The sequence below is a fragment of the Zingiber officinale genome, chromosome 7B, assembly GCF_018446385.1.
Source record: "Zingiber officinale cultivar Zhangliang chromosome 7B, Zo_v1.1, whole genome shotgun sequence".
Classification (NCBI taxonomy): Eukaryota; Viridiplantae; Streptophyta; class Magnoliopsida; order Zingiberales; family Zingiberaceae; genus Zingiber; species Zingiber officinale.
Genome location: NC_055999.1, coordinates 96,413,813 through 96,485,901, shown reverse-complemented (window position 1 = coordinate 96,485,901; position 72,089 = coordinate 96,413,813). Strand labels below are relative to the sequence as shown.

Genomic DNA, 72,089 nt, shown 5'->3' with positions numbered 1-72,089 from the left:
AAGGAAATTTAATCGCTTATCGAGTCTGGATCGGTCGGGGACCGATCCGAAGTTCTGATCGGTGCGGACCGATCCAGAGTGTGGATCGGTGCAGGGATCCGATGAGTTCGATGTGCAGTGCGATCGGTGAAGGGCGATCGGTCCGGGGACCGTCGAGCGTCTCGATTCGATTTTCACTGTTGGTCTGAAATTTCAGCTGGAAGTTGGGTTTTGTGGATTTCTAAAGGTTTGAAACTCTCCAAGACATTGTTGGTGCAATGGTCAAGGGGGAGTTGACCTTTAGGGGGAGTTTTTTACCTAATTGTCAAGGGGGAGTTGACTTTTAGGGGGAGTTGACTTTTAGGGGGAGTTTTTACTCCTTAAGACTTTTGAGGATTAGTGATATGGGATTATCACTAAGTTGATTGTTGAGTTTAGTATCAAGGGGGAAATTAAGAGTTTCAATGAAAGGTATGAGACTTTCATTAGGAAGAAACTTTTGACCTTGATACCCTCCTTTTTCTTTTTGATGTGTGTCAAAAAGGGGAGAGTGTTCATTGGAGAATTATTGGAGAACCCAAGTTAGGTTATCGGGTTAACCTAAGCTAGGGGAAGAATGTCAAGGAATGTTCAAGGAAGAACATTGGAATTCTTTTTGATGTGTGTCAAAAAGGGGGAGAATTATTGGAGAACCCAAGTTAGGTTATCGGGTTAACCTAAAGGGAGAATGTCCAGAGAATGTTCAAGGAAAGAACATTGGACATTGGGAGATGGTTGGAAAACCTAAGTTAGGTTATCGGGTTAACCTAACTTGATTATGGGTTTTGTCAAAGAACATTGGACATTGGAGATGAGTGGAAAACCTGAGTTAGGTTATCGGGTTGACCTGACTCGATCATGGATTTTGATGTTTTTTTGATGTTTGAGTAAGTTGTACTCTGAGACAAGAATAACTTAGAATGTTACTCTGGCAGGTTGACTGGTTGACTGAAAAAATGAGCTCTAACAAGTCCAAGTATCTTCTTGCACTGGAAAAGTCCAGGGAGCTTGGCACGCGAAAAGTCCAAGTATGGAGACTTGGCAGGAAAAGTCCAAGTATGGAGACTTGGCTGGAAAAGTCCAAGCATGGAGCTTGGTCCTAAAGAGGGATGTTAGGCAGTTGGAAAGTCTGGTGAGTGAAGCCGAGCAATGGGAAAGTCCTAGCGGGATGTTAGGCGGTTGGAAAGTCTGGTGAGTGAAGTCGAGCAATGGGAAAGTCCAACTGGATGTTAGGCGGTTGGAAAGCCCCGTGAGTGAAGCAGGCGGTGGGAAAGTCCTAACGGGATGTTAGGCGGTGTGGAAAGTCGTGAGTGAAGCCGAGCGGTGGGAAAGTCCTAAGCGGGATGTTAGGCGGTTGGAGAGTCCCGTGAGTGAAACCGAGGCAAGGAAAATCCGGATGGATCGGGGATGATTGGACTTACGGTGTTGGAAAGTCCAGTAGGTCAAGGGAGTGATCGGATACTTGGCACGAAGAGGAAAATCCGGATGGATCGGGGATGATCGGACATCCGGTGTAGAAAAGTCTAAGTGGGTCAAAGGTTGACCGGACACTTAGCGGGAGTGCTAGCAGTCAAGGGAGTGACCATATGCTGGGATGATGTACAACAGTCAAGGTTGACCGGATGTTGGTGTGGAAGCCTTAGGTTTAGGGTGAGAAGTTTGGATCGTCCGGTGACCGATCCGGTGATCTTGCGTTTGCCCGATCGGTCGGTGACCGAGAATCGAATCGATGGCTCACGGATTGTAATCTGATCGATGGAGACCGTCGGGAGGCAACGCAACCTCGAAGAAAGCCGTGGATCGGTCTGGCGGCGATCCACCCATCTTTGATCGGTCCGGACGATCGGGCATAGATCGATGGCGGAAGAAGCCGGCTGATCGGTCTATGGACCGATCGAGGCAGCCGTCGAGACGAGGACGGCGATCGGTGCGTGGACCGATCAGAGGTTCCTGATCGGTCCATGGACCGATCAGGAATCTGCTGATGACGCAACGGCTAGTTTCTTTTCTTCTTCGCAGGTATAAAAGAGGGCTATAGGACTTCGGTGAAATCTCTCCTTTGGCTACTTCTTCTTCCTTCGGAAGTTCTTGCCTAAAGCTGCTTCTTCTTCCCGAGCTTTGTTGAGCTCGTTGGGTGCTAAAGCTTCGTGTGAGCTTCCTGTTGCTGGTTTTCTAGCTAGGCTTGGATCCGAGAAGCTGCTGCTTCACCAGGGTTCCTGCTGAATTCAAGAAGGCAAGCAAGTGTTGTTTACATTTCTGTTCTTGTTTTCTTGTTCCTATTTGTACTCCTATTGCTGTTGAAAAGATTGTGGTGAGGTTTCTCCACCCACAAGGAGTATCTATTAGCCGGGTTTCCGGGGACTCATCCACCGACGGATTGGTAGGCTTCGTCCACCTTACGGACACGCCGAGGAGTAGGAGTTCATCTCCGAACCTCGTTATATGGTTTGTCTTTCTTCTCCTGTTTTCTTTCTACGTTGTATTTCCGCTGCACTAACCTAATCGTAGGAAGAAACGCGAAAGATTGGGGTCGGCTATTCACACCCCCCCTCTCTAGCCGTACGAAGGATCCTAACATCATGAACCCTAGAAACATGCGATCTATGGAATTGGGTTCTTGACACTAAAGAAATAAAGCTAGACTCCTTAGGTTGGTATCCTAATCCAGCCTTGTTGTAAACCGCCCTTTGGGCATTTAGAATCATGTCTAGGGTCTTAGAGCTAGTTGAGAATTTCTCAAGCATTTTCTTGAGTTTCTCAACCTCACCCTTCAAGGCCTTGTTCTCATCCTCAAGGAGCTCTAGATGTAGGTCATCAACCTCATCTTCCCTAAGAGCTCTCAAGTTTTCTACTTCTTCTTTTAATGATTTATTTTCTGTTTTTGATTTTTTAAGCAAGGTAGACAAATTTGTAATAGTCTTATAGCATTTTTCTACGTGAGAAGAGGTTACCTCTTCATCATCCGAAGATGATGAAGCCGCGGCTGAAGTGCTTGAGTCATCACTCTCGGACTCGGACTCCTCCCTTGCCATGAGTGCCAATTGCCGAGTACTCTTCTCCTTCTTCTCTTCCTCCTCCGATGAGCTTGAGGAAGATTCATCCCATGTGGCTTTGAGGGCTTTCTTTTTCTTGGCCCTTTCCTCCTTCTTCTTGGCCCGTTCCTCCTTCTTGAGTTTTGGACACTCACTCCGGTAGTGACCTTTCTTGCTACACTCATAACAAGTAACGTTAGACTTATCAATATTTTGATCATTAGGTTTACCTTTTCCTTTGTATCTTCGGCTTCTTCTCATAATTCTCCTCACGAAGTTGGCCATCTCGCTTGATGATGATCCACCTTCATCATCGGACTCGGAGGAGGATGAAGATGAAGGAATCTCTTTCTCCTTCTTCTTTTCTTTCTTTCTTCTCCCATCCTTGCTCTTTTCTCCTGCAACCAAAGCTATACCTTTCTCCTTTTGACCTTTGTTAGCAAGTTCATGAAGTTCCATTTCACAAAAGAATTCATCTAACTTTACAATTGAAAGATCCTTAGAGACCTTGTAGGCATCTACCATAGATGACCACAAGGCACTCCTCGGAAAGGCTTTTAGAGCGTACCTTACAAGATTGCGATTCTCCACGCGTTCATCCATGGAATGGAGACCATTGATGATCTCTTTGAATCTTCCATGTAGCTCACTTACTGTCTCATTTTTCCTCATGGTGAGGTTTTGGAGTTGATTCAAGAATAGGTCCCTCTTGGCTATCCGAGAATCACGAGTTCCTTCTTGGAGCTCGATAAGCTTGTTCCATAAATCTTTTGTACTCGAGAATGGACCTACCTTGACGAGTTGGTCCTTGGCAATCCCACATTGTAAGGTGACTACTGCCTTGGCATCGGCTTGCCCTTTACGAGTTTGTTCAGTAGACCACCTTGATGAATCGAGTTCCTTACCTTCTTCGTCCTTCGGTGGTGTGAATCCTTCCTTGACCGAGAACCACATGGAGATATCAGTCTTGAGGTAATACTCCATGCGGCTCTTCCAATACTGGAAATCTGCTCCATCGAAGAAGGGTGGTCTGTTGGTGCTGAATCCTTCCTTCATGGCCATCTTGTTGCTCCTTGGAATGTTAGTCCAGATGAAGAGCACCAGGCTCTGATACCACTTGTTGGGATCTTAGATGGCTAGAGGGGGGGGTGAATAGCCCCTTAAAAACTTAAACAAAAATTTCTACAAAAAACTTGTTAGCACAGCGGAATTAGAAAACTAAAACAAGAAGGAAACAAGCACACTAACACACTGATTTACGAGGTTCGGGGATAACTTGCCCCTACTCCTCGGCGTGTCCGTAAGGTGGACGAGGCCTTGATCTTCGGTAGATCACACCCCAGATGACTCCGGCTAATGAAGCTCTCCTTCTCGGTGGAGTAACCTCTCCACAAAGTCTCAAGAAATATATATGTTAAAGCACAAGACTTACAGAGCTCGGTGGCAAAGAAGAATGAACTAAAGCTTACAACCACGCGAGGATCAGTGGAAACAGAGAATTTTCAGCAGACAGCAGTTTCTCACCCGAGAGCTCAAGAACTTAGCACACCACAACGATCAACAGAACGTTTTTCACTTTCTTGCTTTTTCTTGTTCTTTTCTCTCGCTTTTTACTGCTTCTTAAGCCTCTATCTTCCGCTGTCATGGATCGTGGTCAAACTGCACAGAATCATCGCTGCAGCCAATCCCTCTTCCTCCTTACCTGGTTCTCTGAACTCACACCAATGAAATCACAGTCTTCACTGGTGTCTTCTGAGCTCGAACCAATCACCAGGAGTCAAGCGGATCGCAGCCAGATCACACCAGTAGCCGTTGTTGCTTCAAATGCACCATGCGCCGCGAATCACAGCAGAAAGGCCCTTTGTCGTATTCCTCTTATGTACTTAATTTGAAATTAAGCTCGGAATGATACCTGTGATCCTGCAAACTCAAAAGCTAACAGCACAGAGGTTATATGATTCAGGCAAATCAAATGCAGTGGAGGAATCGCAGAAACAACAAATTTGATTGTGTGTGGATCGGTCACCAGACCGATCCATGGACCGATCAGGGCATATCCTGATCGGTCCAGCGTCTCCGATCGGTCGTGGAGACCGATCAGTCTGCATCTCCACGACCGATCCTCCTTCTTCTCTTCGCAATATCCTCTCCGATCGGTCCAAAGACCGTCGATTACTCGTGTGCTCGAGTGTTTTCGTCGATCGGCCGCATCGATTACTCGATGTGCTCTTGAGTGTTTCTGATCGGTCTGAGACCGATCATGAAAGCTTCTGGATCGATCCGTCGACCGATCCAGACGTTATGTAACACTGGATCGGTCTACCGACCGATCCAATGTTCCATGGAATGTCCACTTAGGTCCCTCTCGACCTAATTCGGAGAACGAGCTCCCGAGCCCTCTCGACCTAGTCAGGAGAGCAGGCTGCCGAGCTCTCTCACGTTTGGTCGAGCGAGCGAGCTCGGCCCTCTCGACCTAGTTCGGAGACGAGCTACGAGCCCTCTCCGACTTCGGGTCCAGAGAACGAACAGGAGCCCTCTCCTCAGTGGAGAACGAGCTACCGAGCCCTCTCCGACTTCGTCCGGTCCAGAGAACGAGTTACCGAGCCCTCTCTGACCTAGTCCGGAGAACGAGCTACCGAGCCCTCTCCGACTTCGTCCGGTCCAGAGAACGAGCTACCGAGCCCTCTCTGACCTAGTCCGGAGAACGAGCTACCAAGCCCTCTCCGACTTCGCGTGCCAAGTTTCCAACTTGGACTTTTCCCTTCCACTTGATCAACCTTGATCATTAATCAAACCGAGTTCAATTAACATCTGATACAAACTTAAATCAGTGTCAACATCAAAACAACAGCCAAGTCAGACTGTATCAACAACGACGACTCAATTAGCTTCACGACCCGCTCGCCAATCCCTCTAAGGGCGCCCTCGGGGCCAGGTTATGTCATTGTACCTATCTTACATTTATTTCACTATTCTATTATTGTAAGGCTGCTTACATATTCGTGGGACTCGCCTCGAGCATCGAGGTACCAGGGACCGGGGTAACTCGGTTACTGGATACAGGAACGATTAACCAGAGGAGGACTTCTGACGATAGCTCACCGTTCGGGTCATGGGGATGCGGTCAACCTTCCAAACACGTCATTCCGGCAGGTTCGTCTTCTCCACTTCCCGACAGGATCAGACGACATGTGCTATTTATTGCATTCTTTCTCGTTGCTTTCTTATTGATTATTACATATGGTCAAATAAAATATAAAAAAATATTATAATAAATATACTAAGATATTATGATAATAATAAATATAAAGATAATGATAAATATAGTAAACTATCAATAAATTGAAATCAATTCATGATTTATAGGGGAATATGTTAAATCTTATGATTATTATCCTGTACTGTTATCTTTGTTGTCATTAGTCCGTGCATGGAATGATTATGTATAATGATACGACGGTCCCCTCAGAGTGGTGCGATGGTTAAGACATGGGGTGTTACCACATGAGGTCTTGGGGTCGAAACTCGGCGTGACCGAGCATAACCTCCCCCATGTCTTGGCCATTTGCACTAATGGCTAGTAGTCACCCGTGATTTACCTCCTCTGTGTTGGCCTAGGGACGGGTTAGCGGGGGCGCTGGGGGCGAGCGAATCGCCTTTATACCACATGTATAATGATACGATGAGTAAGGTGGGACCCTTGAAGTTAGATATGACATCAAGAAGGTCGGCTAATGTGATGGTCAAAGTCAAGAAGGGGTTAACTCTCGGGTCGTATTGATCATGCTATGCCAAAATAAGTCTAGTGTTATCGCTGAGTACGAGTGCTCTGGCTGATTGAACCAAAGGCCCGATCAGACACGCTAAACACATCGCTCAGTTGGACCAAACTCTATATTCAAGTACAACGAGCGAGTGCAAGATAAAGCCTTGACAAGTCCGACCAGACATATTGTTCGAGTGGATGCCAAATCCCCAACATAAACCCGGTTGGCTCAAAGGGTGATTGGACCTTAAGGGCTCAAGTTCCCACTTCTCCAAATGCAAGGCTCTCAACTTATAACCATGCCCAGCCCAAGCGTAGGTCAGATTTATGGGAGCCAACTCCCCACTTCTCCAAATACAAGACTCTCAACTTACATTTATCCGATCCCTGCACTGGTCAGATTTATCGGGTCTAGCTCCTCACTTCTCATGAGCATAACTCCGAGCATAAAGCCAGTTAGCCCCAGTGTCGGTCAGACATCCAGGGCACAATTCCCCGCATGAGCATGACTCTTAATCTATAGTCGATCGGGGCCAGAGCTGGTTGAACTCTCTCTAGGAGCAATATTGTTAGAAAATTATAATGACCATTTAGGAAATATACTATTATTCTGACATATACATATAATGAAACTTTCTTCTAACCATGAGAAAACTATTATACATCCTTCACTATCTGATAGATTCTGATACTAGACATTCTATGCTGCTTCATTAATTGTGGAGGTTATGATAGACAGTATAAAAAAGGGGTATCTCTATTGACCAAGTATGCTCAGGTATGCGAGGTCTCTCTACTACAGTTTATCAGTTGTTCCTACTGTTCATCTTCTTCTCTATTTCGCTGGACTACTGTTTTGACTTAAGTGTCAGAGTGACTGCGCTAGGGATCTTTTCCTTAGCCTGATGACTAACGCTTCCTTCTCCTAGTTCCTGTCTTTGTTGTGCAAGTTCGCTCGATGTCACCTTACTCCAGCTCAGAGTCTTCACATAGTGAACATCAAAACCATCTCGACGCCACTCCATAATCAACGCGCTATCTCTCCTGCTTTCAGATAAGATCATATAAGTTTAACATCAAATGAAAGTAGATTGCTCAAGAACATTGCGCCACACTCGAATATACATCCTAATTTCTAAGCAATTCATCATATCGATCGCCATGATCGAGCATATTGAATTTTAATAGGTTGGTCTTTTAGGCCCATGATTTAAGGCCCACTGTCATCAACAAGCCAGTGGCAGATAATAAACGCTTAAGTAAACAAACTACAATTCCATCTTACATATTCTTCGACTGATTTCTTCAAGCTTTCTTATATGTAATTGCTGTCTTTATTCTACACGATCTTCTTACAGATTTCATCCGAAGCACTGGGGTATCTCTCCTGGGCAAGAACATGACTTCCCCTACAGGGGCTGTACCTTCTTCTGCTGCATGAAGAAATTTAAGGAGAGGACAGGGAGGTTGGTAGGAAATTAAACTGTGAATTGTATGGCTTTACCAAGGCTCAGTGCTCTACTCAAATAGCTTTGAGTTCTTCCTCCTGCTGTTTGGAGTTTGCTGTGAGTTAGTGTTGTCAGCAATAATTGTCCAGTGACACTTTATGAACTCTTCTCGACACGTTAAGTGTGATTTAACAGTGCTATACATCTTGATAAAGCCAATGAGGTAGGCCTTCAGAGACTCTCTCTTGCCATGCTGTCACCATTAATTCTCTGCTGTGAATGAGAGCTGTCATTGACCCCAACATCCCTTCCTGTGTTGTGATGGAGAGGCACAAATCAATCCCCACAGGAGACACACCATCATTGCAATCTCCTCACGTTGTCAAAATCTGCATCAAACCTTTCAGAGGGGAAAAATACGCATGATAACTTCTAACACATATTATAATATGGAAAGTTGCTTCCGACGATCACCTTATCTCTTCTCAATTTGTGAGCTAGGGATCTCATCATATGATTTGTATAATCTATTTGTTTGCTGAATTGGGTCACCAAAATTCGAAAGCTTCGCTTTACTTTACTGATTCTCTTCTTTGGCACGTAGTCGCTGAACCTCTTCATAATTTTTAATTTTTAACCATGCAGGAGGAGCTGTCGATGGAGCTCATCCATGGGACAATGATCAGAAGAAAAGCCCAGATGACTTCTTTTAAAACTCGCCACTTTGGAGTCTTTAGTGCATATTTTAAAGGCTGTTTCAGTTATAAAGATTCAATCAGGATTCACCAATAAACTAGTCCCTAACCAGAGAAGTTTAGTCCGCTAAGACCGTAATTAACAGAGGATTAATGGTGATGACGAAGAAGATGATGGAGAGGAGAAGTTTTTTTTTTTTTTAGAAAAAAAACTGCCGGCCTTTTGGTCGTATTCTCGGAAAGGGCCTTGTTGTAAATTAGGTTTCCTTTTTTGTTTGGGTGAAGTTGAAAAATGGAGAAAATGTTGGACGGAAGCGAAGTTGTGCTGTGCTGTTGCAGTGGGGCGCTTCGATCTTTTTCATTAATAGCAAAGAATCTTTTGGTTGCGCATTTTCCACATTGCCCCTCCATTTTCCGGGGAGAAGTAGGCTAGACTTAATGGTAATTATTCGAACATTGAAAATGACATCTGCCTCACAGGTTAATTTATAACTTAAATCGGAAGTATATTTTTTTTAGTGTAATTTTTTGGGTAACTCATTAATTAATTACGGAGGAGAAAATAAGTAAAAAGATAAATTATTGAGGAGTAGATGGGAAGTGGGAAACACCTACTTCAAAATATCTACAAAACGAAATATTTGTTTAAAATTTACGTTAAAATACAAGGCAAGTAAAACTCCACGCTACCCGACAAAAAGCGCACTGGGGACAGATGCCAAAGCATCTGCCGTCCATCTTGCCCCAGTTTGGACGTCGATGGATGAGATCCGGGCGCGTCGCACAATGGAACCTCTGGTTCTGTTTTAACCCGAGTTTAGTAGCCTTTCTTCGACATTTCTATCCTTTCTTCTTCTCTCTCCTCGCCCTCTTTTGTTTTCTTCCGAAGTTGAGCTCGCGAAGACCGCCGCCGCTGGCGCCGTGGACGTTCCTCTTTTCCTCTCTCACTTCTTCGTCGCTGCTGTTCCGTGCATGGGCCGATTATTCGTCGGCGGATTTTTGGTATTTGTTTCGGTTTCAAGGTGGGTTGCGTAGGTGACCGGGAAAGGGTTCAAGGTCTGGCCTTTTTTTTTTTTTTTTTTTTTAATTTTTCCTGCCGGTACCTGGCTTCTCCGTCGCCGTTGGAACGGTGGTTGGGAGCGATCGTGTGGGCCTGTGACAGTGCGAGAAAAGACTGGTAGCTGGCAAAAACTTTGCCTTTTTGGGAGTGAAAAGGAAGCGGCTTGAATGATGGAATATGAGAATTCCTCCGTTATGACCGTCTCTAACTCGGGCTCCGGCGAAGCCAGCGTATCTTCCTCCGGGCAGCTTCCGCCCGCTGCGCCTCCTTCTCTGGGTCCGCTGCAGCCGATTCCGGTAGTCAAGAAGAAGAGAAACCTCCCCGGAACGCCAGGTAAGTGATATTGAAGCTGCTCGATAACATTCTAAGTGCTTAGCTGTTGTGGTTTGATCGAGGGAGTTGGATTGAATAGATCCGGAGGCTGAGGTGATCGCGCTCTCTCCGAAGACGCTCATGGCGACCAATCGGTTCGTGTGCGAGATCTGCAACAAGGGATTCCAGCGGGATCAGAACCTGCAGCTTCACAGGAGAGGGCACAATTTGCCGTGGAAGCTGCGGCAGCGGACGGGGAAGGAAGTACGGAAGAGGGTTTATGTGTGCCCGGAGCCGACCTGCGTGCACCACGACCCGTCGCGGGCGCTGGGCGACCTCACTGGCATCAAGAAGCACTTTTGCCGGAAGCACGGCGAGAAGAAGTGGAAGTGCGATAAGTGCTCGAAGAAGTACGCCGTCCAGTCAGACTGGAAGGCGCACTCCAAGGTCTGCGGCACCCGCGAGTACCGCTGCGATTGTGGCACCCTCTTCTCCCGGTAATTCCACAAATTCCTATGTTATTCTCGTGTGGTTTCTTTGAGATTTGGATCTTTGATCGTTCATCGCCGGATTCCTTTGACTTTGTTTGTGCAGGAGAGATAGCTTCATCACCCACAGAGCATTCTGCGACGCGCTAGCTGAGGAGAGCGCGAAAGCCGGAACGACTCCGCCGACTGCAAATCTAAAACCGGCAAGTGAGGACGACGGAAAGGCTGAGGCGGCGTCCGAGAAAGCCACAGAAGCGGAGGAAGCGACGGCAACCGTGGAGACAGCTCCTGCAGTAGCGGTCGACGCTCCATTGCCGCTGCCGAAGGTGGCGCCGCCGCTGGAACGGCAAGGTTGGCTTTTTGTCCTTTGTTCTTATTTTCTTCCAAACAATGCGAAGCGAAGGGGGTTTTGTCGGATTTGAAGCTTCTCCTGCAATAAAAAAAAACGCGAAGTCTGCGGGGATTGAGACATGGAAGCTCTGGTTCTTGTCCTCGGACGCTCTTCGAGGTGCCCCTGTTGCAGATCCAAATGGAATCGAAAGAATGAAGTTTTTCTATGGATGATTTTTCGTCTCTTCCAAAAGCTTGTCTCTCGTTAAGAACTTTCCATCTCAGGTACTGTGATAAAGGAGTTGGATTGAATGGAAAGTGAGAAGAAGAAATCTATTCATCGCCATGGCATCATTGCGCCTCTTTATATCTTGCTTTTGCTTTCCTTTCTCACGCAATAGAAAGCACTCAAGCAGCGCTTTTTAGTCGCTTAACGTGATCGCATTTTCTTGTGACAGAGCCGGAGAAGTCGGCCGGCCTGCTGCCATACGTGCGGCAGTCCCCGGTGGCTCTGGCCAACACCAGCAGCGCCGCGGTTGCCGCCTCCACCACTACTAGCAGCAGCAGCAACAGCAATAACATCAGCATGTTTGCGAGCATCTTCGCTTCGGTATCCGCAACTACTGCAGCTCACAGCAGCACCACCTTCTCGGACCTCATGGGCGCCATGGGCCACCCCGATCGGTCCCTGGCGGAGCCGCTTTCCCTCTGCCTCGCCCCTAACGGTGGGCCTCCGTCATCCTTGTTTTCCCCGCCGCAAAATCAATCTCACGACTGGCGTCCGTTTTCCGCCCCTCCGCCGCCGCCGTCCCCGCACATGTCGGCGACGGCGTTGCTGCAGAAGGCAGCTCAGATGGGCGCTGCGGCGACCGGCTCATCCTTCCTCAAGGGGTTCGGCCTCGATGGGCCCGGAGATAGCAGCCTGCGATGGGGACATCATCGTCAGCAGCAGCAGCATTTGGAGCCGGAGCCATCTCCGATGCTGCCCAGCGGCCTCGGTCTCGGGCTCCCCTACGAGCAAGACTTAATGATGGGCTCGTCGGCCTTGTTTGGGACGAAGCCGGCGACGCTGGACTTCCTGGGGCTCGGAATGGGGCCTGTTGGCGGCACCCCCAACGTAGGTCTATCGGCATTGATGACCTCTATCGGAAGCAGCAGTCTCGACATCGGAACAGGACCAGCTACCACCGGTGGGTGGGAAGGCACCGAGAGGAAGTCCACCAGTTCCGCCAATCTGTAGATTTTTCGTTAGATTGGGAGAATCAAAATGGTCGAATTGGAGGATGAATGCCCTGGAGACCAAAGCTCATTCTCTCGGTCTGTCTCTTCTCTTCTCTTCTCTCTGCTTTGTTATTGTTACCCCCCATCTCAGAGCACGTCTGAAAGCTTACAGGAATTACAACATTATGTACATATTGTTATTTAAACTTCGTCACTGTAGCCGGTTCTTCTACTCGAGCGATCCTTTTTGCAAATCAGATTCGAGATAGAACGAGCAATCAAAACTTCAGCTTTAGGATCATTACCGGAGCAGAAATAAGAGAAGACATAAGAAACTTGGGCAATGAATGCCTCATCTCTGAGGCGTAGAAATTTGGTTCTTTGGGTTCAGTGTCGGTCAAATTTGACAACCGGACCGGCGTTGATTGGTTTTGTCGTGTACTGCTTGGAAACGACCTGCTTGTCGTTTTGCGCTTTGTTTGGAATTTATCAGCTCACTGTTCCTGGACAGCTTTTCGGAAGAAATTAAATATTGGGTTCAGCACGGTTATACACACCTGACACCTGATTACAATGGGCCTTTTACAATATTGGGCTCAGGCCCAATCAGTCCCTCTAGCCTATACGGCCACTTCTGTGACAGTTCAACTAAGCATGAATATATATATATATATATATATATATATATATATATATTGCATTGTATGACACGTGTAGATATCTCTCATGGGGAGGTGTCTCTACACATGAGAGGCGGCTCCACGCGTGTCATCCAACATAGTTTGTATATACATACCTTGCTTATCTTTACATGAGCGTATGTGAGCGACGTCCGACGTGTGCGATTTGACATGATTAAAATTAAAATTTTTTAATCTCTCTCTCATCTGTATGCAACTCTTTTCTCTCTCCTACATACAAGATGGTGATGGTCTGTTCGAGCTAGTCTTTAAAAATTAGCTCTAACGTATTAGTCTTTAAAGACCAGCACCATCACGTTGGTGTTGATCTTTAAAGACCAGCACCAACTCCAATGTGATGCTGGTTTGTACAAATCAACACCAATTGTTGGAGCTCGTCTTTAAAGACAAACTCCAGCGTGTTGGTCACCAACACATTGCAGTTGGTTTCTAAAAGAGAGCATTTAGCTTGCGGTTCTCTAAATGCAGTGCATCCCTCGTGGAAATGCCATGTATTTTTATTCTATAGAAAAATGCTCCTTCCTATCTTTTTTGCCGACCTCGCCACGAGCTCCAGAATCATCGACCGCCGCTTGCCTGCCGGCCTTCCACTCAACATCCGGTCGGATTCTGGCCACAATAACAGCTAGAATCGACAGCGCTGCGTCTGCCAGCGTTGCGACCAATTCAGGCCATGAAATGGTCAGATTTTAGCCGCGATCCGACCAAAATCTGTTGGTCCCTTGGCGTCGGCAAGAGGTGGTGAATTGCTTTAAGAAAATAGTAATACCTTTCTCAGCTTTACAGCTTTGAATAAGACAAACACTTTACTAAAATAATCTAAAATGAATAAAAGAAGCACAAGATAAAAGGATTTACTTGATTTGCAAGCAGGAAAGTTGCTAATCTAAGGCAAATCAAATTCAACTAATCAACTCCTTCGACACAGGTCGGAGGCAGAGAAGCCTAGTACAGAATGTTAAACGCACAAACAAATGAAGAACAGAGTGAAAGAAATCAAATACAGAAGTGTTGCTTTGACTACTAAGATCAGGGTTGTATTTATAGCGTTACTCTGAGCGCCTAGAAGGGTTCCGGGCGCCTGGGTGTGGATAAGACTTTATCCATGCGGTAACGGATTGCAACAACCCGATCTGGATAAATTTCTCTAGTCCAGCCGTCTGGAACAGCTTCGGGCACCCGGAACTCCTTCGCATAGGGGTGTCTTGCCAAGGCGCCCCGGTTGGACCAAAATCGGTCCGAGCGCCCGGAGTAGCTCCAAGCGCCTGGAATAGCTTTGGGCACCCGAACCACAATCAACTCCTCATTAATTTTCTGTCCAGGTCTTCCACTTTGGTTCCACTCCCTTGGGTGATTTTGGCCATCCAGAATAGGGTTCACCCGAATCCATTTTCTGGCCTTCTCAAGTAACCTTCCGCTCTGGCTTCTCATCCCTCAGAAACGTCGCGCGCCTCCTTCTCGTCCGCCAACTTACTCTTCCACAGTGTCTCATGCCTCGGACGCACCAAGCTCGTCGATTCTCTCTCGTGTCGTCCTTCTCTTTAGCTGTGTCTTTTACTCGACTTCCTGTGCTCTTAAGTTCCTGTACACTTAGACACAAGACATTGAAAGACAACATGACGTAACTTTGACTTGTTTGATTACATTAAAACTACCACGGGGTATTTACAATCTCCCCCTTTTGATATGAGCAATATAAGTTAAGTTAAGGCAGACCAAAAACAAATAATAGTAAGGTAATAAATATAAATTTTATAATTATAAAAAATATGTAAAAATAAAGATGTACCCTCCTTCTGGACTTAACCTCCAATTATATTCTCTCCCTTTGATCACATTAAAAATAAAGATATAACTTGAGATAAATTCAACACAGAGTCTAAGGGATAAAAATATAGTGACTATCATCTAGAAAAAGTATGAACTTTAAATTTTAAAAATCAGGATTTTTTAAACTTTATAAACCATTTTTGAAAATAAATAATTTGAAAAATATTTTTAGTCGTGGGAAAATTCTGAAAAGTTTTATAACAGTTAAACAGACAAATCAAAAGCAGAGATAAGATTTTCACGAAAAATTGAAATTAATTTAAGTAGTAATAATTTTTTTTCCATATAAAGACATATTTTCTATAAAAATTGCTTAAAAATAGTTTCTAAGGTCAAAAAAAAATCGTGAAATTATTTTTGAGAATGTAATGGAGCAAGTATTTTTATAAAAAAAAATAAATTTTCAAAAATTCGATCTTTTAAAATTTTTAATATTAAAAATTATCATTTGGATAAATAATTCATAAAAAAAATTCAATAACAATTTTAAAAAATTTAAAAATATTTCCTTAGATAGAGAATATGATAAATATTGACAAAAAAAATAAATTATTTAAAAAAATAGCACTGTGAGATATTTGTAAATTGAAGATTATTAATTTTATTAAAAAATTCATAAAAAATAATACAACGGTAAAAGATTGTTGAAATTTTTTCTACCGTTAAGAAATGATTTATTTTCAAAAAAAATTAATGTCTAATTAATTTTGAATAGAAATTATACAAAAAAAATTTATTTAGATAATTCTAAGCAAACATCATATATTAAATCAATTCAAAAGTACGACATGCATAAAAATTTAATTTAAACACGATTTTGGAACCTAATATTGGTTCCTTCCTACTAGATTAATTAAAAATTTTCTCAGAATATATTTTTATGATATTTTTTTAATTTAGTTCTTATGATATCTAAAATACCAATTTATTATTTTAAAATTTGAAATAGCTATATTGCAGAATTCTTTAAATTTCCTATTTCTAATTTTAATTTTTAATTTTTAGTTTTTTGAAATCTTCTAATTGATAAGATGTTGCTAAAGTTTCTTTTAACTCATTATTTTCTTTTAGTAATTTATTATTATTATTTTCTAATTGACAGAATTTTTTTATAAAATTTTAATAAATTTAAATAACTAGTCAGGAGGTAGAGACCGTACATGATTTACCTTGTCGATCACATTATCTGAAGCCCCCCCTGTAGTGCTGCTTCCTTTTAACATTGCTCCCCCTTCATCGATGTTCTTGATACTTATTTTGGATGAGTTTGTTTCATCTTCTTCTTCTTGGTGACTTGCCATCAGCGCGAGTCCAACGTGAGCTTCAATTTCTGATTCTGACAACATTTTGCCCCACGTTGCCTTTAGGTTTCTGTGCTTTGTTTAGGTCAGTTTCTTGTCCTTTTCCTTGTTCTGTAATTTTGGGCAATTGTCTTTGACATGCCCTTCTTCCTTGCATTGATAGCATCTTACTTTTCTTCTCCTTTTCTTGGCATGCACTTGATTGAAATTATTAGCTTTAATTTTTTTTTGAACTTCCTTACTAGAAATGTCGTTCGTCATCTTCAAGGGATGCCTCGGAATCCGATTCATCCATTTTTTACCTTTAAGGCAATGTTGTACTTGGGCTCCTTCAGATCTGCACATCTAGGTTCATATACTTCAAATGTAGAAAATAACTCCTCTAAAGTACTTACCACTAGGTCCCTAGAGATGTAATATGCATCTACTAGGGTTGGCCATTCAGATGTTCTAGGGAAAGTGTTAAGCGCATACCTTAGTGAATCTCGGTTGGTTACCTTTTCTCTGAGATTCCTGAGTCCGGTGATCAGTTCTTTGATCCTCGGGTGGAGGTGTGCGACGGTTTCACCTTCTTCTAATAGGAGGTTACTGAGCAGGTCCCGTCTCACGAGTTTTTCTTCCACGATCCCTTTGTATAGTTCTAGGAATTTCTCCCAGAGCTCCTTGACTGATTCATAGGCTCCGATTCGGTTGACTTCTTGTGGTAGTAAAATGCTCAGCAGATGAAATTCTGTCTTGTTGTTTGTCACATATTCGGCTTGCTCCTTTTTCCGTCCATTGATGTTTTTCTTTGTCGTCCCCTTGCTGGTCCTTCGGTGCTACAAAACTATACTTCATAATTATTAATAATTAAAAATTTATTTTAAAGAATATCTCCATTTTCTTTCTCCAAGTAGCGAACTTTCCCTCGAACTTAGAGGGGTATATGCTTGGTCCGACCATCGCCTTTTGTGCTTCTGTCGGCGGTTAGTCCTTCTAAAGTGGTTGAGCTTTGACACCACTTGTTGGTCCATTGGTGGTTGACAAGAGGGAGTGAATTGCCTTGAGAAAATAATAATACCTTTCTCAGCTTTACAACTTTGAATAATACAAACACTTCACTAAAATAATCTAAAATTAATAAAAGACGAGACAAAGGGATTTATTTGGTTTGCAACTAGGGAGGTTGCTAATCCAAGGCTAATGAAGCTTAACTAATCAACTCCTTCTTCGACATAGGTCGGAGGCAAAGAAGTCTCATACAGAACGTTATAGACAAATGAAGAACAGAGTGAAAGAAATCGAATATAGAAGTATTGTTTTGACTACTAAGATTAGGGATGTATTTACAGCCTTGCTTCGGGTGCCTAGAAGGGTTCCAGGTGCCTGAGTGTGAATAAAACTTTATCCACGATGCAACGGATCACAACAACTCGATCTGGATAAATTTCTCTAGTCCAGGTGCCTAGAATAACTCCGGGTGCTCGGATCGCCTGGAACAGCTCTTGGCGCTCTGTACATGATTAACACAAAATAATCATTAAACAGTCCTCGTTTGTTATTTTTTGGACATACAAGATATTCTGTAAATTCGTGGTCTACGCGTGAATATATTTCAAAATTAGGATTCAACATCTCAAACCTTTATATTTTCAGGTACATTTTCTAGTATTGAAAGTTAGAAGTGTATAATAGAAAACTAATCAATTTTAATTTTTAGGTGTCTAGTAGCTTTCATTAGAAGAGATGTATCTCTATTGCTTGAGGCTCCTTGGATCATGCGAGGCGCCTCGAACATGTGAGGGGGGCCCAGGCATGGCGTTCACATAGGTGTGCAGGGTAAAATATATATATATACCTCGAACATGTGATGGGTATCCATGTGTGAGGCTCATGCTTGCACAACCCGTGAACACATAAAAAAAAAATTATTTTGTGTTTAATACTATAACTCAACTCGTAAATCTTAAAGTCAAAATTTTATCGACACAACCAGAAGATTTAAAAAAAAACAACGCATTCGAGGGCTGTGAGCGTCACTCACAACATTCAAGAAGGATTATATATATATATATATATATATATATATATATATATATATATATATATATATATATATATATATATATTCCCTGCACATCCTTGTATGGGAGATTATGGGCAATATGCAACGTGACGAGCTGACGCGGACAAAAGTCCAACATTTTATCCTTCTCTTCAAAGCACGTGGGCACATTTTGGCTCTCTCTCTTCCCTTCCCTTCATTTCCCGTTGTTGGTTTTCAAAATGTTGGTGCCCTAAACCCTCTTCCCCTCTCATCTCACTCCTCTCTTCCCTCTCATCAGATCTTAGATCCAGACCATCTTCTTTAACATACCTTCTCACGTGGAGTTAGTTAGGATTTTCGTCCAACCTGTACCACTCATCGCCCTCCTCTCATTTTTCTACTCATATTTCTTAATGGCTTATTCCATGGGGGTTGTAAAGGTATGTTAAGTGTTTTTCTTTTACCCATCATTGTAGCTAGTTTTTACAAACCAACACCAACCTTAGTGTTGGTGTTTGCAAACTAGCAACAACGTGGTGCTATTTTTTCAATACCAGCTACAATATTGTGTTGGTATGTAAAAACTAGCACAACATGTGATGATTTTCCTTAATTATAGAGATATTATTTTTTCATATATACATTTATTTATTTATTCTAATAATTGATATTTTTCCATGGGATTCCAGTCATCAGTTGATCTTGGTTGTAAACTCCAATGGACTAGTATTTTATATCACTTTAATGGTTTTTTTTTGCCATTCAAATGAAAGGACAAGATCATGGTTCTGTTTGTTTACATGATCAAAACAAAACGATCATTAAATAGTTTCCCTTTGCTATTTTTTGTACACATAAGATATTTAACAAATTCGTGGTCTACTCGTGAATATATTTCAAAGTTGGGATTAAGCATCTCAAACCTTTATATTTTCAGGTATATTTTCTACTATTAAAAGTTAGAAGTGCATAAAAGAAAACTAATCAATTCAAATTTTTAGGTGTCCCAGTTGTTGGTGCAACCTTAGGTCAAGGTTGACCTGGTTGACCAGACTCGAGTTGACTTGACTCGAGTTGTATTTTGATGTTTGACGAATACAAGCTTGGGAGATTGTGAGTGCAACCCGTGTTCAAGGTTGACCTGGTTGACCCGAGGTGAGTTGACCTGACTCGGAAAAGTCCAAGCAAGGAGCTTGGCACGGGAAAAGTCCAAGCAGGGAGCTTGGCACGGGAAAAGTCCAAGTATGGAGACTTGGCACGGAGAAGTCCAAGTATGGAAGCTTGGCACATGGGAAGTCGGAGAGGGCTCGGTAGCTCGTTCTCCGGACTGTGGTCAAAGAGGGCTCGGGAGCTCAGTCTCTGGACCGGATGGAAGTCGGAGAGAGCTCGGTAGCTCGTTCTCCGGACTGTGGTCAGAGAGGGCTCGGGAGCTCGTTCTCTGGACTGGATGGAAGTCGGAGAGGGCTCGGTAGCTCGTTCTCCGGACTGGTCCGAGAGGGCTCGGTGGCTCGTTCTCTGGACCGGATGTGGAAAGTCCTGGTGAGTGGAGCCAGGAGACGGATAAACCCTAGTGAGTGAAGCTAGGTGAAAGTCACGGTGAGTGAAGCCAGGCGGTTGGAAAGTCTGGTGAGAGGCAGATTGGAAATCCGGTGAGTGAAGCCGGTGAAAACCCTAGTGAGTGAAGCTAGGTGAAAGTCACAGTGAGTGAAGCCGGGCAAGAAATCCGGATGAATCAAGGGTGATCGGACATCGGTGTTGAGAAGGTCAAATAGGTCAAGGGTGATCGGATACTTGACACGAGAGAAAAGTCCAAGTGGATCAAAGGTTGATCGGACACTTGGTGGGGAGTCTTAGCGGTCAAGGGTGACCGGATGCTAAGCATGATGTACCAACAGGTCAAGGTTGACCGAATGTTGGTTTGGAAGGTTTGGGACTTGGTTTGGGCAAAACCAAGCTCGATCGATCGATGAATCGATCGTTGATACTGGGTATCGGATCGGTGCGGTGACGATCGGTAACAAACAGTAGCCTCTTGAGTATTATCGATCGGTGCGGACCGATCGAAACTAACGATCGAAGGCAAGAAGTTCGGGAGAAAAGCATGCTGATCGGTCCCTGGACCGATCGAAGCTCTGATCGGTCCCGGGACCGATCGAGTCTTCTTCAGACCGATCGGAGATGTTACGATCGGTCCGGCCCGTTAGCTCACAATGGCTAGTCTTACATCTTCTCTTCTTGGTATAAAAGGGGTGAGGGCTTCTACATTGCTTCTTCCCTTACGCTTCTTCTTGATCTTCTTCTTGCTTCTGCAAGTGCTGTGCTAGAGCTTTGTTAAGCTCGCTTCCGAAGCTTCGCGTGAGCTTCCTCGACTTCTTCGACTGGGTTCATGCTGTTGTAGGCGTCGCTTGAAGCTGCTGCTTCATCCAGTCGACAAGAAGGCAAGCTAGGGTTATTACATCTTTGTATTGTACTTAGTTTCTTACTGTATTCTTGTACTCCTGTTTATTTTGCTGTTGCAAGACATTGTGGCGAGGTTTCTCCACCCAGAAGGAGTGATTATTAGCCGGGTTTCCGGGGACTCATCCACTGACGGATTGATAGGCTTCGTCCACCTTACGGACACGCCGAGGAGTAGGAGTTTCATCTCCGAACCTCGTTACATCCATCGAGTTTGAGGAAGAAACGAAAGAATTTGGGGCGGCTATTCACACCCCCCTCTCTAGCCGCGATCATCGATCCTAACAAGTGGTATCAGAGCGAGGTCGCTCTTCACCGGATTAACACCCGAGGGAGCACAAGCTAGAGAATGGATCTACTCGGAGAAGACATCACAATTCCACCCTTCTACGATCGCGACGACTTCCCGTATTGGAAGGTAAGGATGAAGTATTTCCTTATGACTAACATTGAAAATTGGAGTTGTGTACAATTAGGTTTCACTCCCCCGATGGATAAAGAAGGAAAACCTCATGAGAAGAAGAAGTGGATGAAGGAGCAAATCCACCAATCCACAATCAACGACGAGGTAATGAAAATATTTGAATTCTCATTACCTAACGATATATTGTGTAAGATAGGTGGTTACAACAATGCCAAGGAATTGTGGAACAACTTGGCCAAGTTCCATGAGGGGAGCTCCACTTCAAGCCATGAAGAGGAGTCAAGTGAGCTAAGTAGCTCACACCATGGAGATGTGGAATTAGAAGTTGAGGGTTACTCAACATCTAAGGAAGAAGAGGAGGAGAGTTCTTCCTCAAGATCGGAGCAAGAAGAAGAAGCTTCTATCTCCTGAAGGGATAAAGGAGAAAGCATACAACCATCCTCAACCCTAGGTAACTCAAGCATTTTAATTTCGAATAAATTACACATAATGTGCTTTGAGTGTAGGGAATATGGACATTACAAGAGTAAATGTCCAAAGAGGATAAGGAAGACTCCACCGGCACCAAAAGTCAAGGAAGCCGGAGTCCCGATACGCAAGAGCAAGGAGCACGTGGTGTGCTTCCAATGCAAGCGAAGGGGACATTATCGGAGCCAATGTCCGAGGGGGAGGCAACCTCACAAGGACAAGAAGACGAGCACATCGATAGGGGGAGCTAAGGCAAACCCTAAGGTAATCTCTAAGGCTCATTTTTGCAATTCAAATAGAACATATGCTAGTAGCCTTATTGCTATTGTTAATAATGGTAAGCATGATAACATTAGAAATCGATACACATGCTTAGGTGCCAAACATGTGAGCCTAGATAAGGATAACACTAGGAAAGTCAACCCTAGAATTAACCCATCTAAGGCTAAGGAAAACCTAGGTAGAAATCCCAAAACAACTAGACATATGCCTAGGAATACCTCAAAGAAAAATGAAAAATTAAGAATTGAGGTATTAGAGAAAGAGAATCAAGTCTTGAGGTCAAGACTTGATACTTTGGAAAAGGCTCTTAAGAACTTGGAGAAGTCATCTCTAGGGTTTAAGGGTCAAAAACCAATGTCCAAGGACAAGAAAGGTTTGGGTCACAAACCTAAGTCCCAAATGGTCAAGCCCACTTATCACAATGTTCCATTCGATTATGGAACAAAATCTAGGGCTAGGAAGACCATCACCAAGGTCACAAGGGGAGTCACCCCTAGAGTTGATCTTGATGAGTCCCAAATGACCAAGGCTTCAAAGCCTAGGAGGGTCATTAGAAGGGTTGCTAGGGAAGTCATCCCTAGTGAATACTTAGTGAACCCAATGAGCTCCAATAGGTATTGGGTTCCTAAGAGCATGATTCCATCACGCTAGATGGATTAGAGTGTGCCAACCTTACTTGAATAGGTAGTTAACCTAATCATGGCAAAAGGTGGCACTTTGGGAATTTTTAAGGTGTAATCAAGCCTTGAAAATGAAATGGAAAATTATTCCTAAGGTGATTAGAATGTGCCAATCAAATTTGAGGAGTTGTCTAGAGTCAATCTAATTGGCACATAGTGATCTAAATATCTTTGGTATATGATTTTAGGTCTATTACACTTAGGAATATAGAATTTATGGCAAAATGATCAAAATTATCAAAAATGGCAATTAAGGCTAGAATTAGGTATTTTCTATACCTTTATATGCTATTTGCCATGTATTGTTTGCCATATGCCATGTCATGACATCATATTTAATTTATGATCATTTGAAATGTCATGATAATGCTTAGGTTAGTTAAATGTCATGATTTATTTAAGTTTCATACTTTATGCCATGACATCATGACATTGGCACATGTTTTCATTTATGATATCATTTTATGCCATGTCATCATTTCTTGTATTTATAATCAATGAAATTGATTTAAGGACTAAAACACAATTTGATATGGAGATCAAATTGTAATTTAGAAAAATGCATGAGAACTTAGATTAAGCTAACCTAAACCCATATCTCACATCAAAATTGACTTGGATGTTTTTGATACACCTTAGATGTGTGTGAGATATTAGGATTGTGAGTTAGGATCAAGGTGCATGGTTCTTGTACCTAGATGAGCCTAATTCAAAATTGGGGATCATAGGGAAAGCTTATGTACAAGTCATGTACATTTAGCCCAAAGATTATGGTCCTAAATTGAATTGGTTTAAACTCATTTTAAAATTGATTTGAAAAATCTTGATGAAGCTTTTCTAGTGATAGCATTCATCATTGAGCAAGTTGATACAAAGTTGAGTTAAACTTGAACTATTTCAAAGTTTTTCGAACTTTGTATCAAGATTTAAAAATGAAAGTTATTTTCATAGAAAACTATTTTTCCATGATAGTATATGTTATGAGGAATGTATCCTCAAAGTTTTACAATTTTTGGAATTTTATGAAATTTTCTAGGAGTTTCTGAATTTCGGGAGGAAAATCAGAAATTCTGATATCAGACTTGTGGACCGATCAGAGAGGATTCTGATTGGTCCAGGAAAGAGTGGATCGGTCACTAGGACCGATCCATGGGATGCTGGATCGGTCACTGGACCGATTCAGTGAAGGCTGATTGGTCTGGTGACCGATCAGAGCGTGCCAAGTTGCTGAATTTCGACTGCTTGTCTGAAATTGCAGCTATGGAAGTGGTGTTTTGGATTTCTAAAGGGTTGAAACTCTCCAAGACATTGTTGGTGCAATGGTCAAGGGGGAGTTGACCTTTAGGGGGAGTTTTACCTATTAGTCAAGGGGGAGTTGACTTTTAGGGGGAGTTTTTACTCCTAAAGACTTGAGTGATATGGGATTATCACTAAGTTAATTGTTGACCTAAGTATCAAGGGGGAAATTAAGAGTTTCAATGAAAGGTATGAGACTTTCATTAGAAAGAAACTCTTGACCTTGATTCACTCTTTTTGATGTGTGTCAAAAAGGGGGAGAGTGTAGGTTTGAGGAGAATAGAGAATGTTCAGGGAAGAACATTAGAAAACCTAAGTTAGGTTATCGGGTTAACCTAACTTGATTATGAGTTTGATTATGGGTTTTGTCAAACATCAAAAAGGGGGAGATTGTTGGTGTAACCTTAGGTCAAGGTTGACCTGGTTGACCAGACTCGAGTTGACTTGACTCGAGTTGTATTTTGATGTTTGACGAATACAAGCTTGGGAGATTGTGGGTGCAACCCGTGGTCAAGGTTGACCTAGTTGACCCGAGGTGAGTTGACCTGACTCAGAAAAGTCCAAGCAGGGAGCTTGGCACGGGAAAAGTCCAAGTATAGAGACTTGGCACGGAGAAGTCCAAGTATGGAAGCTTGGCACATGGGAAGTCGGAGAGGGCTCGGTAGCTCGTTCTCCGGACTGTGGTCAGAGAGGGCTCTGGAGCTCGGTCTCTGGACCGGATGGAAGTCGGAGAGGGCTCGGTAGCTCGTTCTCCGGACTGTGGTCAAAGAGGGCTCGGGAGCTCGTTCTCTGGACTGGATGGAAGTCGGAGAGGGCTCGGTAGCTCGTTCTCCGAACTGTGGTCAGAGAGGGCTCGGTAGCTCGTTCTCTGGACCGGATGTGGAAAGTCCTGGTGAGTGGAGCCAGGCAGACGGATAAACCCTAGTGAGTGAAGCTAGGTGAAAGTCCTGGTGAGTGAAGCCAGGCAGTTGGAAAGTCCTGGTGAGTGAAGCCGGGCAGATTGAAAATCCTGGTGAGTGAAGCCAGGTGAAAACCCTAGTGAGTGAAGCTAGGTGAAAGTCCTGGTGAGTGAAGCCGGGCAAGGGAAAATCCAGATGAATCAAGGGTGATCGGACATCTGGTGTTGAGAAGGTCAAATAGGTCAAGGGAGTGACCGGATACTTGACACGAAGAGAAAAGTCCAAGTGGGTCAAAGGGATTGACCGGACACTTGGTGAAGAGTCTTAGCAGGTCAAGGGAGTGACCGGATGTTAAGCATGATGTACCAACAGGTCAAGGTTGACCGAATGTTGGTTTGGAAGGTTTGGGACTTGGTTTGGGCAAAAACCAAGCTCTGGATCGATCAGTGAATCGATCCAGTGATACACTGGGTATCTGGATCGGTCTGGTGACCGATCAGTAACCAAACAGTAGCCTACTGAGTGTTATCTGATCGGTTTGCAGACCGATCAGGAAACAACGATCAGAAGGCAAGAAGTTCGGGAGAAAAGCATGCTGATCGGTCCCTAGGACCGATCAGGGTCTTGCTGGACCGATCAGGAGATGTTCTGATCGGTCCAGCCCTAGCCGTTGGCTCACAACGGCTAGTCTTCTGTCTTCTCTTCTTCGCAGGTATAAAAGAGGGCTGAGGGCTTCTACAGTGCTTCTTCACCGAAGCTTCTGCTTCTTCTTGATCTTCTTCTTGCTTTTGCAAGTGCTGTGCTAGAGCTTTGTTAAGCTCGCTTCTGAAGCTTCGCGTGAGCTTCCTCGACTTCTTCGACTGGGTTCATGCTGTTGTAGGTGTCGCTTGAAGCTGCTGCTTCATCCAGTCGACAAGAAGGCAAGCTAGGGTTATTACATCTTTGTATTGTACTTAGTTTCTTGCTGTATTCTTATACTCCTGTTTATCTTGCTGTTGCAAGACATTGTGGCGAGGTTTCTCCACCCAGAAGGAGTGATTATGTAAAATACCGGAAAAAATAGGAAATATGAATAAGGGAATTTTTCAGAATTTTTGGACATTTTTCGGGAATTTTTCGGAGCTCGTACGGACGAGTTGACGGGGACAAAAACGGGGCTCGGAAAAGCCTGTTTAGGATACCCTGTTTTAATGAGGAAAAGTTTTAATTTTCCTTTTCCTTTTCTTTTTCTTTTATTTTTCTTTTCCTCTGGTTTTTTTTCCCCGACGCCGAACTCGTGCCATTTCCCTTTCCTCTCCCACGCGTGCCGAAGCCGACGCCGAGCCCTAACCGCCGGAGCTCTAACCGGCGACCCCGGCGGTTTTCCTCTCTCCCTCGTGCCTAATCCGTGACCAAGGGAAGAAGTCGACGCCACTCCACCCAGCGCCGCCGGTCCAAAAAGCCCTAGCGCCGGTGCCCTAGCGCCCAGCAGTGCTCGGCATCTCCTGGCACAACCTGACCTCTCCCTCTCGGTGTGTTGCTGTCGCGTCGCCGCCGGCCGAGCTATTCTCCTCAGTCCTACTTCTCCGGCCAACTTCTCCTCTCGGACTTGCGATTTCCTCATTTCTTTCCTCACCGGCGCACATCTTCGACCAGGGGCAGAGCCGAGCCCTAGCCTCGCCTTCTTCTGGTTTTCTTGCGTTGTGCCCTAGGTTTTCTCTTGCTGTTGGATCCGAACAAAACAGTAGTGAGGTGAGCAGCCTACCCTTGTTGGATGCTTGGTTTTGAATTTCTGTTTTTGATCAGGATAGTGTATCTGGTTTTGGGTCTCTTGCCGGTGCGTATCTGTTTGGGTTTAGTATCAGACAGGAGCAAGCAGTGACGAGTTCTTCTTGTGTCTCTGCTTGATAGTGCCGAAGACAATACCGAGCTGTGTTTTAGCCGGATCTTGGAGGTAAGTATGGTTGGTATTGGGATTATAGTGATTTAATTCTGTACTGTGGTTGAATCTCGAATCTGTTTTGTGATCTCCCCTATTTACCTCATTTTTTTTTTGGTCCGAACAGGGTACTAGAATTCCAGAAGAGGATAAATTGCTGTGGGGTTTTTTCTTAGATCTGGCAGTCATTGCTTCCAGCAAAATTCTTTGATTTCCAACCAAGAACGGTTGTGGAAATTGAGGTAAGATGTAGTGCAGTGGTTTCTTTTGATGTAGCATGCATTGAATTGAAGGAAAGGTTAAGAAATGGAATTTGATTCGAATTTATTTTGTTAGGCCGGATGTATATATATATATATATATATATATATAGACCTTGATCAAATTGTATAGTGGAACGAATTAGGGTTTAGGAAGCTAACCCTAGTTGGTTAAGGTTTATGGATTAAGGTTTTGCCCTAATTTAGTGTAAAGGATTTTTATTTAGCTATTTATATGGTTGTAGCTAAATAAAATATATTTCTATTCGTGACACAGGATTTTGACGCGAGACGAGTATCTCGGAGTCAGATTGGACCTTTCTATTTTCGGAGGCGGGTACTTTTGATTTTTTTGTCTTTGATATGCTTAGTAATGAAATTAACATATTGCATTAATTATGTCCTTTGTTTGTTTCGGTTAGTCACTACCCAATATCTGATACATGATTGATTGATTGCTTGATTTGCATCCCATGTATACTTTATTTGCTTATACATGCTTATAGTGGGTAGTGATATACCATGCTTCACCATGTTCAGGACCTAGGTTTTTATACCTTCTGTGTACCTTGATTTGATATGATTCTTTGACCTAGGGTGCACATTTCTATATATATGGATTAGGCCAGGATGTTTATATGGTTATTGCCATGCATCATTTGCATGATTGCATGCTGTTCGATAGTTCGCTCCATTATTGCTGAGCACATCGCCAGTTACATGAATCTGCACACACCACCACTCATGGGTTAGTGGTCGATTCAGGCTGAGTGTGTTGCAGCAGGGACTCTGTTAGGCACCGTTGGTCCGCTCATGGGTAGTGTGACACAACGTGTTATCCGACAGGGATTCCTCCCGTCATCGTGTAGGGAGTTGAGAGCATTGTGCTCCCCATCTATGATTTGGGGTAGGAGGATAGGTGTACTCGACAAGCATCCGTCCACTCGGTCACTCATCGGGAGTAGTGACGTCGAGTGCACGGTTGTCATGACCCTACCCACTCGGCCTCACTTTTGTATGAGATGATCGTCGGCGTGGGTGACCGGGACGCATCATTGGCATCATATGCATGATGCATTTATTGCTGTGTTTGTGTTGTTGCATTTATATGCTGCATATTGTTTGGATACCTATGTTTGACATACATGATTCCTATACCACTCGGATTGTTTGACCTTATACTCGGGACCTGTTAGTACAGATTCTCCTGTTTACTTCGGATGCATATTTATATCTTTCTTATATCAGGTATACGCATGATTAGTGTTAGGTGTTATTTCTTTACTTTGCATATCAATTGTACCTGCTGAGTGTTGGACTCACCCCGCCTCCATTGTTGTTATTTCAGGTTGATGCTGTCAGGAGGGAGTTACAGTCGCTAGTCCCCACTGCACGTAGTGCTACTCCTCTGCTGTTTTTTTTTGAGTTGTTGTTTTATTTTAGCTTTTCGCTATCAGACTTTGTTTTAGTTTTGTTTTGGACTTACATATGGATATTGTATGGAATCTTTCCGTTGGATGAATTTTTAGTATGATTTTGATTTACTCTACTACATGCCTGCCTGGACGGCAGAAGAGGTAAGAAAAAAATCGGATTTGGGCTTTACGAGTGTAGTTGAGTAGGGTTGATTTCGAGTCAGAGTATTACTATGTTGTTTATTTTATTAACTGCATGGTTGTGACAGCCAGAGGCTGAATACATATATAAATTGCGTGGTGATTGATTTTATTTACTGTTATTATTCCAGCCGCCTGTGGCTGAGGTATTTGTGAGATGTAGAAAAGTTTCAGATTGTCCACCGTACAGGGGAGATGCTGCCGAAATTTTCTCGGACAGGGACTCCTCTGGGGCGTGACAGATTATTAGCTGGGTTTCCGGGGACTCATCCACCGACGGATTGATAGGCGTTGTCCACCTTACGGACACGCTGAGGAGTAGGAGTTTCATCTCCGAACCTCGTTACATCCATCGAGTTTGAGGAAGAAACGAAAGAATTTGGGGCGGCTATTCACACTCTCCTCTCTAGCCTCGATCATCGATCCTAACCCCAGTAGCTTTCACAAGAACAGATGTATTTCTATTGCTCAAGGCTCCCCATATCATGCAAGGTGCCTCAAACATGTGAGGGGGTCCATGCGTGGTGCTTACACAGGCGTGCAATGTAAAATTATACACACACACACACAAATTGTAATTTTATTTTTTTCCTTAACATTATAACACAACCCCTAAATCCTAAAGTTAAAAGTTTATTAACATAATCGGCAGATTTAAAAAAAACAATGCATTCGAGGGTTGTGAGTGTTACTCACGACATTCGCGCAGGATAAAAAGAGCACGTGTGTGTGTGTGCGCACACACACACACACATTTATTACCCTACACACCCTTATATGGGCAATTGTGGGTGACAGGCAACGTGGTGATTTCTGACTACTTGACATTCCAGTATAAAATATATGCCTAAAATAAATGGGTGCCCACCTCTGTCGCAATTCATACATCAACGACAATTGATCAATTTTCTCCAAATTAGCAGACTTGATAACCTCTTGCCATGACTTCTCAAATTTATCAGGTATTGTAGAATTTACAATGATATTCTTTATATTTTGATAGTGGTTTTGAAAAGTCAAAGGGTCTAATTTATCTAGAAATTTATTCAGTATATGACATAAACAAAATCCATACACTGTCTGAGGGAAAACATGGGCAATGACTTTCGTCATAGTAGGATCCTAATCAATGATGATCACATTTAGTGCACCTTTATGCATGACTTCTATTAACTTGTTAAACAACTAAATAAAGTACTCTATTTTCTCATCACTTAGAAACCTACAACAAAAAATAATTATCTAATGATGATTATTCTCTCCTACAAATGGTGTAAAAATCAACCCATATTTGTTGGTGTTATATGTCATATCAAATACGACTACATCACCAAATACACTATATTCCCTTCTTGATACATGATCCGTCCAAAAATACCTATAAAATTTGTTATCTGAATCAGTATCGTAATTAAAGGAAAAACCTAAATTATTCTTTTTCTTAGAGGCAAATAACTCAATTATTGTTTCAGCATTGATACCCTTTTGTTCATCCCTTAGCTATTTCTCGAAGTTTCTAATATCTCTTTTTATGCAACATACATGTTCAAGGCCTCCATGCTCTATATCCAATAATCATACTTGTTGATAGGTTGGTACATCAGCCTTTGAAAATTATTGAGTGAATGATTTCTTTGTCGCCGAAATACTACGATATGAGCGCAGCAATGTTGTACGAGACGAGACTGGATGATTATGACTTTCAATGAAGTTAGTGATAACCCAATTAGGTCCAGTTTGTTTCTTCACTAATGAAATCTTTGACTTACATCTAGTTCTAATTTCGCCATGTGCTTTTGTCTTTTTGATTTTATCACTTTGTTTGTGCATATTCCGTTGACCATCTGTATGTCCTTCTTTAAAGCATACAAATTTTTTCTAGGATACTTCATTAGTTTTTTTTTTTTCCTACTATTGCTTATTCTTGTGCCAAATCTGGCTTTTTGTGCATCTTGATTATATAATGAAAATGCCTCTTCGAATGATGAAAATTTCATCTCAATTTTTGATTTTCAATCATCATTAATTTAGGGAATGCATAGCTGAGTATCACATTAATTTTCTTCCATTAATGTAGAATGTCTGATTCAAAAAATTGAGTAATAGTATAGGGGGAAGCACAACAGTATATCAGTTGTCGAAGAGATATAAGTTGAGCTTAAATGCTAATTGGAAGTTTATTAAGCAATGGTTTTCTTGCTTTGGATGTATATGCTAAGATAATTTGTATTTGCCTATTTTTTTAAAAAAATTAAAAAACCCAGCACCAATGTGCTACTGGTTTTTGAAAACCAGCAATAACGTTGGTGTTGGTTTTCAAAGAACAACAGCACGTTGGTGCTGGAATTAAAAGAACAACAACACGTTGGTACTGGTATTGAAAGAACAGCAACACGTTGATGCTAGTATTGAAATAACAACAGTAACGTGGTGGTGGTGGTATTGAAACAACAACAATATGTTGGTGGTGGTATTGAAAGAACAATGCCACGTTGGTGCTAGTATTGAAAGAACAATGCTACGTTGGTATTGGTATTTAAAGAACAACGACACGTAGTTGTTTTTCTTTCAAAAACCACCACCAACATGCTACTGATCTTTCAATACCACCACCAACGTACTGTTGCTCGATTTTGAAAGAAACCTAGCACAAAACCATCACATTGGTGCTAGTTTTAAAAGAAAACCAACACACCATTGATTGACGTCGCTTTTAAAATTAGTATTTTGAAGATAATTAGCACACGAGTGGTGCTGATCTTTCAAAATGGCGCATTCCATCTCTTAATAATCTCCCGTGGAATGTGCCATTAAGAAATATGAGTAGAAAAAGGAGAGAAGGGAGATGAGCAGTACAGGTTGGACGAAAACTTTAATTGACTCCACGTGAGAAGATATGCTGAAGAAGATGACCTGGGTCTAAGGTCTAACGTGGGGGAAGAGGGTTTAGGGCACCAACATTTTGAAAACTAGTGACGGAAAATGAAGGGAAGGGAAGAGAGAGAGAGAAAGTGCCAAAATATGCCCGTACATTTTAAAGACAAAGAGAAAATGTTGGATTTTTGTCCACGTCAGCTCGCCACGTTGCTTGTCGCCCACAATCACCCATATAAAAGTGTGCAGGATAACAAAATTGTATATTTATATATAGGAATGTTAGTCTGTACACTCATTTGATACACACTCTTGGGCGACTATCATAACTCCGGATGTCTTGATTTAATTTTGAGAATTAGAGCACTTGGGGATACACCTGGACGCTCGAAACTATAAGGGTCGCCCAAGTGTGTCACTACAAAAAATCAATGGATAAGGGATGAAATTTTGGGACAAATAATTTTTGTCCCAAATTTGCAACATATTTAGTGTTGGTGCGGGAAGCATCCGACGATCGAACATATGTTTTGATTATGTCAAAGGGTTCAAAGTTAAGGTGTTTTGTTTACTAATATGTTGAATGAGCATTGCAGGAAAAGTCCTAAGTGTACTTAGGCAAAAGTCCTAGCTGCGATTAGGCAAGTAGAAAACCATAGGGAGCGGTAACCCTAGGTCATAGGGGTGGTAACCCTATGCGGAAAGCCTTGGCGGGTCGAGGTCTTCGGGCAAAAATCCTAGGGGGTGGTAACCCTAGGTTGAAATCCTGGTGTCACGAACCGGGTAGAAGACTGGACAGGTCGTGGATCGGACGTCCAGCATGAAGACCGGAAGACTCGAGCACCGAGCAAAAGTCCAGTCGGTCTGGAGGACCGAACTGGCAAAAGATAAAACTCTCTTGAGTGGAGTAGGTGAGGACGCATTCCCCGGAAGAGGGAACAGTAGGCGTCGGTTTGACCTAGGGTTTTCGGTATGAAATCCGAAGTCAGAACCGGACAGCCCAAAGGCTGTCAAACATTTCATATATTATATTTACTATGTATTAACTTTGTGCTGCAGGATATTTTGGGACTAACACATCTTGCATGGACTAAAACAAAAAGCTTGCCTCGGATGAACAGTACTCGAGGCACCGTCCATGGAGCTTGGAGGCGCCTCAAGTACAAGGCAGAAGCTAGCTGCGAAGAGAAGCTGGAGGCGCCTCCATAGGCATTAGAGGCGCCTTGGACTGCTTCTTGGAGGCACCTCCATGGGGCATTGGAGGCGCCCTCAGGCGGATAAGAGGCAGCGATGAGAGCTTATCACAGCGGTCAACTCGGGATAATTTTTTGGGTCCGAGGCGCCTCCATGGGGCATTGGAGGCGCCCTCAACGTCCAATAAAAGGCAGTCTCGAGGCAGCATCAAAGACATCACCTTCTAAGCAATCCCTGTGCAACGAGCTGCTAACGAGACGTTCGGACAAAGCCGCAACTTGACGCTGACGACCCGGAGCTCTGAATCTGCAATTTTCTATTGTCGTTGGTATATTTAGTTGTTCTTTTGATTATTGTACTTCATTTTGTAAACACTTAACGAATTTATAGTTGTTGCCCAACGTAAACGCTCAACGAGCGTGGGCCTTGGAGTAGGAGTCGCCACAGGCTCCGAACCAAGTAAATAACCTGTGTCTTTCTGTGTTTGTCTTTTAGTTTATTCCGTTACGTTTCTTTGATAAAGTTTTAAATCATAACGAATTAGCCACGAGCGCTATTCTCTCTCCCCCCTCCTACTCCTCTAGCGCTTCTCGATCCAACATTAAACAACAAAAAAAAAAAATTCATCCCAAATTAGCAATAAATTTTGCAACCAAATGATTTCGTCCCAGAAATAACAACAAATAAAATTTCGTTACACATTTCGTTACAATTTGGCAACGAAATTTAATATTTGTTCCAACTTCTGCGACAAATAAAATGTTCGTTGGTGATTTTGCAATGAAAATGAGATTCATTGCAAATTCTGTGACCCAAATCTGGGATGAAGCCAAAATTCGTCCCTAAATCAGGGATGAATCCAAGATTCGTCCTAGATTTCAAAAAATAAAAAAATAAAAGAAAAATTAATCGGAACCCCTAAATATTGACCTAGAGATATCAGAATTCCATGAAACAAGTTTCTATGGATTTCAAATTTACTCCTAATCATAAATATGTCCTCATTGTTGGTGCAACCTTAGGTCAAGGTTGACCTGGTTGACCTGACTCGAGTTGACCTGACTCGAGTTATATTTTGATGTTTGACTTAGGAAGATTGTTGGTGCAACCTTAGGTCAAGGTTGACCTAGTTGAGTTGTATTTTGATGTTTGACACTCGTGGAAGAGTTGTATTCTTGATATGGGACAAGAATAGATGTTTGGGAGAGTATTGGTGCAACCGTAGGTCAAGGTTGACCTGGTTGACCTGATTCGGGAAAAAGTCCAAGTATGGAGACTTGGCAACGGAAAAGTCCAAGCAGGGAGCTTGGCACTAGAAAAGTCCAAGTATGGAGACTTGGCACTGGAAAAGTCCAAGCAGGGAGCTTGGCACGCGAAAAGTCCAAGTATGGAGACTTGGCACGGGAAAAGTCCTGGTGAGTGAAGCCAGGCAGTGGGAAAGTCCTAACTGGGATGTTAGGCAGTTGGAAAGTCCTGGTGAGTGAAGCCAGGCAGTGAGAAAGTCCTAACTGGGATGTTAGGCAGTGTGGAAAGTCCTGGTGAGTGAAACCAGGCAGTGGGAAAGTCCTAACTGGGATGTTAGGCAGTGGGAAAGTCCTAACTGGGATGTTAGGCAGTTGGAAAGTCCTGGTGAGTGAAACCAGGCAAGGGAAAATCCAGATGGATCAGGGATGATCGGACTTCTGGTGTTGAAAAGTCTAAGTGGGTCAAAGGGATTGACCGGACACTTAGCGAGGAGTGCTAGCAGTCAAGGGTGGCCGGATGCTGGGCATGATGTACCAACAGTCAAGGTTGGCCGGATGTTGGTGTGGAAGCCTTAGGTTTAGGGTTGAAAAGTTTGGATCGGGGACCGATCCAATGATATGGCTCATCGATCGGTGCGGTGACCGATCGTGATCGATCGATGCTATCGATGGTTATCGATCGGTCTTGAGACCGATCGGGAGACGATGGCGGCGGAGAAAGAAGCCTGATCGATCCGTAGACCGATCGGGAGGTTCCTGATCGATCCGTGGACCGATCAGAGAGGTTTCTGATCGGTCCATGGACCGATCGGGACCGGAAACGAAGCATAGGCTTCTTTCCACGGTTGGTCTGCACCGATCGAGATGTTACTGATCGGTCCACAGACCGATCAGGGCTTCGATCGCGACACCTGATCGGTCTGCAGACCGATCAGGGTTCTAGCCGTTGCGACGCAACGGCTAGTTTCTTCGCTGTTTCTTCTTCGCAGGTATAAAGGGGCTGAGAGCTTCTACAGGGATACTTCTTCTTCTACTTCTCCCTGCTTCTAGCTTGCTGCTGCTTGCGATCTGAGCTTTGTTGAGCTCTCCCAGTAAGCTTCGTGTGAGCTTCCAGTCGATGGTCAGCTGCTGCTGTTGTCCGAGAAGTTGTTGCTTCACAGGCAGTCGACGAGAAGGCGAGTTAGTGTTTATACATTGTTCTTGTCTTTCTACTTGTATTCCTTGTATTCTAGTCTGCTGTTGCAAACGTTTGTGGCGAGGTTTCTCCACCCACAAGGAGTATATTGTGTTAGCCGGTTTTCCGGGGGCTCATCCACCGACGGATTGATAGGGCTCGTCCACCTCACGGACACGCCGAGGAGTAGGAGTTCATCTCCGAACCTCGTTACATCCTTGCGTTTGAGGTTTGCTTTCTTCTTCTTAGTTTCTTCCTTGTATTTCCGCTGCAACTAACCTAATCGTAGGAAGAAACGAGAAAGATTGGGGTCGGCTATTCACACCCCCCCTCTCTAGCCGTACGAAGGATCCTAACAAGTGGTATCAGAGCGAAGGTTCGCTCTTCATCGGATCAACACCCGTGGGAGCAAAGCTAGAGAATGGATCTCTATGGAGAAGATGTCACCATTCCACCCTTCTACGAATGCGGCGACTTCGCGTATTGGAAGGTAAGGATGAAGTATTTTCTTATGACTAACATAATGAATTGGTTTTGTGTACAAGAAGGATTTACTCCTCCGGTGGATAAGGAAGGAAAACCACTTGAGAAGAAGGAGTGGACAAGAGAACAAATTCACAAATCCGAAATCAACAAAGAGGTAACGAAAATAATTGAATTTTCATTGCCTACTAACATCTTGTGTAAGATAGGTTACAACAATGCCAAGGAATTATGGGATAACTTGGCCAAGTACCATGAAGAGAGCTCCACTTCAAGCCATGAAGAGGAGCCTAGTGAGCCAAGTAGCTCACATCATGAAGAGAGCAAATTGGAAGTTGAGGGTTACTCAACATCTAAAGAAGAAGAGGAAGTGAGTTCTTCTTCTTCAAGATCGGAGCACGAAGAAGAAGCTTCTACCTCCGGGAGGGATGAAGAAGAGAGCATCCATTCATCCTCAACCCTAGGTAACTCAAACACTTTAAGTTCAAGTAAATTGCATATAATGTGTTTTGAGTGTAGGGAATTTGGGCACTACAAGAGTAAGTGTCCAAAGAGGGTAAGGAAGACTCCACCGGCGCCAAAGGTCAAGGAGAGTCCCGACACACAAGGGCAAGGAGCACGTGGTGTGCTTCCAATGCAAGCGAAGGGGACATTATCGGAGTCATTGTCCGAGGGGGAGGCAACCTCACAAGGGCAAGAGACCGAGCACTTCTATAGGGGGAGCTAAGGCAAACCCTAAGGTATCATTTAAGTCTCATTCGTGCAATACTAGTAAGATGCATGCTAGAAATTTTATTGCACTAGTCAATAATGATAAGCATGATAACATTAGAAATCGATACACATGCTTAGGTGCCAAACATGTGAGCCTAGATAAGGATAACACTAGGAAAGCCAACCCTAGAATTACCTCATCTAAGGTTAAGGAGAACCTAGGTAGGAATCCCAAGTCAACTAGACGCATGCCTAGGAATGCCTCAAAGAAAAATGACAAATCAAAAATTGAGGTACTAGAGAAGGAGAATCAAGTCTTGAGGTCAAGACTTGATACTTTGGAAAATGCTCTTAAGAACTTGGAGAAGTCATCTCTAGGGTTTAAGGGTCAAAAACCAATGTCCAAGGACAAAAAGGGTTTGGGTCACAAACTTAAGTCCCAAGTGGTCAAGCCCACTTATCATAATGTTCCATTCGATTATGGAACAAAACCTAGGGCTAGGAAGACCACTACCAAGGTCACAAGGGGAGTCGCCCCTATAGTTGACCTTGATGAGACCAAAATGACCAAGGCTTCAAAGCCTAAGAGGGTCATTAGGAGGGTTGCTAGGGAAGTTATCCCTAGTGAATATTTAGTGAACCCAATGAGCTCTAATAGGTATTGGGTTCCTAGGAGCATCTTCTCTACCCCATAGATGGGTTAGAGAGTGTCAACTCCAATTAGAATGGTAGTTAACCCAACTTTGAGGAAATTGACACTCAAGGAGCATTTTCAAGGTTTTGATAACCTTTGAAAATGAAAAAGAATTATTATTTACTCCTTAAAGAGTAAATTGTGCCATATTTGAAAAATATCGATTTCAATCTTATTTGGCACAATTTAAGAAAACCTAGAGAAATACCATAATTGGGATTTTGGTTTTCTCTTAGGGATATATGGGCAATCTAGGGTTAGATTTTAAGTTAGCAAAGTGGTAAGGATACTTAGATAGGTAATCTAGGTATATTTATCTATGCTAAATCTTGCCATGATTGTTTGCCCTCACATGTCATGACATCATATTTAGTCTTATTATCATTTGAAATGTCATGATAATACTTAGGCTAGTTTATATGTCATGTGTTAGTTGAGTTTCAAACTTTATGCCATGACATCATGACATTGGCACATGTTCTCATTTATGATACCATTTTATGCCATGTCATCATCTCTTGCATTAATAATCAATTGAATTGATTTAAGGATGAAAAACACATTTTGATATTGAGATCAAATTTGTGTTTAGAAAATGCATGAGACCTTAGCCTAAGATACCTAAACCCATATCTCACATCAAAATTGACATGGATGTGCTTGATACACTCTAGATGTATGTGAGATATTAGGATCATGAATTAGGATCAAGGTGCATAGCTCTTGTACCTAGATGAGCCTAATTCAAGATATGGGGGATCATAGGGAAAGCTTGTGTACAAGTCATGTACATATAGCCCTAAGATTGTGGTCCCAAATTAAAGGGTTTGAAATCATTTCAAAATTGTTTTGAAAAACCTTGATGAAGCTTTCCTAGTGATAGCATTCATCATTGAACATTGTGATACAAAGTTGACTTAACTTTGAACTATTTCAAAGTTTTTGAATTTTGTATCAAGATTTGAAAATGGAAGTTATTCTCATAGAAAACTATTTTTCCATGATAGTATATGTTATGAGGAATGTATCCTCAAAATTTCACATTTTTTCGAATTTTCTGGAATTTTTAGGAGTTTCTGAATTAAGGGAAATCAAATCTCTGATTTCAGTGTGGATCGGTCACCGGACCGATCCAGGAGTTCTGATCGGTCCGGTGACCGATCGGGCGTGCAAATGCGATCGGTGAGCGTGGATCGGTCCGGGACCGATCCAGGGATTCGATCGGTTTGGGACCGATCGATGCGTGCGGTTTCGATTTTTCATTGTTGGTCTGAAATTTCATTTGGAAGTTGGGTTTTATGGATTTCTAAGGTTTGGAACTCTCAAAGACATTGTTGGTGCAATGGTCAAGGGGGAGTTGACCTCTAGGGGGAGTTTTACCTAATTGTCAAGGGGAGTTGACTTTTAGGGGGAGTTTTTTACTCCAAAAGACTCTTAAGGATTAGTGATATGGGATTATCACTAAGTTGATTGTTGGGTTTAGTATCAAGGGGGAAATTAAGAGTTTCAAATGAAAGGTATGAGACTTTCATTAGGAAGAAACTCTTGACCTTGATACCCTCCTTGTTCTTTTTGATGTGTGTCAAAAAGGGGAGAGTGTTCATTGGAGAATTATTGGAGAACCCAAGTTAGGTTATCGGGTTAACCTAAGCTAGGGAAAGAATGTCAAGGAATGTTCAAGGAAGAACATTGGAATTCTTTTTGATGTATGTCAAAAAGGGGGAGAATTATTGGAGAACCCAAGTTAGGTTATCGGGTTAACCTAAGGGGAGAATGTCCAGAGAATGTTCAAGGAAAGAACATTGGACATTGGAAGATGATTGAAAACCTAAGTTAGGTTATCGGGTTAACCTAACTTGATTATGGTTTTGTCAAACATCAAAAAGGGGGAGATTGTTGGTGCAACCTTAGGTCAAGGTTGACCTGGTTGACCTGACTCGAGTTGACCTGACTCGAGTTATATTTTGATGTTTGACTTAGGAAGATTGTTGGTGCAACCTTAGGTCAAGGTTGACCTAGTTGAGTTGTATTTTGATGTTTAACACTCGTGGAAGAGTTGTATTCTTGATATGGGACAAGAATAGATGTTTGGGAGAGTATTGGTGCAACCGTAGGTCAAGGTTGACCTGGTTGACCTGATTCGGGAAAAAGTCCAAGTATGGAGACTTGGCGGGAAAAGCAAGCAGGAGCTTGGCACTAGAAAAGTCAAGTATGGAGACTTGGCACGGAAGAGTCGGCATTCGAAAAGTCCAAGTATGGAGACTTGGTGCGGAAAAGTCCAAGCAGGAGCTTGGCACGAGGAAAGTCCTAACGGGATGTTAGGCGGTTGGAAAGTCACAGTGAGTGAAGCCGGGCAAGGAAGTCCTAACTGGGATGTTAGGCGGTGTGGAAAGTCCGGTGAGTGAAACCAGGCGGTGGGAAAGTCCTAACGGGATGTTAGGCGGTGGGAAAGTCCTGCGGGATGTTAGGCGGTTGGAAAGTCTGGTGAGTGAAACCGGGCAAGGAAAATCAGATGGATCGGGGATGATCGGACTTACGGTGTTGAAAAGTCTAAGTGGGTCAAAGGGATTGGCCGGACACTTAGCGGGGAGTGCTAGCGGCGAGGGTGGCCGGATGCTAGGCATGATGTACCAACAGTCAAGGTTGACCGGATGTTGGTGTGGAAGCCTTAGGTTTAGGGCTGAAAAGTTTCGGTCTGCCGACCGATCCAATGATACATGGCTCATCTGATCGGTCTGTGCAGATCGATCCAATGATACTGTGGTTATCCGATCGGTCTTGAGACCGATCAGGAGAGATCGATGGGCGCGGAGAGATCGGTCCGTAGGCCGATCAGAGTCTGATACTGATCGCTTCCGATCCGTTTCTGATCGGTCCATGGACCGATCGAGGACGAAACAACATAGGCTTCTTTCCGGTTGGTCTGCGACCGATCAGGATGTTACTGATCGGTCCACGCACCGATCGGGCTTCGATCGCGACACCGATCGGTCCGCAGGCCGATCGAGGTTCTAGCTGCCATAGCGGCTAGTTTCTTCACTGTTTCTTCTTCGCGGTATAAAGGTGAGAGCTTCTCAGGATACTTCTTCTTCTACTTCTCCCGCTTCTAGCTTGCTGCTGCTTGCGATCCGAGCTTTGTTGAGCTCTCCCAGTAAGCTTCGAGTCGACGGTCAGCTGCTGCTGTTGTCCGAGAAGTTGTTGCTTCACAGGCAGTCGACGAGAAGGCGAGTTAGTGTTTATACATTGTTCTTGTCTTTCTACTTGTATTCCTTGTATTCTAGTCTGCTGTTGCAAACGTTTGTGGCGAGGTTTCTCCACCCACAAGGAGTATATTGTGTTAGCCGGTTTTCCGGGGGCTCATCCACCGACGGATTGATAGGGCTCGTCCACCTCACGGACACGCCGAGGAGTAGGAGTTCATCTCCGAACCTCGTTACATCCTTGCGTTTGAGGTTTGCTTTCTTCTTCTTAGTTTCTTCCTTGTATTTCCGCTGCAACTAACCTAATCGTAGGAAGAAACGAGAAAGATTGGGGTCGGCTATTCACACCCCCCCTCTCTAGCCGTACGAAGGATCCTAACACTCATCCATAATTTTTAGCTAATATGTTGAGTGTGGTGATTTTTTTAACATGAATTAGGTCATATTCATGTTAAAAAATTATCACACTCAATATGTTAGGTTAAAATTATGGATGAGGATATATTTATGATCAGGAGAAAATTAGAAACCCATAGAAACTTGTTTCATGAAATTCTGACATGTCTAGGTCAATATTTAGAACTTATGACTGATTTTTCTTTTATTTTCTTATTTTTTGGGATCTGGGACGAATCTTAGATTCGTCGCAGAATCTGGGACGAATTCAAGATTCGTCCCAGAAGTAAAAAAATAAATAAATAAAGAAAAATGAATCGAAGGCCCAAAATATGGACCTAGAGATGTTAGAATTTCATGAAATATGTTTCTATGGATTCCTAATTTTCTCCTGATCATAAATATATCCTCATCCATAATTTTAACCTAACATATTGAGTGTGGTATTTTTTAACATGAATTTGACCTAATTCATGTTAAAAAATAACCACACTCAATATGTTAGGTTAAAATTATGGATGAAGATATATTTATGATTAGGAGAAAATTAGAAACTTATAGAAACTTGTTTCATGAAATTCTGACATCTTTAGGTTCATATTTAGGACTACCGATTGTTTTTCTTTTATTTTCTTATTTTTTGAAATCTAGGATGAATCAACAGATTCATCGCTAAATCTGGGACGAATCTAAGGATTTGTCACAAAATCTGGGATGAATCAAGGAATCATCCCAGAAGTAAAAAAATAAACAAAGAAAGAAAAATAAATTGAATGCCCTAAATATAGACCTAGAGATGTCAGAATTTCAGGTTCTTTGGGTTCCTAATTTTCTCCAGATCATAAATATATACTCATCCATAATTTTAACCTAATATATTGAGTGTGGTGATTTTTTTAACACGAATATGACCTAATTCATGTTAAAAAAATCACCACACTCAATATGTTAGGTTAAAATTATAAATGAGGACATATTTATGATCATGAGAAAATTAGAAATTTGTAAAAACTTGTTTCATGAAATTTCGACATCTCTAGGTATATATTTAGGGCTTCCGATTGATTTTTCTTTTATTTTCTTATTTTTTGAAATCTGGGATGAATCTTGGATTCGTCCTAGATTTGGCGACAAATCAAAGATTCATCCTAGATTTCAAAAAATAAGAAAATAAAATAAAAATCAATAGGAAGCCCTAAATATAAACTTAGAGATGTCGGAATTTCGTCAAAAAAGTTTTTATAGATTTTTAATTTTCTCCTAATCATAAATATGTCCTCATCTATAATTTTAACCTAACATATTGAGTGTAGTGATTTTTTAATATAAATTATGTCATATTCATGTTAAAAAATTACCACACTCAATATGTTAGGTTAAAATAATGGATGAGTATATATTTATGATCAGGAGAAATTAGGAACCCATAGAAACTTGTTTCATGAAATTTCGACATCTCTAGGTCCAGATTTAGGGCTACCGATTGATTTTTCTTTTCTTTTTTTCTTTTTTAAAATCTGGGACGAATCTTGGATTCGTCCTACATTTGGGGATGAATCCACAGATTCATCCCTAAATCTGGAATGAATCCAGGGATTCATCCCAAAATCTGGGGTGAATCCAAGATTCGTCCCAGAAGTAAAAAAATAAATAAAAAAAAGAAAAATGAATCGGAGGCCCTAAATATGGACCTAGAGATGTTAGAATTTCATGAAACAAGTTTCTATGAGTTCTTAATTTTATTCTGATCATAAATATGTGTTCATCCATAATTTTAACCTAACATATTGAGTATGGTGATTTTTTAACATGAATATGACCTAATTAATGTTACAAAATCACCACAGTCAATATGTTAGGTTAAAATTCTGGATGAGGAGATATTTATAATTAGGAGAAAAATATGAACCCATAAAAACTTGTTTCATGAAATTTCGGCATCTCTAGGTCGATATTTACTGAAACATATATAGTTTACTATTAATTAAGTATGTCAATGTTTAGCGCATGTTTGGATATCTATCTAAAACTTAAAATATGGAGCTAGAGATGTCAGAATTTCATGAAACAAGTTTTTATGGATTTCTAGTTTTCTCCTGATCATAAATATGTCCTCATCCATAATTTTAACCTAACATATTGAGTGTGGTGATTTTTTTAACATGAATTAGGTTATATTCATGTTAAAAAATCACCACACTCAATATGTTAGGTTAAAATTATGGATGAGAACATATTTATGATCAGGAGAAAATTAAAAATCCATAAAAACTTATTTCATGATATTTCGACATCTCTAGGTCTATATTTATGGCTTCCGATTGATTTTTATTTTATTTTCTTATTTTTTGAAATCTGGGACGAATCTTGGATTCGTCCTAGATTTGGCGACGAATCCATAGATTTGTCCTAGATTTGACGAAGAATCCCAGATTTGGTGACGAATCCCTAGATTCATCCCAGATTTCAAAAAATAATAAAATAAAATAAAAATCAATCGGAAGCCCTAAATATAGACTTAGAGATTTTGGAGTTTCATAAAACACGTTTTTACAGATTTTTAATTTTCTCCTGATCGTAAATATGTCCTCATCAATAATTTTAACCAAACATATTGAGTGTGGTGATTTTTTTAACATGAATATGACCTAATTCATGTTAAAAAAATCACCACACTCAATATGTTAGGTTAAAATAATGGATTATTATATATTTATGATTAGGAGAAAATTATGAACTTAAAGAAACTTGTTTTATGAAATTCCGACATTTCTAGGTCCATATTTAGGGCTACCGATTGATTTTTTTTTCTTTTATTTTCTTATTTTTTGAAATCTGGAACGAATCCAGGATTCATCCCAAAATCTAGGAACGAATATGATTCGTCCCAGAAGTAAAAAAATAAAAAATAAATAAATCAAAGGTCTTAAATATAGACGTAGAGATGTCAGAATTTCATGAAACAAGTTTATGTGAGCTCATATTTTTCTTCTGATCATAAATATGTCCTCATCTAGAATTTTAACCTAATATATTGATTGTGGTGATTTTTTTAACATGAATTAGGTCATATTCATGTTAAAAAATCACCACACTCAATATGTTAAGTTAAAATTATGGATGAGCACATATTTATGATTAAGATAAAAATTAAAAATACATAGAAACTTGTTTCGTGAAATTCTGACATATCTATGTTGATTTTAAGAGCTTCCGATTGATTTTTTTTTTGTTTTCTTATTTTATGAAATCTAGGACAAATCTTGAATTTGTCCCACATTTAGGGACGAATTCACATATTTGTCGCCAAAAATAGGGACAAAAATGGCACGAAATATTTTTGTTGCTAAAAAACCCTAAGACTCACCCAAAATCTCTCGTTCCTACCCCATCCAGATCCCCTTTTCAAAAGTCTCTCATTCCTTTGCCACATCCGGAACTTGTTCTTCTCTCGGTAGTGGCAGCGATCTCCGGCGATTTCACCCGCGACGCAGTGTCTTGGTAAGTCCCTCTCTTCTCTTTTCTCTCCCCTCTCCCCTCTCCCCTCTTCCCTCTTCATCTGTGGCCACGGTTGGCCTGCGACAGGTCGTGCGTGGCCTCGCGTGGCCTCTCGTGGTCGTGCCTGGCCTCGCGTGGCCTTGCGTGGCCACGCGTGTCCTCGCCTGGCCGTGCATGGCAACGCCTGGCCGTGCGTGCCAACGCGTGGCCGGGCTTGGTCGTGCGTGGTCGCGCCTAGCCTTAGTCGAGTGGCCGGGAGTGGCTGCGGCCAACCCTGGTGCCCGTGTGCTGCATGCCCCCGATGCCCGTGTGCTGCGCTCGGTGGCCCCGACTATCCCCAGTGGCAGACCGGTGGTCGTGGCTGCCCCAGGGGCAATACCGATGGTTGCAACTATCTCCGGGGGCTGTGGTTGCCGCCGATGGCTGCAACTTCCCCCGATGGCCCGACTGCCGCTGTGGCCGCGACTGTAGATGTCTATTTTAATTATTATATTAACTAATTTTATTTTTGTTTTATTATCGTAAGGTATTGACTACATTTGTAATGTTGTTTTTTGCAGTCTCAATTTGCCGTAAGCTCGGTGTAGTTGGAGACACTCATATTTGTGATTTATTATCGTAAGGTGCATTCTGATTAGTTGTAATAGATCTAATATTTTTATTTTCTTGTAGATCTTCCCCAAATGAACTTGTTGAAAATTATAACTACTATATTATTAGCTAGAATTCTAAATTATGATTAGAGTTTTATTCGCAGCAAAGTAACCATGAGCACTAAATGCAAGTCTAGTATCACCTAATTGATCTTGACTATTTTGTATTTTCATCATTTAAGATATTTTTATATGATAAGAATTTTAAGAAGGCATCCATTCTTTCCATGTCAGATTAAACCTAATAGGATTTTTGTAGCTATAGTTTGATGTAGTGAAATATGTTGTATCATATTTAGGATATTTGTAGTTATAATTTGATGTAGTGAAATATGTTGTATCATATTTAGAATACTTGTAGTTATAATTTTATGTGGTGAAATACGTAGATATCATATTGAGGTAATTTGTTGTTACAATTGAACGTGGTGAAATAAGTTGTAACATATTTAGGATATTTGTAGCTAGTGGAGAGGAAGGTGGAGAGGAAGGTGTTGAATTGCAGGACTTGCAAGCATGACTTGTAGCCCGGTCTGTGTCCAGACCTATTTACTGTTCACTGCTATCCATGACTTGTACGTCTTGACCTGTACGCCAGGTCTATTTCCCGACCTGCTTCTGTTTGCTATTATCCAGGGCCTGTACGTCCCGACCTACACGCCCGGTCTGTGTCCAGATCTATTTACTGTTTACTGCTATCCATGGCTTGTACGTCCCGACCTGCACGCCCTGCCTGTGTACATGCCTGTTTACTATTTACTGCTTTCCATGGGTTGTACGTCCCGACCTGCATGCCCTGCCTGTTTATTCTACGCCCAGAGCCTTCTTTCCTTTACCTTTACTTGGCTTATGGGCTCAGTCCTCAACCATACCTGACCTGTGGGCCCTGTCCCTGACCGCTATCAGGGTTGTCCCTTGTCCAACTTGTACTCCCCTCCTTTGACCGTCCCACCAGCTGAGACTTGGACCCTGACCCTGTAAACTTGACTTCTGACCAGCCACGAAGGCTAGACTTCTGACCGCCACGTACACTTGACTTCTGACCTCCACATAAGCCTGACTTCTAACCTCCACGTACACTTGACTTATGACCTCCATGTACGCTTGACTTTTGACCAGTCAGGGAGGCTTGACTTTTGACCATTCTGTGATCTTGACTCCTAACCATATCCTCTTACTGACCCCACGAACATGCACCGTATCAGCGACGAAGATACTATTTGTCGCTAATTTCATCCCTAAATTCGTTGCCAAGTTGACAACAAAAAATTTGAGATAAAAATTTTTTCGTCGCAAATTTTATTCTCTATATATATATATATATTTGGGACGAAATCTGCGATGAATATTATTTTTGTTGCAAAATTTACAACAAATGATAACAAAAATTTTGAAACAAAAATTTTTTTATCACAAATTTCATCCCAAATATATATATATATATTTATTTATTTATTTATTTTTCTTTTGTTGGCATCTCAAAGTTGTAACTATATATATATATTTATTTCTCTTTTGTTGGCATCTCAAAGTTGTAACTATATATATATATTTATTTCTCTTTTGTTGGCATCTCAAAGTTGTAACTTGCAAGCAAACTGAGCAACTTTTCACTTCTTCCTCACAACAAATGCACTAGCACTAATTTATCAGCCGAACTCTGTCTCTATCATCTCGCTCACAGAGTCAAGAGCTAGAAAATGACTCTCGAGTAAATTATTCCCGAAATATCATCAAGCCATATTGCACTGTCCATCTCACGCCATGCAGTTCAGCAGCAGCTTTCCTTGAATCTCTTCTTGCTTCCTCACCGTGCCAAAGCAGGGCAGGGGTCGACGAGAAATTAACTGAACTAAAAATTATATTGTTCATCCAAAGAATTTGCAGAACTTGCTGAATTAACGAGGACTTGGGCAACATAATTAATCCACTTTTCTACAACTTTAAAGGAGATGAAGAGTACAGGCACAGAACATGGCAGCCGTACTAGCTAATGCACTAGGAATTCCTATCAGTGTGTGGAGTGAAATGATTTAGCAGAGTTTAGAGAGATTGATTAATCTAAAGGGTAGATTATGGCCTTAATAATAGCAATAATTGACAGATTAGACATGTACTTAATTAATTAAACACCGTAAAAGTTTGCCCACTCCACCATGTACTTGTTGAAATCATGCTCCTGCTGGTGCGCGTACATGAAGTCGCCTTCTCCTCCTTCCAAGCCGAGCTCTCCGACGACCGAGAAGGATGAGCTCGGGCTGCTGCTGCCGCCGCCTGCGGCGGTGACGTTGCTGAGGCCGGAAGCTCCTCCGTTGATCCCCAACGACAGCTTCCTTTTCTCCTCCTTCGCCTCAAAAAGCTGCTCCCTCAAATTTAACACCTGCCCCAATTGATGCCTATGTTAACTTTGTCGAAGTCAAAAACTTTAAAAACTTCTCTAATAATTCAGTACTTGGGATTCAAGGAGGCATTTTTGGAGGACGACGGCGTCGTGGGCGGACTTGAGCTCGGCGTAGGCCTCCTCCACCTGCTTGTTCTTGTGGCGCGCGCGGCGGTTCTGGAACCAGACGGCGACCTGCTTGGGGTCGAGGCCGAGCTCGGCGGCGAGGTGCACCTTCCGCCCCGACTCCAGCTTCCTCTCCTTCTGGAAGCTCATCTCTAAAAACTTCACCTGCGCATCGCTCAGCCGCCTCTTCTTCGCCTCATCATTCTCCGATGATCTCTTCCTCCGCGGCCGCCGCCTCCTCCTGCTCCCCTCCCCCACCGTCGACGCTGAACGAGAACAATACACAAACTCATACTCAACCATCTCTCTTAATTCTCTTTCCAATGCAAGTAGAGAACATCCTAAGTAATTAATAATTAACTACCTGCAGGAGTTTGAGAGCAGAGTTCGGACAACGAAGAGAACCGCCTCTGTTCTTCCATTGACTATCAAAACGCTTCGCCAAGTAAATAAAAAGCAAGAAAGATACTATAATCTGGCTTATATTCGACACATCACCCTACCTCTGTCTCTGCCTCTACCTCTACCTCGATCGAATAATTAACAGACGAAGAAGGAAGAAGCAAGAAGGAAGTAGGAAAGGTAGAAGGCGGAGCCGGAGGAAGTAGCAGCACTATACCAGCACGCCATGATTAAAGTCTCGAGGCATATTTATAAATGGCTGATGGATAAAGAATCCCTTCAAAATTATATATTTTCCGCCTCACTTTATTCAAGCCTAGCTACTTCTCATCCTTTACAAAATCAACATCGAAGGATAATGACTTTTCAATTATCCTTGAAAACTTTTTTTTACAATACTTTTAACACAGTTGACTGTCTCGTCGCGCACTTTTAATACAGGGAAATGACGCCGATTGTAAACCAGAAGGCGGCAGAAGCTGGAAATTTGAACGCCGTCGTCCCTGTTCACGAGTCGTTTGACTCGTGCGTATACTTGGGATAGGGAGGGAGGAGTCAATGAGCGAGGCAGGTAGGCACATGGTGCGCACCCACGCGAGGGAGGGGCTTCCTGGCGCTAACACGCGTCGCTGACAGGGACGTCGCCCCGAGGGAGGGCACCCTCTAACCTGCCGTCCTGACCTTGGGCACTAAGGAACAGGTGTCAGCTCCTCATGTGCCTGTGCCCGCTCGCTGCGGCCCCAAGAGATAAGCTCGCTGTTTCAGTTGCACGCACAGACGGTGGTAGCTTTTGTTGCTTTACTGCTCCTGCTGATTACTGGAATCACTCATCTCGTACCGCCTCGGTTACCTGTTGACGTCGAACTCTGCGCGGGCGAGTGAGACGGAACATGGCTGCATCCATTGAATGGGAATTAGAGAACGGAAAGTTTGGCGGTGCCCGTCGCCATGGGCGGAAGCTGCCTTTCCTGATATCTCGAGCGGTCCTTATACATCGGATCCAGTCTTTCATTCAAATCTAATTCTAAAACATATAATTTGAAAGCTTTAACATTTTTCCTATCCTTAACATAAACGGCGAAAGAATTTTGAGGTGTTTGGTGTGGCCACCAGCTCATATTCTGGCCTATGTGCATGCCAACCAGGCCATCGACACTTTTGTGCAGCAGTACCATCGCCATCTTCTTTCTCTGAGTCAGGCGGTCACATTGTGGGAGTAACTGAGATGATCTCCACGAGCACGCACACATTCACGGCGGATGCATTGTATCTGGAAACCGGACACAGAAGAGCAGATTGAATGAACTCTCTAAAATTGGGTGCCTCCGCTGGGAGCTTTTGCTTCGCCGCTGCTTGCTTTGTGTGACGAGGGAAAGGAAAGTGAGCAGCTTTCGGGTGCCTGTCTCCCCTTCCGATCTCGGGAATAAACACGAGATGAACGAGCCACGCGTCGCACGCCAATTAATTCATTACTTGTCAGATACTTTATCGAAAAAGAAATCTATTTTTATATTTGTATTTATATTTATATTTATATTTAGACAAAAAATTAAAAGGGCTTAGTCCTATCACATGCCTAATTAATCCTCTTCAATACCTAAGTGATTAAAGTCATTAAACAAATAATTAACAGAGTTACAGACAAAATTGTTTGTCAAAGGGGTTCCTACTTTAATTAGTTTAATTAAGGAGTAGCGTGTTGTCAAACTTTAGACGTCTACGTCACTACTGTTAACGTAAAGTAATTAAGCGTGCGGATTATTTTGAGCGAAAGCAATCTCATGATTGATGGAGAATTCCTCGACATTTGTGACTTTTGTTACCCGTTTTTCAATGGAGTAGCTAGACATGATCCATGTAATATCCAGTTAAGGGTCAATGACAGATGCGATTAAGAACAGTAGGGGTGGCCAATTCTGTCTTCCACAAAAGACTGATTAAGACTTCCATCACTTCACTATCAATTTAAGTAATTTTAGTTAAATGATTAGAATGGTTATGAGTGTGAATAAGGATAAGAATAAAAATAAAATTTATTTAATTATATGAATTTAATTGATTTTTATAAATATAAAAATCATCTCTAAATTATATTCTTAAATTCATAATTTAAACACTATCTTTTATTATCATTTCAATTTTTTATTTTTAAATTCATCAATCAAATATCCCCTTAATTCACGTAGTTACATGGCCAAATCCCGAGCATCATACAATTCTGACCACTCACATATGCAAGGCCCAATTACAAAGATTCGCATCCTCTTGCTTAGGGCTCAAGCTGGCCAAACCCATTCTTTGGCCTGGTCCATATATCTTGGCTTTTGGACTATCTCAACTCTTGAACTATAGCTGACCGTACCAAAAGATGAAATCCTCTCTTGTTTTTTCTATCTCAAGAACAGATGGGATTGAAATTGTTTGAAACTTCAATCAATATTTTTGTTACAGTAGTGCTCATCTTTAATGATTCCAGTGAAGAAGTGAACAGAAGATATTGTTGGATAATCTATCAATGATTTTTAGTGAATTAGCCAAATTTAAATATACTAAATTAAATTCAATTTATATGTTAAAATAACCTGAGCTGATAATCTTAGGCTGCCAACAGAGCTAGTTTCTACCAAGTGCTGAATACTGACTGCAGAGCGGTCGAGTGGGTAGAGCGGATCGTGAGGCAAAACAACCAAGTGGAAGAACAACCAAGTGGTAGAGTGACCGAGCGGACAAATCAGCCAAGTGAGCAGATCGACCGAGTCATAGATCAGACCGACCAAGTGATTGACCAGGCAGAGCAGCCGTCCGGTAGTACAGTCAAGCGAGCAAAGCAGGATGAGTGGTTGACTGGGCAAATCAGCCTAACAGTAGAAGACAGGGCGGCTTAAAGACATAGAAGCCTAAAGGCATAGTAGCCCAAGTGATAGAGCGGGTCGAGCGGTCAAAGTGATCGAGCGATCAAAGTGGACAAACGGGTGAAGAGGTCGAACATCTGAAGCGGTCGAACGAGCGAAGAGACCAAGTGGGCAAAGTGACTGAGGCCCGTGAAGGACGCAATTTCCTTGAAATAGATTCACCCAACCTTTGGCTGTCTTCGAGGTTTTCTCGGGTCATTTATTTCCCAGAATACAACAATTAATCGTGATGCACACCAAGCACTGGTGGTCACGACGAACTGAGAGGTACTCGACTACTATCACGAGTACTTCTCCGAACAAGAGATGCACGACAGAAGAGGAGGGGAAATGTAGGTAGAGAGTTTTTGCTTTTTCTTGTATGTGTGTCTTTTGCTTGTGATCGCAGTCTCCTTATATAGGAGTTCTGCCCAATGGGCCCCGACCGGTTTGGCATTCAGGGCGAGCAGGTCGTGCTCGCATACGAGTCAATTTAGTTTAGTGCAATCCAAACCCTACATTTGCACCCCCTGTGCACCAATGCATTTGTTCACAACATCAATACATGTGAATCAATATAAACTAACTAATATGCCTTGAAACTCCTAATGTAGGACTAAATTCTCATTCACAATGTAGCTTCTTTCCTCTTCCATATCTTCTCCATTCACCTATATCCAACATCCCCCCACATGAATGGAGATAAGGTATGTGATAGCATTCAATAGTTGAGTTCAGTATAGGACAAGTAGGTTTAACGCTTTGAACCTTCCCTTGTGAAGATATATTTACTTACTGGTTGACAGTAGACACGATATCCTTGAACTATTCTGTTGTTTGTGTAAGCATTGTCATATCTCACCCAAGACTTTCCTTGATATAACTCAGTTCTCATGAGTGTGTTCGTTCTTGGCCATGAACATATCCGGTTCTATGAGAAGTTCTAAGAATTGTATTTCCAATTCTTTTCGAAGAGACCTCACTTCTTTCTCACATAAGTGATCACTTACGAGTATTCCATATTACTCTTTTGGATCACTAAAAGTTGGGTATTCAACCTCCATCCTTCACTGATCCATTGGGTCATTCCCCATAGTGAGTAATTTTGTCGGTACAATTCGGTTATCCCTTTGAATCTAGTTCTTGGGATCTCTAGTCTGCATAAGTTGAGTTTTCTTTGCACCAACATTTTCTATCGGCATCAAACTTATCCCATGCAATCAACTTGCAACTAACTTTTTGTTTAACCCTTTGGTTAACGAATCTGCTAGATTATCCTTTAACTTCACATAGTTAAGAGTGATAACTCCTGTTGAAAGTAGTTATCTAATGGTATATGTCTACAATGTATATGTCTAGACTTACCAATATATAAATGACTTTGTGTCCGACCAATTGCTGATAGACTATCGTAATGTATGCAAATTACCAACACCAGTTTCGACCATCTTGGAATATATTCTAAGAATTATTATAGTCATTCAGTTCACCATATTTGTCAAGAGCCATAAACTCATATTCCATCATGGATCTGATTATTGTTGTTTGTTTAGAAGATTTCCAAGAAATGGTTGTGCCTCCTAGAGTGAATGCATATCTAATCATAAACTTGGAATCTTTTATGTCAGATATCCAACTCGCATCACCGTATCCTTCAATCATAGTAGGATATCTCGTATATGTTGGTCCCTTTGGAGGCCGGCAAGAGGGGAGGAGTGAATTGCCCTGAAAAATTAATTCTAACCTTTCTCAGATTTTCAACTAATTAAGAAACACTTGTAATAATAAAAAGAAGAGACTAATTAAAGAAATCAGACACAAAGGGTTTATTTGATTTGTAATCAGAGGATTGCTAATCCAAGGAAAGGATAGCGCACTATCTGATGATCTCCTCTGGGCGGAGTAGCTGTTCGGACCTTGACGTTCGCTAGAGGGGGGGTGAATAGCGTCTCACCCAAATCGTCGCTTCCTACGCTTGTTAGTGCACAGTGGAAATAAAAATACTAACAAACAAAAGCAAAGCTAACCCTAGAAAACGATAAACAAGAAGCAAACCCAATGACACGTTGTTTAACGTGGTTCGGAGATGAAGCTCCTACTCCACGACTGTCCGTAAGGTGGACGATCCCGATCAGTCGGTGGATGACTCCCCAGAAAACCTCCAGCTAGCTCGTGTAGCTCCTTGTGGGTGGAGAAACCTCGCCACAAACTCTCACCAAGGGCTCTTGAGAAGCTAGGGCACTGGTAGACTACTAATAGGGGTTAACCACCTCTATTTCATCAACTTTAACCAAGCTTCCAATGCTTGATTATATAGGCCACGGGTTCAAAAATACCGCCTATCAGTCGACTGCCCTTCGTGGAAATTCGATCGTTGCAGCCCAACGGCTCGATACCAACCCTCTGTTCGCTCTCAGTCAACTACACCAGTCGACTGCATCAGTCGACTGATGAAACCACTAGTCGACTACTACAGTAATGTTACAGTGCTGCTACAGTAACGTTACAGTGCTGCTACAATACCGCTACAGTAACCCCTAATTCTAGAATTTTACCCCGAGTACATTCACTCAATACTCATTCTCGCCTGACCAACCTAGACCTAGCCTTCTAGCCTCCTCCATCAGCTTTGCGTCCCTCGGATGTCTCCCCATCCTTCACGTCTTGCCTTCTGGAGCTTCCATCGGCTTTGTCATTGTTGTCGGGTCTTCCTTTGCCAAGAGGTCGCGCCTCCGGGACTTCATCCATTGTCAAGTCACACTTGGACTTACGTTGTCAAGACTACATGCTTGGACTTACACCGCCAAGACTCATCATTGGACTTTCCTCCTTTGCCAAGATCACACCTGGACTTTCCTTGTTATACCTGTATCCTGCACACTCACAATGATATCAAATACAACAATAAACCTAACTTAAACCTTTTCCCAAACATCAAAACTTAGGGTACTCAGATTGCTCCAACAGTAGCCTCTTACAACATTGACAGCACAAAAAGAAAGAACAAAATTGAAAGCACTGGATTACAAGTTGAGTTAATAATCTGTACAAATCAGTGCTATATTTATAGCACTGTTCGGGGCACCCCGAACAGTTCCGGGCGCCCTGGGGGGGATAAAATTTTATCTCCCAACGTTCAGATCGAGTCAAACCTCGATCTGGTCAAAATCCACTTCCAGGTGCCCGGACCACTTAAGTCAACCCAGTTGACTTTTTGTGATCCGGTTCCACTGCTCCGGTTCAGCTCGTCTCGGTTCGAGTTTTCTGTTCCGGCTCCGCTAGCTTGGGTGATCTCGACCATCTGGAATAGGGTTCACCCGAACCCAAGTTCCAGTATTCTCCTCGAGCAGCCTTCCTTCTCGGTTTCTCGTCCCTCAAATGTCGCGTACGTTCTTCTCATCCACCGGTGTACTCTTCCGCGGTCACCTCGTCCCTCGGACGCACCGAGCCCGTTGGCTCTCTCCTCATGCCGTCCTTCTCGTTAGCCGCGTCTTCCGCTCGACTTCCTGTGTTCCTAAGCTCCTGCACACTTAGACACAAGGGTTAGATAAAACAGGACCTAACCTAACTTGTTTGATCACATCAAAACTCCTTAGGGTTCCAACAATCTCCTCCTTTTTGATATGAGCAACCCAAGTTAATCTAGGGTAAACATATGCAATAAAAATAATTAATTTGCAAATAAGTCCAAAAGATTTTTCAATTTAAAGAATGTATACCTCCCCCTAGACTTAACATTCTTCTCCCCCTTTGATCACATAAAAAATGGGGTTCTTTTTAACAAGTCTAAGGTAAATTCTAAAAAGAATTAAGTGTTAAAACTTTAAGTTAGAAAATTTCTAAGTAATCAAAATTTTAAGTTTAAAAGAAAATTTTCATAAGTAAAAAAAATTCTAAGGCAAATTGCAATAGAGAAAATTTTCAAAGTTTTTGAAAACATAATTTTTAAGTTTCAAAAAAAAATTCAATTTAAGTTAAATTTTTTTAAAAAAAATTCTAAGCAATAACTTAAAAATAATTTTTTATGCAATGGAAAACTTTCAAAATTTCTAAGTTAAAAACATAGAAATTTTTTTTTCTAATTTCCAAAAATAATAATTTTCTATTTTTTTTCAAACACGACTATTTTTGAAAATATTTTCTAAAACAAATTAAATAACTCTTTTAAAGCATTAAGTCATTTAAATTAATATCTTTTCAGTTAGTCAATTAAACTTTTCATTTCGATACTTGGCTTCTAGGCAATGGCGAGGCACTAGACTTTCTTGATTATTGGAGAAACAACCACTTTCTAGACAAAGCCTCATAAATAAATTACATGTTTAATTCTCTTGCTGAAAATGTCATGTCTAATTTTAATTTTTAAGTTAAACAAGTTTTTGGAACCCAATAGAGGTTTCTTCCTACAGGGTTAATCAAATATTTTCTAGGTATATAGTCTTTTGATATTTTTCTGATTTGATTTTGGTGAAACCTATAGTACCAGTTTAATCCTCTATAATTTTTAAAAGCAAAAATATTTGAACCGTTAGACTTTCTCAATCTTTCTATTTCTTCTTTTAATTTTTCATTTTCAAGTTTCAATTTATCAAAATCCTCTATTAGACATGATTTTGCCAAAATTCTTTTTGTTTCTAAAATTTCATTTTTAAATTTGGTATTTTTATTTTCTAATTTATACATGGATTTTGCCATAGCCTTAATACCAAAGTAAAGCTGATCAGGAGGTAAGAGGCATACCTCACTTACCATATCAGACTTGAAGCATGATTCTCCCCTTGCTTCCCTGCATTCATCTGACGTCCCTCCCCCTTCATCGATGCTGGGTTCTGATGTACTTTGCCCTTCATAGCTTGCCATCAGTGTTATCCCGGCATATTCTTGAATCTCGGACTCAGATGATGAACTATCGTCCCAAGTTGCTTTTAGATTCTTGTGCTTCTTGGGTATCTTGACTTTGTCCTTCTTTAATTCTGGGCAATTTTCTTTTAAGTGTCCTTTCTTTTGACACTGATAGCAACGCATCATTCTTCTATTTCTTGGATTCTTTTTATTCTGCATTTCTTTAAATTTATTAGATCTAAAAAACTTTTTAAAATTATTTACCATATATGCTTCCTAATCCTCTTCTGAATCTGACTCGGGTTCATCCTTCTTGGTTGCGTTTAGTGCGATCATCTGGCTTGATCCCTTTGTTGTCCCTGTACACCTGGTTTCATGTAATTCAAGAGTAGAGAACAATTCTTCTAAATTACTTACCTCCAGGTCTTTTGAAATATAGTAGGCGTCGACGATTAATGTCCATTCTGGAGTTCTGGGAAACACATTGAGTGTGTAGTGTATGGTGTCCCGGTTTGTTACCGTTTCACTGAGATTCTCGAGACCAGTAATCAATTCCTTTACCTTCGCGTGTAGATCGGCTACCTTCTCACCTTTTTCCAGACGGATGCTCGTCAGTCTATTCCGAAGGATATCTCTTCTTGCTAGCTTGGCTTCAGATGTTCCTTCGTGGAGTTCCAGGAACTTCTCCTAGAGTTCTTTGGCCGACGAGTAACTTTCGATACTTTTGACTTCTTGAGGAGGCAACACACTCAGCAGGTGATATTCCGCACTGTTGTTCGCTACGGAATCACTCTGCTCCTTCTTTGTCCACTGGCTCTCTTTTTTTTCTTCTTCATTCTGATTCGTCGGAGCTACAAAGCCAGACTTTATAATTAACCGAATTTCGAAATCAGTTTTTAGGAATACCTCCATACGACGCTTCCAGTGTGCGAAGTCCCCCTCAAAGTTTGGTGGAACAATGCTTGGTCTGGCCATCTCATTGCTTTGATCGGCGGTTAGTCCTCCTGAAGCGCCTTGCTCTGATACCACTTGTTGGTCCCTTTGGAGGCCGACAAGAGAGGAGGGGTGAATTGCCCTAAAAAATTAAATCTAACCTTTCTCGGATTTTCAACTAATTAAGAAACACTTATAATAATAAAAAGAAGAGACTAATTTAAGAAATCAGACACAAAGGGTTTACTTGGTTTGCAATCAGAGGATTGCTAATCCAAGGAAAGGATGACGCACTATCTGATGATCTCCTCTGGGCGAAGTAGACTCTTACAACGTTGACAACACAAAAAGAAAGAACAGAATTGAAAGCACTGGATTACAAGTTGAGTTAATAATCTATGCAAATTAGTGCTATATTTATAGCACTGTTCTGGGTGCCCCGAAGGGTTCCGGGCGCCCTGGGGGGATAAAACTTTATCTCCCAACTTTCAGATTGAGTCAAACCTTGATCTGGTCAAAATCCACTTCCGGGTACCCGAAATGGTTCCGGGCACTCAGACCGTGGAATGGATCCGGGCGCCCGGACCACTTAAGTCAACCTAGTTGACTTTTTTTGGTCCGGTTCCACTGCTCCAGTTTAGCTCATATCGGTCCGGGTCTTCTGTTCTGGCTCCGCTAGCTTAGGTGATTTCGACCATCCGGAATAGGGCTCACCTGAACCCAAGTTCCGACTTTCTCCTCGAGCAGCCTTCCTTCCCAGTTTCTCATCCCTCGAACGTCGTGTACGTTCTTCTCGTCCACCGGTACACTCTTTCGCGGTCACCTCGTCCCTCGGAAGCATCGAGCCCGTCGGCTCTCTCCCCGTGTCATCCTTCTCGTTAGCGGCGTCTTCCGCTTGACTTCCTGTGTTCCTAAGTTCCTACACACTTAGACACAAGGGTTAGACAAAACAGGACCTAACCTAACTTGTTTGATCACATCAAAACTCCTTGAGGTTCCAACAGTATAGTGCAGTCCATATTCACGAGTATATCTTAAGTACCTCAGTACTCTTGTTATCCCTTTCCAGTACTCAACATCGGGATTACTCATGTATCTACTCAGTTTACTTATTACATAGGTTAAGTCTGGTAGTGTACAACTCATCATGTATATCAGACTTCTAATCACTTGAGAGTGCTCTATCTGAGAGATACTTTCACCTTTATTTTTTGATAGATATTGACTCGTATCTATCGGTGTTCTACCAACGCAATATCACCCTTGGTAAATTTCTCAACAATCTTGTCCATATAATTGGACTGACTAAGAATAAGTCCTTCTGTTATTCTAAGAATTTTGATTTCTAGAATTACATTAACTGGGCCCATGTCTTACATATCAAATCTTGAGTTCAATATATCTTTAGTGGATTTGATTATCTTAACATTACTTCCAATGATAAGTATGTCATCTACATATAGACACAAGATGATGTAATTATTCTTTTTGGTTTTTATGTAGACATATTTATCACACTCATTAATCTCAAATCTACATTTTTTCATGGCATTATCAAATTTCTCATGCCACTACTTTAGTGTTTGTTTCAAGCTATATAATGACTTCACTAATCTACAAATCTTATTTTTCTGTCCAAGCATAGAATACCCTTCAGGTTGCTCTATATAGATTTCCTCTTTTAAATCTCCATTTAGAAAGGTTGCCTTTATATCTATCTGATGTATTTTGAGATTCCATAGAGCTTCAATAGCTAACAATGTTAGACCCCGTGGTTATTTTGATGTGATCAACCAAAGTTAGTTAGGTCTTGAGTGTTTTTGATCCCTATGTCTAAGTGTCCAGGAGCTTAGGAGCGCAAGAAGTCGAGCGGAAGATGCTGCTAGCGAGAAGGACGACACGGGAAGGGAGCCGACAGGCTCGGTGCGTCCGAAGGACGAGAGAGCTGCGGAAGAGTACACCTGTGGGCGAGAAGAACGTACGCGATGTTCGAGGGACGTAAAGCCGGGACGGAAGACTGCTCGAGGAGAAGGTCGGGAATTGGGTTCGGTTGAGCCATATTCCGGTTGGTCGCAATCACCCAAAAGATCGGAGCATCGGAAGTTAAAACAAAGGAGAAAGGATGCTAGAAATGTAGCTCAAGGCGCCTTCATCAGGTATTGGAGGCACCTCAACATTGGAGGCCCCTCAATCAGCATTGAAGGCGCCTCCACACTAGAGGCACCTTCAATCTTGTTTGAGGCGCCTCAGCCCGGGTCAATTCGACCGTTTGAGTGCGGATAGAATTTTATCCGCTTGATTTGTTTGGAGGCGCCTTGGACCTTTGAGATAGGATTTCTAGGAGCTATTTAAAGGCCCCTGGAGTTAGGAAATAATCATTCATTCAAGCATTCAATTCCTAACAACTTGTGAACTCTTTTAGTGTGTAAAAAGGCTTCTCCACCTACAGTGAAGGAGACATTCTAGTGGAGCTGTTCAACCGCCTTGGATTAACGACCGTCTTGGTTGTAACCAAGTTAATTTCTTGTCTCTTATTTTAATTCTGCCTTTTCCTTTAAGTGTTGCTATTTATTTTGAGTTAAAAATCCGAGGAGGGTATACTTTTATTTTTCAAGCAATTCACCCCCCTCTTGCCGGCCCCGCTGCACCAACAAGTGGTATCAGAGCCCGACCACCTTAGAAGAACTAACTGCCAACTGAAGCACAAAGATCAGGACGATGGCCGAAGCGAACATTCATCCCCCGAAGTTTGACAGAGACTTCGCTACGTGGAAACGCAAAATGGAGGTATTTTTTAAGACCGAATTCGACATTCTTTTAATCGTGATATATGGATATACAGTGCCAAAAGACAAAGAAGAATGCAACTGGACGAAGAAGGAGCAGGCCGATTGCGTAGCCAACAGAAAGGCGGAATTTCACCCGCTCAGTGTTCTGCCACCCCAATGGGTAAGTAGGATCGGAAGCTATAACTCCACCAAAGACCTCTGGGATAAATTCCTGGAGCTCCACGAGGGCACCTCAGAAGCGAAGCTAGCAAGGCGCGACGTCCTCCGGACACAACTAACAAATCTTTAGATGAACAACGGCGAGAAGGTTGCGCAACTCCAAGCGAGGATCAAGGAGCTGATAACACAACTGACAAATCTCGACAAAACGGTAACAAACCGAGATTCCATTCGGTATGCACTAAACACCTTCCCAAGGACTCCAGAGTGGGCGTCCTTAGAAGATGCTTACTACATCTCTAAGGACTTTGAGGTAAGTAGTTTAGAAAGCTTATTTTCTACCTTCGAACTTCACGAGTCTCGACTTGTAGAGCCTAAACAAGTAGAAAAGTCGAACCTTAACATTGCCCTACAAGCCTAAAAGGACGATCCCGACTCCGAAGCATCAATCGACAAAACCGAAGCGACGCTACTGGTAAGATGTTTCAATAAATTTCTTAAAACTAATAAATTTAAATCGCAGTCGAGGAAGCATCAACGCAACAAAAGGACAGTCCGGTGCTACAACTGCAACGAGGAAGGTGTTGGAGTGTATACTAAAAGCCTAGCCTTTGTATAAATATTTATAAGAATCACATTGGTCAAGTGTCTACATTTATATATACCAAATGTAGATGTTTAATTAATTTATATTGTAGATAACATAGTGTGTGGTGTCACACACAGAAGATCGTGTTATCGGTTCTTTATAAATTATAAACAGTAGCTCACGACTAAGATGGAAAGGAACAAACCATTGGAATAGTCGTAGTGTAATTAGGTATTAGTTTATCTTGACTAATAGATTACACTAGTACACTCTAAGTGTATTGAGCAGGACCATTTAAGGTAAGTTCTTTTTATACTGATTTAATAAAAGAACTAGATCTTAGTTATTATGAAAGTGTGTGCTCTTAATCCTAATATAATAACAAGCACATATATCTAATATTTATTTCTTTGACTTATCAAAGGGTGAGATTTAGCTTGATAAATCAAAATGCCCGATAAGTTGGGAAATGATGTTACTTATAGTGTGACTTGTTGATTATAGAAGGAAATTGTGTCCTAGTAATCTAGGTTGATAATGTCCCCAAGAGGAGCTCATAAAGATTGTCATGTTAAACCCTACAGGTGGACTTAGTCCGACATGACGATAAAGTTGAGTGGTACTACTCTTGGACTAAGATATTAATTAAATGAGTTGTCAGTAACTTACTTAATTAGTGGACATTCGACATCTTAAATACAGGGAGACTAACACACTCATAATAAGAAGGAGCCCAAAAATGTAATTTGGGATTAGTGCGGTAGTTCAATAATAATTCTTTAGTGGTATGAATTATTATTGATGAACTTAAGTTGTGTGTTCGAGGCGAACACGGGAAGCTTAATTTCATCGGGAGACAAAAACTAATTCCTCCTCTCAGTCCCTATCGTAGCCTCTTGTATATAGAGATTTATACCCAACACATACCCACCTTCTTACCCATCCTAATGGGGTCGGCCAAGCTAGCTTGGAACCCAAGCTAGGGCCGACCAAGACCAAGTGGATGAGCCAAGTTGGTGGCCGGCCACTAGAAAATTAAAAGGAATTTTTATTAAAATTATTTCTTATGTGGATATCATGGTTTTAAAAGAGAGTTTAAAATTTAAATATTTCCTTTTATAGCTTTCTACAAAATATTAAGAAAAGATTTGAAATCTTTCCTTATTTGTAGATTGAAAGGAGATTTTAATTTTGAGAAAACTTTCTTTTTTAACCATGTTCATAATTTAAAAGAAAGTTTAAAAATTAAATATTCTTTTTTATTAGTTTCTACAAAAGATTAAGAAAAGATTTGATATCTTTCCTTATTTGTAGATTGAAAAGAGATTTTAATTTTTAGAGATAACTTTCCTTTTTGGAAATTATCCACATGTTTAAAAGAAAGATTTTAATTTATAAAATTTCATTTTTACTAACCAATCATGAAGGGATTAAAATTATTGGAGAAACTTTTTATAAATTTTCGAAAACAAATTAGGAAGTTTTAATTCTTGTTTTAATTAAAACTTTCCTTGTTTTGGGGAGAAAGTGGCCGGCCAAGAAAATTGGAAAAAGAAAATTGATTTTTAATTAATTAATTTTTCTTTTTCATGGAAAAAGAATTAAGGAAGTTTTTATTAAAATTTCCTTATTTGCCAAGACCAAGGATTATAAAAGAGGGGGTAGAGGTGCCTTAATGACTAACGACTCTATTCTTTTCTTCCTCTCTTTTCCTCCTTGGTGTGGCCGACCCTAGGGTCTCCTCTTCTCCTTCTTTTCTCTTCCTCCTTTATGGCCGGCGGCATCAACTTAAGGGAAGTCCATGGTGGCCGGATCTAGCTAGGAGAAGAAGGAGAGAAAGAAGGCTTCGTTTCTAGCATCCCTTGGAGCTTGGTGGTGGTGGTCGGACCTTTACTTCTCATGGAGAATTAATGGTGGCCGAATTTAGCTTGGAGAAGAAGGAGCTTGGTGGTTCTCGTCTCGGAAGATCGTTGCCCACACAACGTCCGAGATAAGAAGAGGAATACGGTAGAAGATCAAGAGGTTATTTTTGCTTACAAAGAAAGGTATAACTAGTAATTATTTTCCGCATCATACTAGTTTTCTTTGTATAGTTATTTTTGGAAATACCAAACACAAGAGACATATGATTCTAGAGTTTTTGGATTTGTTTCGAGGTTGTGTTTCTTTTCTTTTATTTTTCGAATTTGTGATTCGATTGTTCCTTTTGGTTAACCTAGAGTTATTTAAGGAAATAAATATTAGCTTTCCTTAAAAGGCTTTGCCTAGGCGGTGGTGGTTGCTCCCATACCCAAGAAGGTCATGTGCCTCGCCATGCAGTCCTGGAAGCCAATTTTAGAAATTAATATTTAATGGAATTAATAACATAGGTGGATTTGGATCAATAGTGTTAAGTTCCGCTTACGATCCAAATCTAAACCATCAAGAACAGATAAGTTAAATTTGGAATCAATGATGTTAAGTTCCGTCTGCGATTCCTAATTTAACTTCTAAAGAACACAATAGGTTATTTAAGGAAAGGTTCGACACTTGTACAAAAAATTTTGTACAGTGGAACCAGTACGTTTTCCTAGGACTAACCAACAGAAGGGCATATCAAGGATGACTGTCCCAAATTAAAGAAAAAGGACAACGAAAAGTTTGAAGACAGACATCCTCGAAGCGCAAGAGTCTGAAGGCTACATGGGATGAATCATCATCCTCAGAATATGAAGACGAAGCCTTCTCGGGACTAGCGCTGATGGCGAACCATCATCTAGAAGAAGAGTCAAGTTCAAAAATGAGCATAGATGAAGGGGGAGGAACATCAGAAGAGGAAAACTATGATGAAGGGGGAGTATCACAAAATAAGGTAAGTAAGGTACGTGCTCTAAACCTTAAACAGTCGTTTCAATTTATTAAAGCTCTTTCTAATGACTTAGCTGAATCAGAAAAAGAAATTGTTAAATTAAATAAAATGTTAGATAATTTGAAATCTGAAAATGATAAATTGAAACTTCAAATTGAAAGTTCAAAATCTGATGCATGTTTAAACACTAATGTTTTTCAAAAATCAAAAATCAAAGTTTATGGAAAATTAAACTGGTATATAAGAAAGCATCAGGGACAACTTAGACGAATTCCAAGAAATTATATACCCCCTAAGTTCTTAAACAATCCTATAGGAAGGAACCTATACTGGGTTCCAAAATCTTTGCTAGTTTAAAATATTTTTAAGTTAGGGCTTACAGTGAGAAAATTAAACATTACAATTTCTTTATGAGATTTTGTCTAAGGAACTGGTTGTTGCTCAAATAACCAAGAAGGCCTAGTGCCTCGCTACGACCTGGAAATCAAAATATTGAAATAAAATGTTCAATTAACTTTATGGTAAAGCATTAAAATTGAAATTAAATAATACTTTAGAAAGTTTTTTTTTAACATTCAACAAAAATATGTCTTGCATAATTTTTTTTTAGAAAATTCTCTATAATATTTTTCTGCATAAGTTAAAATTTTCTTCTGAAATTAGAACTAAATTAGAAAGTTCTTTTTCTTGCCTAAGTTTTAACATAGAAAATTCTTTCAAAAGTCTCAGAAATTTGTTTTACATGACTTAGAAATTTTTTTTATCCTGTTTTTGCTGTGATCAAAGGGGGAGAGTTAGGTAACAAGTTTAGGGGGAGTTAGGGGAGGAAAATTAATTTTTTTTAATTCTAACTTATGCAAATTCTATTATTGCAATTTTTGTACTTAAAATGTTAGTTTAGTAATTTTCTTAAATTACTATTTGGTTGATTTTACCTTAACTTGAACTTGGGTTGATGCACATAAAAAAAGGGGAGATTGTTGGACCCCGTGGTTATTTTGATGTGATCAACCAAAGTTAGTTAGGTCCTGTGTGTTTTTGATCCCTGTGTCTAAGTGTGCAGGAGCTTAGGAGCGCAGGAAGTCGAGCCAAAGACGCAGCTAGCGAGAAGGACGACACGGGAAGGGAGCCGACGGGTTCGATGCGTCCAAAGGACGAGAGATCTACGGAAGAGTACACCGGTGGGCAAGAAGAACGTGTGCGATGTTCAAGGGACGTAAAGCCGGGACTGAAGACTGCTAGAGGAGAATGCCGGGAATTGGGTTCGAGTGAGCCATATTCTGGTTGGCCGCAATCACCCAAAAGATCAAAGCATCGGAAGTTAAAACAAAGGAGAATGGATGCTGGAAATGTAGCTCAAGGCGCCTTCATCAAGTATTGGAGGCGCCTCTGTTGGGGTTGCAAGGTTGCAAACATAGTCCCATATTGAAAACACATGGAAAAGATCATGGGTTTATAAGAGAAAGATATCTCCATTGACATGAGGCCTTTTGGGTAGAGCCCAAGAGCAAAACCATGAGGGCTTAGGCCCAAAGTGGACAATATCATGTCATTGTGGAGATATCTAAATTCTTTTCGATCCTACAATTGGTATCAGAGCCCGGACTGCCAGAAGGTTTAACCGCCGACTGTGTACAAGAGCTATGGTCTAATTGAACCATGTGAGTACAATATTGACCTCGAACAAAGAAAGTGGGGGCTCCTATGTTCGGATCAAGAGGACTAGACACCAGGCAGGAGGTCCTAGTAGGTCGGGTGGACCGAGGGGCAGGAAGTCCTAGTTGCGGCTAGGCAAAGAAGTCCTAGTAGGTCGGGTAGACCGAGGGGCAGGAAGTCCTAGTAGGTCGGGTAGACCGAGGGGCAGGAAGACCTGGTGGGTCAAGGATCGGACATGGGAAGCCCATGGTCCTTTGTTTGAGGGGGGGGATTGTTGGGGTTGCAAGGTTGCAAACATAGTCCCATATTGAAAACACATGGAAAAGATCATGGGTTTATAAGAGAAAGATATCTCCATTGACATGAGGCCTTTTGGGTAGAGCCCAAGAGCAAAACCATGAGGGCTTAGGCCCAAAGTGGACAATATCATGTCATTGTGGAGATATCTAAATCTTTTCGATCCTACAGCCTCAACATTGGAGGTGCCTCAATAAGCATTGAAGGCAACCCCACATTGGAGGCACCTTCAATCTTGTTTGAGGCGCCTCAACCCGGGTCAATTCGACCATTTGAGCGCGGATAGAGTTTTATCCACTTGACTTGGTTGGAGGCGCCTTGGACCTTGTTGGAAGCGCCTTGGACCTTCGAGATAGGATTTTCAGGAGCTATTTAAAGGCCCCTGGAGCTAGGAAATAATCATTCATTCAAGCATTCAATTCCTAGCAACTTGTGAACTCTTTTAGTGTGTAAAAAGGCTTCTCCGCCTACAGTGAAGGAGACATTCTAGTGGAGCTGTTCAACCGCTTTGGATTAACAACCGTATTGGTTGTAACCAAGTTAATTTCTTGTCTCTTATTTAAATTCTGCCTTTTCCTTTAAGTGTTGCTATTTATTTTGAGTTAAAAATCCGAGGAGGGTATACTTTTATTTTTCAAGCAATTCACTCCCCTCTTGCCGACCCCGCTGCACCAACAAACAATACTCTAATGGAAGTTATTCTCGACACCAAAGAATACGTATCAAAGTAATCAAGGATTTCTTGTTGTCAGTATCCTTTGATTATCAATCTAGCCTTATACTTATTAATTGTCCCATCTGACTTCATTTACTTCTTGAAGATCCACTTGCAACATAGTGGTTTACTTCTTGGTGGAAGATCCATAAGTTCTCAACTGTGATTTTGCAAGATAGATTCTATCTCAAATGTAATTGCCTCTCTCCAGTGAGGTCCATCAGAAGAGCTTACTATTTCTGAGTAACTGTGGGGGTTCACTTTCCAACATGAAAGTGATAAAATCTATTCCATAGAATTTTCCACCCAAGCTCTTTTACTCTATCTAAGCTTAACATCGACTAGTTCCTCATCATCTTCACCTTGTGTTTCATATGCCCGTTTTGAGAAGCTAGCTTCCTCTCGGGTCTTATAAAGAAACACATACTCGAAAAATGAGGTATTTCTGGATTCTATTATTGAGTTCTTGTGTATATTCAGTATTTATAACTCATACATAAAAAATTGATACACACTGCTGTTATGTGCATATCTAATAAATATGCAATCAACAGTCTTTCATCCTATCTTAATCTTTTTGGGACCAGGCACCAAAACTTTGACAAGGCACCCCTATATTCGTAAATATTTATAGAATGATTGTCTTTCATTCCACAACTCATAAGGGCTCTTATCTATTTTCTTCTGGGGCATCTTATTTAAGGTAATTAGCTATAACACTATTTCCCTCCACATGAATTCTAACAATCCAGAGTTTAATATAAGAGCATTTATCATCTCTTTTAGAGTTTGATTCTTTCGCTTAACAACTCCATTTTGCTTAGGAGTATAAAGAGTTATTATTTCGTGTTTGATCCCATGTTCAGCACACAACTTAGCGAACAGTGATATATATTCACCTCCTTAGTCACTTCGAACCACCTTAATATTCTTATTAAGTTGGTTTTCAGCTTATTAAATCATCTTACCATTAATGCAGCTTTGGATTCGTCGATCGAGGCTTCGGAGTCAGAATCGTTTGTTCTTGATTCAAGGCAATGTTCTGACTTGCATTCTCTACTTTAATGGGCTCTGCAATCCGAGATTTATGAAGTTCAAATGTAGAAAACAAATTTTATAAAGTACTTACCTCGAAGTCCTTAGAGATGTAGTACGCATCTACTAAGGAGACCCACTCTGGAGTTCTGGGGAAGGCGTTGAGCGCGTACCGGATTGAGTCCCGGTTCGTTACTTCTTCTCCAAGATTGGTTAGTTGCGTGATCAGCTCTTTGATCCTTGCTTGGAGTTGCGCTACCTTCTCACCTTGGTTCATCCGGAGGTTCGTTAATTGGGTTTGGAGGATGTTGCGCCTCACTAGCTTAGCTTCCGAGGTACCTTCGTGAAGCTCCAGGAATTTTTTCCATAGGTCTTTCGCGGAGTCATAGCTTTAGATTCGACTTACCTCTTGTGGTGGCAGCACGCTAAGCAAGTGGAATTCTGTCTTTCTGTTGGCGACACAATCGGCTTGCTCCTTCTTGCTCCACGTGTTTTCTTCTTTATCTTTTGGAACTGCATAACCATATTTTATAATTAAGCAAATGTCAAATTCTGTCTTGAAAAATACCTCCATCCGGCGTTTCCACGTCGCGAAGTCTCCGTCGAACTTCGGGGGATGAATATTCGCTCTGGCTATCGTCTTGATCATTGTGCTTCAGTCGACGGTTAGTCCTTCTGAGGCGGTCTGGCTCTGATACAAATTGTAGGTGCAGCGGAGGCCGGCAAGAGGGGGGGATGAATTGCCTGCACAAATTAAAACTACCCTCCTCAGATCTTTCAACTCGAAAGTGCAATAGCAATAATAATAAAATAACTAAAACAATAAAGCAAAATAGAAGGACAGAGAAGACGAAGAGTTAACCTGGTTACAACCAAGAAGGTTGTTTATCCAGGGTGATGAATAGTGCACTAGAAAAATCTCCTTCTCTGAAGGCGGAGAAGCCTTTTACACTCTAACAGCTCAGAACTATTGCTAGGAAAGACTACATAGTTGATTGCTTGAGTTGTTTTTTATTTCCTAGTTCCAGGGGCCTTTATATAGCTCCTGGAAAGTCTATCCCGAGGGTCCAAGGCAACTCCAACAAGGTTCAAGGCGCCTCCAGCTCGGTCAGCGGATAAAACTTTATCCGCAGCGCAAACGGTCATTTTGACCAGTCGGAGGTGCCTTAAACCAGATTGAAGGCGCCTCCAATGTGGAGGCGCCTCCAATGCTGTTTGAGGAGCCTCCAAGGTGGAGGCGCCTCCAGCACTGGTTTAAGGCGCCTTGAGCTTTATTTTCAGCCCACTTTCTCCTTTGCTTTGACTTCCGACGCTCCGATCTTTTGGGTGATTTCGACCAACTGGAATAGGGCTCACCCGAACACAATTCTCGGCCTTCTCCTAGAGCAGTCTTCCTCCCGGCTTAACATCCCTCGAACGCTGCGCATGTTCTTCTCGCCCACCGGTGTACTCTTCCGCAGCTCTCTCGTCCTTCGGACGTACCGAGCCCGTCGGCTCCCTTCCCGTGTCGTCCTTCTCGCTAGATGCGTCTTTCGCTCGACTTCCTGCGCTTCTAAGCTCCTGCACACTCAGACACAGGGATCAAATACAAGGCAGAACCTAATCAACTTGGTTGATCACATCAAAATACCCACAGGGTCCAATAATACTTTCTATGATTTTCTTTAAGTTGGCATAATATGGAAAAAGATTCTAATTATGTGTTTGTAAATGTGAAAATATTTCATGAAATTGCTGTATTTTATTGGTCTGTATTAGATTAGTTAATAGAAACTAATCTTCTATAATTTTCTTTCATGTCTGATGAACTTTGTCTTTTGTTTGTGTTTGCAATTGATTGATACAAACCTTACGAATCCAAGTTATAGTTATGCAGTAAAAAAAGCTTCACTTCATAGGAATCTAAGTTACAATAAGCTCAGAGAAATGTTCAAATTCCTGTCGGGAATGAGATATAATAGTTACAAGAAACATGCAAATGCAAGTAAGCTTGTAGCTAATAATCAAATAGTGATGAGTTGTTTATTGAATTAGTGTTTACCAAATTTGACTTCTAAGGTTATGAAAGTAATGTGTGTTGGACCCCATGGTTGTTTTGATGTGATCAACCAAGTTGGGTTAGGTCCTTCTTTTTATTTGATCCCTGTGTCTAAGTGTGCAGGAGCTTAGGAGCACAGGAAGTCGAGCGGAAGATGCAGCTAGCGAGAAGGACGACACAGGAAGGGAGTCGATGGGCTCGGTACGTCCGAAGGACGAGAGAGCTGCGGAAGAGTACACCGGTGGACGAGAAGAACTTGTGTCACGTTCGAGGGACGAGAAGCCGGGTCGGAAGTCTGCTCGAGGAAAAGGTCAGAAATTGGGTTCGGGTGAGCCCTATTTCGGTTGGCCGAAATCACCCAAGCAATCAGAGTCTCGGAAGAAGAAAACAAGTCAAAAGGAGCTGAAAAGCTAACTGGAGGTGCCTTCAACGAAGGGCTGAAGGTGCCTGCGCTGCCTGTAGTGTTGGAGGCGCCTTCATTGGCTTGAAGGCGCCCTCAACCAGTCCAGGGTGCCTTCAAGCCCATTGGAGGCACCTTCGACTTGGCCAAAGTGGTTGTTTGTAATTGGATAAAGTTTTATCCGGTCAAACCTCTTGGAGGCACCCTCAACCTCATTGGAGGTGCCCTCAACACTCGAGATAGGATTTCCAGGAGCTATATAAAGGCCCCTGGAGCTAGAAAATTATTGATTCAACTAAGTATTCAATTCCAAGCAACTTGTAAGAGCTTTTAGTATGTAAAAGGCTTCTCCGCCTTCAGAGAAGGAGATTGATAGTGCGCTATTCCACCGCCTTGGATTAACAACCTTCTTAGTTGTAACCAAGTCAACTACAAGGTCTTCCTTCCTACTTTTCTGTTAATTGATTTTGTTTTTATTATTGTTGCTATTTCTAGAGTTGAAAGTTTGAGGAGGGTATTTTTATTTTGCAAGCAATTCACTCCTCCCCTCTTGTCGGCCCCGCTGCACCAACAAGTAGTATTAGAGCCAGATCACCTCAGAATGACTGATCGCTGACTAAAGCACAAAGATCAAGACGATGGCCGAAACAAACATTCATCCCCCAAAATTTGACGGAGACTTTGCAACATGGAGACGAAGAATGGAGGTATTTTTTAAAATGGATTTTGACATTCTTCTAACTATGAAATTTGGTTTTACAGCTCCAAAAGACAAAGAAGAGTATCAGTGGACGAAAAAGGAGCAAGCCGATTTCGTGGCCAATGGAAAGGCGAAATTTTACCTGCTCAACGTTCTGCCGTCCCAGGAGGTAAGTCGGATCGGAAGCTACGACTCCGCCAAAGACCTCTGGGAAAAATTCTTGGAGCTCCACGAAGGCACCTCAGAAGTGAAGTTAACAAAGCGGGACATCCTCTGAACTCAACTGACGAATCTCTAGATGAACAACGATGAGAAGGTAGCGCAACTCCAAGCTAGAATCAAAGAGCTGATAACTCAGCTAAACAATCTCGGAGAATCGGTAACAAACCGAGACTCAATCCAGTACGCACTCAACACCTTCCTAAGGTCTTCAAAATGGGTGTCCTTAGTAGATGCATACTACATCTCTAAGGACCTTGAGGTAAGTACTTTAGAAAGTTTATTTTTTACATTTGAACTTCACGAATCTCACATTGCAAAGCCTAAACAAGTAGAGAAGCCAAATCTCAACATTGCCCTACAAGCCAAAAAGGGCGATCCCGACTCTGAAGTGTCGATCGACGAGTCTGAAGTGACTCTATTGGTAAGAAAATTGAATAAAGTTATTAAAACTAATAAATTTAGATCGCAATCAAAAAGGCATCAACGTAGCAAAAGGACGATTCGTTGCTACAACTGCAACAAGGAAGGACACATCAAGGATGACTGCCCAAGACTGAAGAAAAGGGACAAAGAGAAGTTTCAAAAGCTGACGTCCTCGAAGCGCAAAAGTTTGAAGGCTACATGGGATGAATCATCATCCTCGGAATCAGAAGTCGAAGCCTTCTCGGGATTAGCACTGATGGCCAACCATCTTTTCGAAGAAACCAACTCGGAGATGAGCATAGATGAAGGAGGAGGATCATCAGAAGAAGAAAACTGCGATGAAGGGGGAGCATCAGAGATAGAGGCAAGTCAAGTACGTAATCTAACTCCCAAGCAATCCTTTCAATTCATTAAAGTATTCACTAAAGATTTAGTTAAATTAGAAAAAGAAAATAGTGAGTTAGAATTAAATTTAGCAAAATCATGCCCACTAGACATGTACGATAATTTAAAATTATAAAATGAGAAATTGAAAAATGGAATTGAAAAATGATTATGCATGCTTAAATAAATTTCCAAAATCAAAACTCAAATTATATGGAAATTAAACTGGTACATTAGAAAACATCAGGGACAACTTAGGAAAGTTCCCAAAAGTTATATTCCCCCTAAGTTCTTGATTAATCCAGTAGGAAGGAACCTTTACTGGGTTCCAAAATCTTTTCTAGAGTAAATATTTTTAAAGCTTTCAGCGAGAAAATTAAACGTTAAAATTTCTTTATGAGACTTTTTCTAAGGAAGTGGTTGTTGCTCCAATAACCAAGAAAGTCTAGTGCCTCGCCACGACCTAGAAGCCAAAATATTGAAATAAAAATATTTAATTAACTTTCTGGTAAAGCATTAAAATTAGAATTAAATAATGTTTTAAAAAGTTTTTCAAACATTTTTGAATTTTTTTAAAAATATTTCTTGAAAAATGTTTCTTGCATAAATGTTTTTTAGAAAAATCCTCAAATTTTTTTTGCCTAAGTTAAAAAATTTCTTCTACTTAGAAAAATAGTTATGTTTGTAAAATCCTTAAAAAATTTTAGTGATTATTGTGAAACTAATTTATTTTAAATCTTATTTAAAAGCTTGAGTATTTACTTAAGAAAATTGTTCTTTAAACTTGAAAATTTTTGCTTCATAATTATTACCCCATGTTTTTGATGTGATCAAAGGGGGAGAGATAGGACAAGTTTAGGGGGAGTTCTAGATTTTATAGGAATTAATATTTTTTTGGTGTTGCAATTTTTATTTTTGCAATGTTTATGCTTACAATGTTAGTTCAGTAATTTCTTTAAATTACTACTTATCTGTCTGTTTTCCCTAACTTGAACTTGGGTTGAAGCACATCAAAAAGGGGGAGATTGTTGGACCCCATGGTTGTTTTGATGTGATCAACCAAGTTGGGTTAGATCCTATTTGTTATTTGATCCATGTGTCTAAGTGTGCAGGAGCTTAGGAGCACAGGAAGTCGAGCGGAAGACGCAGCTAGCGAGAAGGACGGCACGGGAAGGGAGCCAACGGGCTCGGTGCGTCTGAAGGACGAGAGAGCTGTAGAAGAGTACATCGGTGGACGAGAAGAACGTGCACGACGTTCGAGGGATGAGAAGCCGGGTTGGAAGCTTGCTCGAGGAGAAGGTCAGAAATTTGATTCAAGTGAACCCTATTTCGATTGGCTGAAATCACCCAAGCAATCGGAGCCTCAGAAGAAGAAAACAAGCCAAAAGGAGCTGAAAAGCTAGCTAGAGGCGCCTTTAACGAAGGGTTGAAGGCGCCTGCGCTACCTGTAGTGTTGGAGGCACCTTCATTGGCTTGAAGGCGCCCTCAACCAGTCCAGGGTGCCTTCAAGCCCATTGGAGGCGCCTTCGACCTGGCCAAAGTGGCTGTTTGTAATCGGATAAAGTTTTATCCGATCAAACCTCTTGGAAGCGCCCTCAACCTCTTTGG

General features: G+C 41.7%; 2 protein-coding genes and 1 long non-coding RNA gene across 3 annotated transcripts; 2 read left to right on the top strand and 1 right to left on the bottom strand.

Moving 5' to 3' along the window:
* Positions 1 to 9,794: 9,794 nt before the first annotated feature.
* On the top strand, positions 9,795 to 12,602 carry LOC122006413 (zinc finger protein ENHYDROUS-like). Its single transcript, XM_042561910.1, has 4 exons — positions 9,795 to 10,352; positions 10,432 to 10,828; positions 10,926 to 11,170; positions 11,608 to 12,602. Exons 1-4 carry the CDS (start codon positions 10,187 to 10,189, stop codon positions 12,387 to 12,389), a joined length of 1,590 nt encoding a protein of 529 aa, XP_042417844.1. The 5' UTR covers positions 9,795 to 10,186; the 3' UTR covers positions 12,390 to 12,602.
* Positions 12,603 to 26,331: 13,729 nt separating this feature from the next.
* Positions 26,332 to 27,212, top strand: LOC122003951. Its single transcript, XR_006118170.1, has 4 exons — positions 26,332 to 26,465; positions 26,573 to 26,667; positions 26,780 to 26,894; positions 27,190 to 27,212. It is a non-coding gene; the product is annotated as an uncharacterized LOC122003951 (long non-coding RNA).
* A 19,496-nt stretch (positions 27,213 to 46,708) lies between these two features.
* LOC122006412 (homeobox-leucine zipper protein HOX12-like) lies at positions 46,709 to 48,954 on the bottom strand. The gene is made up of 4 exons (XM_042561908.1): positions 47,662 to 48,954; positions 47,523 to 47,583; positions 47,105 to 47,424; positions 46,709 to 47,032 (listed from the first exon to the last, which is right to left on the bottom strand). The coding sequence occupies exons 2-4, from the start codon at positions 47,578 to 47,580 to the stop codon at positions 46,778 to 46,780; spliced, it is 633 nt and encodes a 210-aa protein (XP_042417842.1). The 5' UTR covers positions 47,581 to 47,583; positions 47,662 to 48,954; the 3' UTR covers positions 46,709 to 46,777.
* Between the last annotated feature and the right edge of the window lie 23,135 nt (positions 48,955 to 72,089).

Excerpts from the sequence above, each read along its gene's own strand:
- LOC122006413 (XM_042561910.1), top strand. The coding sequence starts at position 10,187 with ATGATGGAATATGAGAATTCCTCCGTTATGACCGTCTCTAACTCGGGC. Across the intron at positions 10,353-10,431 it reads AAACCTCCCCGGAACGCCAG|ATCCGGAGGCTGAGGTGATC; the intron begins GTAAGTGATATT and ends TGGATTGAATAG. Across the intron at positions 10,829-10,925 it reads TGTGGCACCCTCTTCTCCCG|GAGAGATAGCTTCATCACCC; the intron begins GTAATTCCACAA and ends TTGTTTGTGCAG.
- LOC122006412 (XM_042561908.1), bottom strand. The coding sequence starts at position 47,580 with ATGGAAGAACAGAGGCGGTTCTCTTCGTTGTCCGAACTCTGCTCTCAA. Across the intron at positions 47,425-47,522 it reads CTGCTCTCAAACTCCTGCAG|CGTCGACGGTGGGGGAGGGG; the intron begins GTAGTTAATTAT and ends GTTCTCGTTCAG. Across the intron at positions 47,033-47,104 it reads AATGCCTCCTTGAATCCCAA|GTGTTAAATTTGAGGGAGCA; the intron begins GTACTGAATTAT and ends CAATTGGGGCAG.